Here is a 72,089-nt window from a genome sequence, read left to right as displayed (position 1 = left end):
GCTGAAGAGGGGCCATGGGTGGTTGCCTCAGGAGGAGCCGTGGGTGGTTGCCTCAAAATAGGGTATGACTATACGATCAGCTCTGAATGACGTCTAATATACATGCATATGCTAAAATTTTGTTGTACAACAGTATTTTTCTAGTAAAAAAATAAATAAATAAATAAAATAAAAATGCTCAGTAAACTATTCTTAAATACAGCCAAAGGGCGTAGAGCAGCCTTAGATACCACTCAAAGTACGCCGCCCCGCGGTACACCAGCCTGGTATGTGGCACGTAAAAAGGGTTATGCTACGGCTGTTCATCTAGACCAATGGACTCATTATACCAGGAAAAATCCTGATTTGCAATGGCCAGAGTATGGCACTTTTGATATAGCAAAGTTGCTTTATTTAGAAGATTGTTTAAGGGAACGTGAAAAGAAAGGGAAGAAAGTACTTTTATTACAATGGGATGCATTTCATGCATGGCGATCACATGCAGCTGCAAGATGGTCAGGGGAACCCAAGGCAGTAAAGGGAAAAGCCATAAAATATGATATTAAGAAAGCACAAGAAGAATGTACAGCTGATTGCAGGGCCACAGAAATGGACATAGACAAATGTTTCACAGTTCACAAACCTATACCAGATATTTATCCAATATTGCCCAATGCTCCCTTAGCCCAAGAGGATACAGAGGATCCTGTAAAAGAAACACTATTAACTACTCCACCACCACACTGTCCGCAAATGCCACAAGCCCATGAATCAGTACACACGCCACAAGCTAGTAAGACAACATCTGTACAACAACAAGTTGTATTCTCTACACCTGGTTCTCATACAGGTAAAAGAGAGTTGCGAACAAAATTATCACAAAAAGACAAGAAAGAAGTACAAGAATGGGTAGCAGAGGTTATGAAAAATGGTACCTCTCTATGGCATAATGCAAAATGTCGCTTCCCCACTGAATTCACGCCTGCGCTCCAACGCAGCGCTTTTGAACATTTAGATGACAAGGTTTTTTTCTGGTTTAAAAATTGGGGGAAATATTGGCCTGCTCAAGACGGGTACCCAAAAGCAGACAATTTGCCCCGTGACCACACTAACACAGTATTAGTAGTATTGGACGATGTAGGGGCATTGGACAGAGAAAAATTAGATGCACTCCAGATATTGGCAGAATGGATAGATATGCTAATATTAGTAGAAAGCAAATGTGAACGGTTGAAAATAAAAAAAGAGGTGGGGGACAAAGAACCGACATCTATGTATTGTGTTCTTTCACCTAATTTCACCATGCCATTGAGAGAATTACCTAGGAAGTCAGCCAGAGAAACCCACTATTAAGGTTCACACGCCATGGTCTAACGTTGAGTTACACAGATTTGCCCTTCAGTATCCAAATATTAGACAAGACAGAGAAGAATGGTATAGACAGACAGAAATAATACTAAGGGTTGGCACTCTCACCCTTGATGACATAGATCAAATGTTTTCTATAATATTGCCACCAGATATTTGGGGAAAAATAAGAAGAAAATAGGTGAATGTTTGGAAATAAATTGGGAACACATTATAAAAACAACAAGGAAAGGAGAAGACATTCCGGATGATATTAAAAAATTACCTGCCAAACTAATGGCCAAAGTAAATATACTGGTTCCAAGGAAAAAAATAGATTGGTCAAAACTGAATGGATGTATACAGGATACTGAAGAAACAGTGTCTGCCTTTTTCGCTAGAATACAGAAAGTATTCACAGCTTCAAGTGGACTAGACAGTGAAAAGGAGGCAACACAAAGTGCACTTGTCTCCTGCTTTGTTAATAATTTAAAAGCTGCAATTAAGAAAGGGATTCTAGAATACAACCCAACTTGGTCATGCAAGCCACTGACAGAAAAATTGCAATTAGCACAGTATTACGAGGCACTAGGGAAGAAGGATTTGTAATTTAAAAATAACAAAATAAAGGATCTTAAAACAAAGGTTCTAATGCAGCAGTCACACAAGTATAGTGGCCGTGGGCAAAGAGGCAGGGGGAGAGGAAGAGGTCGCCCTAAGTGGGATGGGTATTCCCAGACGTGGGACCCGTGCTCACTACGCCACTGGAGTCAAGCTATCCTGGCTGATGACGGCTGATAGCCAGAAACCGGTCCTAGGATGCTTGATTCCGGTCCAGGGAAGAAATGGCTTGGCAGTTCGGGCTGGACTGTTCCCATGAGGCACAGGGTCAAGACTGATTTGCATATGGCCATGTCTGAACTGGGGTGGCGTAGTGGGCAAAAGAACGATGGATTTAACCCACATCTCTTGACTGGGGGAGAATGTCTGCATTGTCAGCATTCCGTCCATCATTTGTTTGTTGTAACACTAAAGACCATGCACATATTTCTCTGCCACCTTGGATACTGTAGCAAAGGCTTTACCTTCCTGTATACATTCGGTTGCAGCAACTGCTTTATCACTACAGCGTGCAGAAAGCATAATAATGGGACATGAAGTTGATGTCTATGTTCCACATGCTGTGGAACTAATACTGAATAAGACACGTACTCAGCCCTCACAAATGCCAGGCTCACACAGTATGAGATCTGTTTGTTTGCAGCACATGTAACACTTCACAAGTGTACTGTCCTAAACCCTGCCACTCTGTTACCTGTTCCCACTTGTGATCTAGTGAACTCAGACCATGATTGTGTTTTGTTAACTGAGGAACAAACAATGGGTAGAATAGATGTGACTGATACACCCTATGCAGATGCGGAAGGAGAATTATGGGTGGATGGGTCCTGCCTAAGAACAGAGAATGACTATACATCAGCTGCCTATACAATTGTAACAAATAACACTGTAGTGGAGTCCTGTAGGATACCTGAGTTGTCCGCACAAGCAGCAGAGCTTGTGGCACTTACACGAGCTTGTGAATTATCTGTAGGAAGGTGTGTTAAGATATTCACAGACAGTCAATACGCATTGGAAGGAAAGGGGTTTTATTACCTCACAAGGCACAAAGATACAGCATGGAGTACTTTTCACCAAATGACTTAACTCCTTGGCACTCCCAAGGAAATTGGCCATAGCTAAATGCAGCGCTCACAAAAAAGTGACAGACAAAGTAGGCCAGGGAAATGCATTTGCTGATACAACAGCAAAGCAGACAGCACAAAGTCATTCAGCACTAATGTTAACAGCCCAAGAACTACCTAAAGAAGTAAAATTGCTAGATCTAACAACTGAAGGTTTGAGGCTAATGCAACAAGGAGCAACGGCAGAAGAGCAGATGAACTGGTCAAAGAATGTGTCATTTGTTCAAGGATGCTGGATGAATGAGACAAAGGACTAAATACATGTTACCAGATAGAATGGTCTACTTCATGTGTTTGGCCATGCATGGCCCGGCCCACATATGCAGGGATGGCATAGTAAGCTGCATGGACAATTTTTGGGTGAACAAAAACATAAGAAAAACAGCACAGGAGATATGTCAAACATGTATGGTATGTGCACTGTACAATGTGGGTAAGACAGCTCCAGTACCCAAGGGCCATTTTGAAAAACCAACAATGCCATTTGAAACCCTACAAATTGACTATGTGGAGATGCCACCTACAAACAAGTATAAGTATATCCTGGTGGTGGTGTGTATGTACTCGAAATGGATAGAAGCATATCCAGGAAAAAGAAATGATGCCATCTCCACAGCCAAGTGCCTGAGAAAAGAGTTCATACCGCGTTTTGGGGTCCCAAAAACAATATGGTCAGACAATGGCAGCCACTTCTGTAATAAAATATTAAAACTGACTTGCAAGGCTCTGGGAATACAGCAGAAACTGCACTGTGCCTATTATCCAGAGGCCGCTGGCACAGTGGAGAGGAAAAATGGCATATTGAAGAATAAAATAGCAAAAGTATGTGCTGACACAAAATTGACCTGGATGGATGCCTTACCAATTGCCCTAATGAGCATGAGGAGCACACCAGATGCCAAGACCAAACCCAGTGCACGTGGAATAGTTACTGGGTTGCCGATGGTAGCATGGGGTGTTCCAGACAAAAACACTCTGCCTATGATGACCAATGAATTGTTGAATGATTACTGCATGTCACTTACACGTACTCTTGCTTCTATCAACCAGTAGGTGACGGGGACCCTTCCAGAGCTACTGCAAGTTGAAGGGCACCAGTATAAGCCAGGAGACTGGGTGCTGGTCAAATCTTTCCACAGGTCAAACTGTCTCCAAGTTCGCTGGAAGAGTCCGGTGCAAGTCCTGCTTGCAACAAAGACTGCAGTAAAGTGCGCCGAAAACAAATCCTGGATACATGCCAGTCATATCAAGAGGGCACCCCCTGAGACGGCATCCAGTCAAGACCCAGGTCAGCAACACATGCCAACACCAGAACTGATCAAAGAGGAAAAGAGGTACAATTTGAGGTCGACCAAGAAGAAGGAGATGAAATGTCAGTAACTGCGGTAATTGATCTTCTACAAGAAATAGAAGGAGTTTTACTGCTAGACATTATCCTAACAGATATTTTGACACCTGTCCTTTATTTCGAGAATAGTAGTGACCAAACAAATGAAGGCGCACTTATTTACCTTCAGGAAGTATTTGATCAGCTAGAATATCAATTAATGCGAGATTTAAACAGTATAGCATTACAAGAAGGTTTGGGTAGAATACTTTCAGACTGAATATATTCCACACTACCACCAGGGGTAATAGCTCGTTTACACAACAAGAAAAGTGTCGGAATATTCAGCAAGGAGTGATTGTAGCGAAGAGTGTGCCATTACAGCATTGAATAGATGAATAGATCCAGGAGGTATTTGCGTGTCCTCCTGTCACTGCAAAGTGCCCGTGCCACTGCAGCAATAAGTAGATGAACAGATCCAGGAGTTATTTGCGAGTCCTCCTGTCACTGCAAAGTGCCCATGCCACTGCAGCAATAAGTAGATGAACTGATCCAGGAGGTATTTGCGAGGTCTCCTGTCACTGCGAGCACCCGTGCTGCTGCAGCATCCAGCATCGAACATTTTCCAGGTGGTCAAGACAGCCAATTTTGAAGGTCTACCTTTTGGAGTGAGATACAAGTGGACACTTCTGTAAAATAAGTGTGACTGCCCTGACGGTCACTATACATGACCAAAGAGTCGCACAGTACAACAATTGCATGCATATCTTTGGGAGGCGGGAAGTACCAAGGGGTTCTCAAAGGCCCTCCGATATATTAACAAATAACTGTTCTCAGTATATTGTGTACTATAGCCTCACCTTATATATGTTTATGCTTTTAGTTTGTTTAGTTTATATTGTTGTAAAGATTTGCAGTGGTAATTCACAACGTAGGGTCAATAATAGTACTACATCTAATTAAAGGAAGGATAAGAGTACATAGATAGGTGTAGAGAAAATACAGCTCTAAACATTGAGAAAAAATGGTACAAATCTAAAATGTGCATACCTGGGATAATATTTTGTCTATTATTGCTAGCATTAATTACCGTGTATCTATTGGATGTATTCTATCCTCTGGAACAGCTAGTCCCAACACCAACACCCCCTGCTACCATACCTGCATACACTTTGTCACTTGAGGAAATTGCCCACAGGGAGGACATGCAGCACAATTCTTTTGTGACTTTGTTGCATCATACCAATAAGGTATTAACAAGGGGAGATTGCTGGATATGTTTGCAATTCCCAGCTTCTGTAGACCAAAGCTTGCCCCTGGTTCACGTTCCATTGCCTTTTGAAGCATCATGTTATGCTATACACATGGCGATAGTAAAGATAGAGATAGTAGCTGTTTTGCAGAATTTAAAGAAAAGTACTACTAGTGCAGGGACACCTACAGCTCAGCCGCAGGAGCATTATATAAAAACTATATGGCAGATATTCTGACATTGGAGAACTGCACAGACGTAGTAGAACAGAATGAAACATTTCCCCTGTCCGACATTTTCACTCCACTTTTTACATACAACAATTCAAGCACCAGGATAGCAGGCCCATCAAAAGAAATAAACAAGGATATACCATTTTTGAAGTTAAAAATAAAAAAACACAACGCAATAGGGAGTATCTGTGTTAAACTTAATGGTACCTATCAAGTGGGCCATAGTACAAATTGTAATATGACATTCGAAATGACGGCTATCAACAATAGCATTCCACTTTATATAGGTGACTCAATTTATTTCATTTGTGGAGAAAAAGCTTATACATGGCTTCCAAAAAATTGGAGTGGTTGTTGTCACCTGGGTTTTGTACTACCTGCTATAGCAATAAAAGACATACAGGATGTACGGAGGGACATACAAAGACATGCACCACGTAAAGGCAGAAGAAGTGTGGAACAAAGGGATACAGCATCAGAAATAGCAGGTGATATACTAAAAGGGGTGATGCCATGGATTGGACCGCCTATCAATTCCAGGGATATACGTAGATTATCCAGACTACTAGAAGCAACAATAAACGATGCATTTAAATGGATGCAAAGTCACAACAATGTAATCAAAGTTACAACATTGTGTCTCTTATCACCACACTGCTACTTCACCTACACGCACACATTCAAGGGCACACTCAGGGACCAGAGTCATCTACACAAACACTCAGGAGCACTCTAAGGTACCTGAAAGGCACACGTCACTGACCACCTGTTGCTACTATACATGCACATTCACTGTGATGTAGTGAAAGCCACACACAGGGACATGTGTTAGCACACCTCCTCTCACTCAGACCCACACTCAGGGCACACTGAGGGACCGCAACACAGGCATGATCACTGACTCAGTGTCACTCCTGTGAAGGCAAAGGCAGAACAATGTACTCAGAGTCTCACTCTGGGACAGTTACCTCTATTTTTCCAGTCATTTATATGCAGAACCAGTAAGGTCGAGCATGCAAGGCTTCGTTTATTCGCTGAAACACTAATAGATGCAAAGGCACTATGATATTGTAAGATTCATACCCACGGACATGAGTCCATACTCTGCCAAATCCCCAGACACACACTCACTCGCACACTCAGGGACCTGAACTTGCATATGTAATGGTGTCCTCTGATGGAAGCTAAAGCACAGTGAGTCACACCCTGGAAAATGTATCAGGACATCTCCACTCACCAAGATACATTCAGGTCAAGAACATACTTACCTTCACTGACTCAGTGCTACTTCAATCGGTCTGTAAGCACAAAGATGTAGTGAGAGTCACACCCAGTGATGTGCCAGCACACTGCAGCTCCCTCAGAAACACTCTCAGTTGCACACTCAGGACCAGAATATCATATTGTCACTAAAGTTGGTAGCATTCCAATAGATATTGACACAATGACACTGTCAGAGTCATTCCCAACATTCACCCAGAAAGAAATTTAGTCCGGCAGCCATGTAAATCAGATGGAAATTGCCTTTGTGTGCCCCAAGCATGGAACCTGACCCCCCTTGGGCTACTGCTGAGGTACCCGGGCGGGAAACATGGTACCACCCACACACCCATGCACCATTTGCCAGGCACAAAATGGTGCCTAGCACAACATCAATGGATGTGCAGAACGTTTCTTTTTCTACAGCTGCTTGTGTTCCGGGCCTTTTCCTGGGCTTATGGGGCAGCCATGGGATTTCCCATATGTGCACTGGCTACCGCCTGATCCATTAACAACGAAAGTTTTTTCTGAATCAGCTCCAAATCGTTCTACCATGAAACTGAGCTGAGCAGTCTGGTCATATTGTGTAGTGTGTGGTCTTTAGGTGTGTTGCCTTTCCATTCGTGGTCTCTTTCCTATCCCATATATACTTGTTGAGTTTGAGCTGCAAATATTGCAAGCATTTACAGGGGAGGCAGCGAGATGGCCTGGAATGTGACTAATATCTAAGGCAATAGTATTTCGTATTGCAGCTCCTCTGTCCAGTCAAGACAGCCAGAGGCAGCACCACCCTGTGATTTCAGGTCGCACTTGAGTAAGGAGTTATTATAATTGATCGCGGTGGTCTGAGAGATAGAGGAGATGGTGCGGACCCCCAAGTAGGGACTGCGTGAGTCAGTCCACTCAATAGGATATTGCAGGGCTATTCTGTTCAGTGTTGAGGCACCAAGAGATTAAGGATCTGAGACGTTTGAAGGCTGACTTTGAATACCAAGATTGCTCCAAAGTGGCATAGTTCCGCCATCATGCTGGGCAGTGAGGATTTAGTATGAGTAAGCGCCAGTATCACGTTATCTGTCTAGAGGCTTATAATATGCATCATACCCTCGAACAGGATCCACAGAATTTAAGTTTATCATGACCCTTTGTGCAATGGTTCCATGTAGAGCACAAACAGGAGCAGGAACAGTGGACCGATGGGCACCTGTAGAAACTTTAGATCTAGCGACATAATTTGAGTCCATAGCCAAAGTGTTTCAGGGTAGTAAATAAATATGGCCAGTGAAATCCGTATAAAGCTTCATCTGCATTGATTGCTAGTAGGAATGCTTCCCTTTTGGATCAATGGAATTTGTTTATGATATGTAATATGAATTTTGTATTGTCCCCACATTGCTTGTGTGGGATGAAGCCCGCTTTTTCAGGCTCAACCAATTTGGGTGTTTATGAGTGGGTGCCAGAATACTCACAAAGAGTTTAGCATTGATGTTAAGGAGGGAGATGGGCCTATATGTACTACACAGTAACTTGTCTTTCCTGAGTTTGTGTAGGACGGTTGTGAAAGCTTTAAGCATAGACTAAGTGAGACTTCCTATGCTGGTGAAAGTGTATAATAATCAAGTGAGTATGGGGGCCAGGACAACGCAGAAGATTTTGCATAATATTTGTGAAAAGTCATCCAGACCTGAGGATTTCAAAGGTTTTGCCTTGCTATTGTGGATCAACCCTTTGAGTCTAATTGGCTCTTTCAGTTTCTCGGCCTCTGCTACAATGAGCCTCCTTATTTGGGCCTTATCAAGGTCTGAAGGGATTGTTGTCTAGTTGACTAGTTCAATTTTTGATATGAGTATACAGTTTGGTAAAACTCCTGGATGACAGCTGCTATTTGACTGTCCCTGTGACCACCTCCCTCCTTATTCCTGATCTTGCCAATGTTTTTCTACTGTCTCCTGGAGCACAGCTAGTGTGCGAGCAGCCATCCACATTTTATTACCCTTGGTGTAGATTTTGTGTTTAAGATGCATCAGGGCATATTATGCCCTATCAAGGTCGAAGTGTTTGAGCTGTGTACCTCCTTTGTCCAGCTCGCGCTATACACTGGGGGCAGCTGTGCATTTATGCATATATTCTCTAATTGCTCTATTTGTTTTCTAATCGTGCCCGCTTTTCCCTCCTCAGTCGAATGTTTTGAGCAAACAAGGCTTTTAGCTCCCCTCTTACTTCTGTTTTGAATGCTTCCCAGAACGTGGCCACCATTGTCTCCCCCATCCCGTTGTTCTGTAGATAAGTGGAAAGGACAGTGCATATGGTCTTGAAATTGTTTGTGTTTTGGATAAGACTGTCACGTAATCTCCAAGTATTGGGAGCGAAGCGCTCCCTGTCAACCTGCATCATCATCCATCAAGATGTCAGGGGCTTGGTTGGACAGAGACATGGGGGTCGGTGCCCACCTTTCAGACCTGGGTCTGAACAGCAGTAGCACCCAGAAAATAATCTATGCGTGCGTCGGTTTGGGTGCTGAGGATAAGTGCCTGTCACCGGGCTGGACATGCTTCCATTCATCCTCTAGGCCACCATCTTGCAACCACTCAAACCTTTTGCTGAGAAAGCGCCAGTCTAACCATGGCATTGGCCTGATTGGCCTACTTTGTTGTTCATTACTAGGTTTAAGACCTCACCTACCATTACTGCTGTGTTTGAAGACTACACAGGGTGTGATAGGGCCTCCTCAGTGAATTGATCCTGCTGCGCATTGGGGGCGTATATAGAGGCTAATGTGAGCATAACATACTACATTTGTGTGTGACATGCCAGTAGGAGACCTTTGATTTCAGCACATCCCCTTCAAAGCCCTGGGAGGGAAGAAGGGCCACTCTCCCTTGTACCATGCCCGTGAGGCTCAGAATTGTCAGAGAAACCCTTGAGATTTCATTCTCACTTCATCTTTTGGTACTAAATGCGTCTCCTGGAGCAGGCATATGTATCTCTGTGTTAGACCTAGCACCATTGGCGTTGGTCTCCCTTCCATTTTTCGCTGTTATCTCCTCTGTTTTTGCTGGTGTTAGATGCTCTGGGCTCTGTGCCACTGCCATTCAGTGCCTCAGTGTGAATGCCCCCTATGTAAATATGATATGTGAATTGGTATATCCATTATTGGCTTACTTGGTTTACCTGTTAGTCCCTAGTAGTGTGGCCTGTTAGTGCCCAGGGCTAGTAAACCAAATGCTGCTGGTGGGCCTGCAGCGCTGGGTTGCGCCACCCACAGACGCAGCCTGTAAAGTGTGTCTCAGACCTGCCATTACAGAGTCTCTGTGCAGTCCAGAACTGCCATCTTGGCTGTGATGTGCACTCACTTCCCAGCCCCTGAACCTTCCCCTGGCATCATGTAAGTCACCCCTATGGTAGGGTGCATTGTATGTGTAAGGTAGGACATGCCTTGATGTGTGTAGCATGTCCTGGTAGTGAATTATACCCAATTCTGTTTTTTACTACTGTAAGGCTTCCTCATGTGACCTAGTTGCCCCGCTAAGAAAGATCAAAGCAGTTCGCCCCTACGACGCGCACAAATGGTTCTCTCCAGAGCTAAAAGCGCTTAAACTCGATCTTAGGCTGTCGGAACGCCACTGGAGACGGAACTACTGTTCCTCCTTGCGCGTCAAATACAAACTACTCCTCACTGAATATAAAAAAGCGATCCTAGTGGCTAAAACCTCATATTTCACCTAGAGAGTGGCTCTCGCCGCTAATAAATCTCGTGAAATTTTTTCCTTGGTTCACAATCTTGCCACCTCTGATCGCTCTACCCCCAGTCGTGTCCCTTCACAGTCCCTCTGTTCCTCACTTAATGATTTCTTTATCGACAAGATTTTGAAGATTAAAGCCAATATCCCTATTGTGCTTCAACCTAGTTCCACTTGCTTCCTTTCTCCTCCCCTTCCTTCGTTTGCCCTTTTCCCTCCCATTTCCCTTGAATTATTTTTTAAACTCCTGGTCAAAGTCAAGTTTGGCTCTCCCGCGGACTGTGCGCCGGCTCGTATTCTTAAAACTCTTTTCACCAACTGTCCTGCCCCTCCTCTTGCCCTTCTCAATTCCTCTCTGGCTCTTGGTTCTGTCACCTCCTCTTTTAAATCTGCTATAGTCCTTCCTATCTTAAAAAAAACGGTCTGGACCCCTCTCTCCTTTCTAACTTTCGACCGATTTCTCTTCTTCCCTATCTTGGTAAAATTCTCGAAGCCCATGTCACCTCCTGCCTCTCCACTTATGTCGAGGAGAATGGCCTTTTGGCATCCCATCAGGCGGGCTTCCGCCCGGGCAACTCCACGGAGGCGGTGGTCCTCGCGGTCTTGGCTGAACTCAAGGGGAAAGCTGACTCTAACCTCCCCCAAGCCCTGGTCCTTCTCGATTTGTCCGCTGCGTTTGACACGGTCGACCACTCCATCCTTCTCGACCGTCTCAGCTCAGCTGGCAATCGGGGCGCGGCCTTTTCCTGGCTCGCGTCCTTTCTTCGGGAGAGGTCCCAGGCGGTTCATCTTTCTGGCTTTTCTGCCCCTTCCCGCCCGGTCACTTGTGGTGTCCCCCAAGGTTCTTCCCTTTCCCCCCTTGTTTTCAATCGTTATATCCATCCCCTTATCACTTCCCTTCTTGAGCTGGGGGTCTCTGTGTACAACTACGCAGATGACCTTCAGCTCGTCTTTGACCTGTCTTCTTCCCCTGATTCTCTCCCTAAGTTGTGTTCCACTTAGTTTTTATTTCTGAGTGGACGAGTGCCAACCACTTGAAGCTTAACCGGGACAAGACGGAACTTGTCCTCACTGGTGGCCCTTCCAACCCTTGGCCCCTTTCTTTTGGTCCCCCCCTCTGCCCGTCCCCTCTGTACGCACCCTTGGCATCAAAGTCAGCCATGACTTATCTATGCATAGTCAGATTAGTTCCGTTGTGTCTTCCTGCTTCTTGTCCCTCCGTCTTATCCGGAAGATTTCGCGTTTTTTTTCCACCGACGCACTTAAAACCATAGTCATGGCCCTTGTCACCTCTCGCCTCGACTATGGGAATGGCCCGTATGTGGGCATACCCGCCTTCAGATCCCGCCGACTTCAGGCCATTCAAAACCAAGCGGCCCACCTCATCCTCTCCCTCCCTAAATCCTCTCATATCACACCTGCACTCAAGTCCCTTCACTGGCTTCCTGTTCGTTTTAGATCTTTTTTAAACTGGCTTGTTTAGCCTTTCGGGCTCATTCCCGCTCTTGTCCCCTTTTCATCACTTCTCTCATCTCTTCTCACGCCCCCAGCCGCATTCTTCGCTCTTCTTCCCTGTCTCTTTTGCACATCCCCCGCTTCCGTAAATCCAGAACGGGGGGTACCCGGTTTTCAGTCCTGGCCCCTCAGCTCTGGAACAGTCTTCCACTTTCCATTCGCTCTATTCTCATTTACACTCACTTGCGTAAGGCCCTCAAAACCTTTCTTTTCTCTCAGGCGTTCCCTTCCTAGTCTCCCGGGGTGTTCTCTGTGAGCTCTGATCAGGTCCTCAGCGCCAGGAAGCCGCTTGGCCGCAGTGCGCTTTATTAAATATTTTTTTCATTTCATTTCATTTCAAGGCTACCTGTTCTCCAAAGGCCTGAATGGGCAGTTTGACTATTACATTCTATAGTCCTAACTGACCCAAGGAACATGGTAGAAAAACGAATTTAGTATGCCTGGGTTCAGAATATTCAAATACATCTTTTAGTAAAGTTTATTTTTATATTCTGTGTTTGAAAATACCACTTTTAGAAAGAAGGTATTTTCTTGCCTAAGCCTTCCAGTGTGCTCTGCTATTATGTGTATTGGCTGTCTGGTTTTGGATGGACAGGGCAGGCTGAGTCAGACATGGGTTGAATAGAGAGATCTGCATTTGGAGAATGGGGAGGGGTAGCTCCTTGACTTGAATAGGGCTGTGCCTGGCAAGGTGAATGCTGGCTCCACCTCCCACTGTGCGTTTGATGGCAGACCCCCTCTTTATAAAAGGAAGGATGCAGCCTGGTAAACAAAGTGCTCCCGGACTGAGCAGAACTGGTTCTGGCTGGGTTCAGTGACTTGTAGCTTTTGAGAACAAAGACTTTTGGGGTATAAATATCTGTGCTGAAACCCCTAAAATTTGTATTGCTCCTGGACTTCAAGACGAACCTCTGTCCGTTTAACTGAAGGAATCTGCAGGAGTTGACTATCCTTGCGCTTGTGTGCTGTTTCTTGAATTGGCCTGCAGTGGTTACAATTGGATTTGGAAGAAGAGGGAAAAGGACTTTGAGACAACTTTTATTAATATTGCTAAAGCAATCACCCAAGGGCTAGAAGAGAGCTAGCCTCCTGCTGAAGTCACAGGCACATCAGACTTCAACACCAGCCTCCTGATTCCTCCCAGCAAGGATTTCTATCTGCTGGTGAGGCTCCTGTGAGTTCCAGTTCCTCTAGTTCTACTACAGAGAAGAAAGTAATGAAATTGTCACTAACGCACGTTTACGAGCCGCCGCAGCTGAAAGCACACGGAAAATCATCGCGCTGCTGCCGCTGAGTGCTCGCAACCAAAGATCATCGCATTGCACGTTTGCGGGCTGCCAAGCGCTCGCTAACCCAAGAGATTGTCGCATCAAGATCATCCCTTACCGACATCGCAGTGCGGACGCCGGGCGTACGCCATTTTCATCGCATCAGGATCGTCGCTCCCTCGCAGGATCATCTCATCGTCTCCTCCCTCACGGCAAGGATTCATCGCATCGCTGGCCTCACGTGCACAAAATCATCCCTACAGATTCTTTGCAACATTTTGTTGGTTTTGCTATGAAATCCAGGTACTTTGTAAGTAAAAGGGTTGCAGAGACCACTGCTTTGAACTGAACTCCTCTTTGCACTCTTTGAACTATTTTGCAGCATTTCAAGAGTATTTTACAGTATTGTGGCTTTTTATCGTTATTGGTCTTGTGTTACATCAATATATAAAGATACTAATTTTTTATAACTACTTGTGTGGTGTCCCTTTGTAGTGTTCTTCACTGTGTTGCTGTGTATGGTCATAAATGCTTCACACACTGCCTCTGAGATAAGCCTAGCTGCACGTGCTACGTTACCACAGGGTTGAGCAGGTGTTATCAAAGGGTGTAGCCCTCTTACTCTGACTTGGGAAGAAGGGTCCCTACTTGGACATTGGGCAGCCTTGCCAACTAGAGACCCCCATTTCTAACACTCTTCTGTGCTCCAGGAGATACAATATTGTGTCCCACTTAGTCTGGTGATTTGAGCTCTATCTCTAATGATCGAAGGAGATAATATAGTGGTAGTCCTTGGTTTGCCCTTTAAACAGGGGGAAGCCCAGGATCCCCTGTGTATGTGCATATGCTATGGGCCAAAGCAGTGATGAAATGTACAATTTAGGTGTTCCTGGTTTCAAGAGTGTCAAGTGGAGTCTATAAGAAATGGTACCTGAACATTTTAGTCCGTCCAGCAGAGCTCGGTCACAAATGTGTAATTCGCCCATCCTTGGGAAAGGAAGTCCATTTAGTGCAACCCCCGTCCTGGTAAAATTCAGGGGGAGGGGGTTGTGCACTACTCAGAAGGAGGGGTTTCAAGGCTGGTCCATGCTTCATCCAGTATCCTGAAAGACTCTGTCCAGCACCAACCTACGTTTATGTGGGTTTCTGACCGGTATTGGCGCGAGCGCTTGGTTGTTTTTGAGGGCCTGTACCAGTAGGAGGCCAATGAGGGTGATGGATTGGTGGCCCTGCTGGTAAAGTAGACCATCCTCTGGCTGCAGACCCAGGATTCAGGGGCCTCATGGAGAGTTCTGAGCAGATGCAGCTGGACCTCCAAGTGGAATATAGTCTTATACGGATGTGCCAAAGGATAAGTGACCTACTCGGTCTGAAGAAATATTGTGATTGCCTTTAAGTCCTTACCTCATTGCAGAGTAAGAGCTGTGAGGTTCTGCAAGAGTGAGAGCTTGCACCCACAGAATTTGAGAGGATGTAGGTCTCTTGCTTTTTGAGGATTTCTTTTTTCAGCTGGAAGTCACGCAGGCGCACCAGAATGTCTGATGGCGTGCATTGCTGCCTTCTGGGTGAATGACTCCGAGGACCCTATTGAGTTAGAGATGACCATCGTCTACACAGCCCAAGACATGCAGGAATTGGGCTGTTGCGTGCACTCAGCTCGGGGTGGCACTCCCGCATGGGAAATTGAGCAAATGTTTCAAGGATTATAGCATGCCAGAGGGTTCTGGACCTTTTCTTTGTGGACAACACTCCTTTAATTTCTAGGGCAAGGGTTAACTTCCTACCAGCTTCCACTGCCACTAACCACTTTAAATTGGGAGGGAAACTGATTCCAGTTCGAAAACCGAGGACTTTTTCTTAGAATTAGAGGTGTTCCCCAGTTAAGGATCTTCTCTTTGAAGTATGGAAGTACAATAGCAAGCTTAGCACGGTTGCCACCTCAACACCTGAGGCTGTGTCTCCACAGTTTGCAGGAAGTGGCAGTAAATACAGGGCTAGGAGAAATCTAGATGATACAATTGAACAAAAAAACCATCTTTTGACAGGTGTTTTCTAGGTCTTTGGGAAAGGTGTTAGTGACAAGTGTCATTTCCCCACATCGACTGTTTATTGCATCCATGGACCCCGCAAACTCTCAGGCTTCTGGTGAGCAGATGCAGTGAAAGCCCAGGCTGCCCCTGAACTTTCAGAAACATTAATTTATTTATTTATCAGAATTATATAGTCCATGGTCACACAAGGTCTTAGAGAAAACTGGAATTCGTAAAAGGAGGAGGAGACCAAGGGGGGAAACTATAGGGGGGCGAAGGGGCAGTATGATTGGAGAGGGGGGAGGAATTGGAGGAAAAAACATGATAACAGAAGGCCGAGACTCCTAAATGTGTGTGAACTATTGCAAAATCGTAAACCACGAGAAGTAACAAGCTGACTCCAGATCTTGTAGACCTTAAATATTGGCTCTTCTGTAAAGTTGCTATTTGCACTGTGTGGTTGCAGGTTACCCCCAAGGATGTGCAGGAGACTTGCCAGATATGTTTATATGCCTTTGTTAGCAATTATGCTTATAACCACCGAGAGCGCGCCGGGCAACAAGCTCCGATCGCTTCCCTCGCGCCGCGCTGACTCGCGCATGCGCAGTAGCGTCCAATATGGCCGCTACGCGCATTCCTGCCCTGATGTAGTGCGCGTCAACTAGACCGCGACACTACATATCTCCCCCTTTTATACCATACAACACAAGTCAAGTAAGATCCGCCCAAACAAGTCCATGGTTCACAAATGATCTTAAAAATGTAAAAAAGATCAGACGGTTAGTAAATGGTCTAGAAATTGCCTCCTCTGAAGAAATAAAACATCATCGAGGGTCATACAAACAATCTCTCTGGTGCAGAGGCGTAGCTAGAGCTTCTGGCACCCGGGGCTATCCCTCAGATTGCCGCCCATGGCAGGTAGTGGGGGAGGGAGGGTGCTGGAGCAAAAGGAAGGCGAGCACTTGAAAGAGGTCTTAGAGACACATAGTATCGCCGCTAATAGTTACCTCGATCATGCAAGTTACATGCACATACAGGACACAGTCCAAGGCTACACAGTAGGTAGGAAGGCACATCTTGTATACCTTTCACCAGCTCCCTCTGTGTTTTTCACTTTTCAAAGAAAGCAGGGGATGCAGTTGGCACTCAGAGCCCCATTATGCCCAGACCCCTCACTCTTATCGCTTCCTTTCAAGTATCCTCAAGCTCTGTTCCTCTTTTCTATCCAGGTGCCTCTTGTTGGACTTTCTTACTTCGTTTAAGACACCAAGGTAAATATTTGTAGAGTGTGGACCTGGCGCAAGCGTCTGCACAAATCACCGTCTATGTAATACGTCATGAGAGAGGATGCAATACAGAGAACACAGACACTTGCCTGAGGTGGCTAACCAATTGCATTTACTCTTGCATTGTACCAGAGATGATATTGACCAATGAAGGCACCCAAGGTTTTCCTGTTAGTCAGGAATGGTCAGTTCATACGAGTAAATAATTGTGCATGATAAATGTAATTTTTCCAAATCTAAAGTCTATCTTCTTACCTGTAAAATGCTTTCAAATTCAAATATAGGTCTGAATGATGCACATAAACAACAGCACAGCAATTATTTACATAAATAAGCAAAGAGGGATAGTATGTTATCAAGATTGTCAGAGGTCATTTGGCCCTGTGTCATAGAACAGATGTGGCTATAGGCATACCACTGACTGGGTAAGGTATACAAAGTGTAAGGACAGATGCTTTAAGCAGCCATGTAGGCAAATCCCAAATACTGTAGTTTAATCACAGTATTTGTGCAGTCTTCGGGAAAGATGCTTTCACTTCACTGTTATGGGACATTGTCGTTCACTTTTCCAATTCCACAAATTCTCCTAGTGACCAGCATATGCAGGGGGTTGTACATGAAAATGATACTCGTTGCGCCACAGTGGGCACAACAATCTTTGTGTTCAAACCTCGTGATTATTTTCAAAAAGTAAATACTTTACTTGTGAGAGTTTCCACAAATACTCATAGTGGAACAGGGCAATGTTCATCGCCTGGATCCATGGAGTTTACACCCGAAAGCCTGACCCCTGACGTCACATAGTCCCATCATTTTCGTATCCCACTGCATGTCTGCATATTATAAAGGAGGCGTGTAGTACATCAAGACAGATGTGTAATGTAGCTAAGTGGACTCCTATCTAAAGTGGTGTCAAGATAACAATATGTAGGAAGACAACACAGTGGAGTGTCAGTATACCAAATATAATGCTTTCAGTAAAGATGTTCATCTTACAGCGTCACACAAGGTTCCAACAAAAGCTGATGTTTTCTGTATCTGTCCTAAAGTTATTTTGAGAAGGGGTGAAGAGAGTGTGTGCCTTACATACAATACCCACACCAACCTGGAGCTTAAAGAAGTGAAGATGAAAAAGCTACCCCTGAACAAGTCCATTAATCAAATGTAAAACACTTCCCTGCATTTCAGTGAGGAGCAGGACAAGGGGAAGACCTCTCAAAACGCTCAACAATACAAAGTGTATAAAAGATGGTATTACTCCGAAATCCAAACTAGAGTCAATACAATTAAAAAAGTGTGATACTCCCTTTGTACCAGACGGAGTCTTAAACATCGAACCTCTCAAAACGCTCCAAAATACAGAGCATATAAAAGATAGAATTACTCCAAAATCCAAACCAGAGCCAATACACTCAAAAAAGTGTGATACTCCCTTTGTACCAGACAGCGTCTTAAATATCGAATTGCACAAATATTGAGTCTTAAATATCATGGGTCAGGAATATCGGCATACTAATAATAATAATAATAATATGAAATTTATAATGCGCTCAGCTTACCCAGGGGCATCCCGGCGCAAAATACTTGAAGGAGAGACACCGCTAATCACTGCTATGGAAACAGGTGGGTCTTAAGAAGTTTCCTAAATGGTAGGATCTTGGGCTCTGAGCGAATCTAGAGGGGCAGAGAGTTCCAAAGAGAGGCCACTTGCACAGAGAAGCGCCTGCCCCCAGAACGAGCTCTTCTTACTCTCGCTAACTGCAGAAGATGTTTTTGGTCCGAGCGCAGCAGACGTGGGGGTTTGTAAGGACGGGCCATATTAGCAAGGATGGGGGGGCCTTTGCCATGTAAAATTTTATGGGCTGTACATAGCGCTTTAAATTTCACCCGCTCCTTCACGGGGAGCCAGTGAAGCGCTTTGAGGGCCGGGGCAGCAGACTGCCTTCTGGGAACATCCATAAGGACTCTCGCAGCTGCGTTTTGCACCTGTTGGAGGGTTTTGAAGGTCGCTTCAGGAGCACCGAGAAACAGCGCATTCCCATAATCAAACCTCGAAAGAATCAGGCCACGTATCAACAGCTTCCTTGCTGAATCAGGAAGCAGAGGTAGCACCTTTCGGGCTGATCTCAGTAAACCAAAGCAAACCCCTGCGGTCTTCCTGGCATGAGTCCTGAAGGACAGGTCTTCTTCCAACCATACTCCCAAGGACTTGATCTCCTTCTTGGGAGATGGAGGGTCACCAAGAGACCGGGGCCAGCAGCTAGCAATAATGGAGGGGCTGGGGTTGCCCAGGAGCATCAGCTCGGTTTTACCTCCATTAAGCTTTAGAGCGGAGATGGACATCCAACGAAAAACATTGGCAAGGCAGTCGTGTAACACCTCAGGTTGTTCCGCCAACTGAGTGAGGCCCACCACCAGCTGAGTATCATCAGCATAACTGATGATCTTCACCCCCGAAGGGGCGACCACTCTTTCAAGTGGTCGAATTCTCGTTGTCAAGAATATGGATTTTCGATACGTAATATCAATGTTTAAAATATTGAAGTGTTTAATATCGTTTGCAAAAATATGAGGGCCCATTATGATGGCGGGCTGATCGCCCTGGCCGGGCCAGCGGTAGTCTCCGCTGGCCCGGCGGGGGCGATCCGTCCGCTATCCACACCTCAAAGACCCCCACTATATTAGGATGGCTGGGGTGTCCCCGGAAAACATGGTTAATATGGTGGCGGTGTCTGCAAGACACCACCATCCATATTATGATTACAAGTACGACGGAGATCAGCCTTTCCATGGCCATGAACAGGCATGCCGTCTTTGCTATGGGGGCCCGTATCCGGCACCCAGGAGGTTGGGAGGTGCACATGGTACCACCCTGCATTGCCATCGACAAGGTGGCAGGCACCACATGGTGACTGTCACCTTCTGCATGCCAATGCACACTGTGCATTCCCAGCATTGTGGCGGGCAGTGCAGTGAGAAATGCCCGCCACAATGCTGAGAATAGGGGATGCCACCACCATGGTGGCAGTGGCATCCTAATTAAGCCTGGGCGAAGCACTACGCTACGCTCGCGTAGTTTGTGAAGTTCACGCTACTTCGCACTACGCGAACTGCACGTAGCACAGTGCGAACACGCGTAGCGTAGTGTTGCGTAGTGCTGCGGTCATTTTTTGCTTGCTCGCGGTCCTCAACGTCAAGTTGGCGACCGCGAGCAAGCAAAATGACATCATGGCGAGACTTTTTCCTTGTTCGCGATCAGCAACTTCAAGTTGGCGATCGCGAGCATGGAAAATAAACCTCCCGGCGAGATTCCCAATGCGAGGAGGTCAGGTTTCTCATTGCGAGCGGTCGCGTATGCTCGCGACCGCTCGCGATGAGAAACTACCAGTTCGCGTTGAGAAAGCTGAAGCTCGAGTAAAAATCTACTCGAGCAGCAGAAAACTACAGCTCGCACTGTGCAAGATGCCATTTTCAATGATTGCACAGTGCCGGTTGCTTGTCCGCACTGTGCAATCATTGAAAACGACATCTGGCACAGTGCGAACAAGGTACTACGCAGTTCGCGAAGTGCTACGCGTAGCTCGCGTAGTGCGAACTTCACTTTGCGTAGCTTCGCGAAGTGCTACTTCGCGAACTAAGCCCAGGCCTAATCCTAATTGCAGGTGAGGGACTTCCGCACCCCTGTCAGACAGTCCCGCATTCCATTACGGTAGCGGGCGGATCGTAATATACCCCATAGTGGTTAAAAATATTGATTTTGTTTTAATGTGATATATTTTAGTATATATTTTATATTTATATGATGTATATGTCTTTAGTATAAGAATTGTGTGTATTTTTAATGTATGTGTTAGAATTTTAGTAGTTATTTTTTAATTCAAATTTTGAGTAGCAGGTTGTGGGTTTAAAGGGGAATAGGGTGGGAAGTAATTTAATTATATAACATGTATTGAATATTTTTTATTAATTCATATTTGTTTAATTGAGATGTTATAGTGTTAAATGTGTAAAGTAATTCATTGTTAATTCATTAATAATTCATTGTTAATTAGTTTTAATTCATTAATTGGCTAATAAGTATGGTAATTGTATAATTCATTTTAGGTGTGTGGTAAGGTGTTTATGGGTGTAAAGTGTGGGAAATAATTTAATTTTAATAGATAAATTAATTGCTAGTTGTTAATTAATTTTAAGTAATTAATTAGTAATTCATTATGGTAATTGTGAAATTATTTGTAGATGCATGTTTGGATGTTTACTTGAGAGGAGTAAATGGGGGTAAGTAATTTGTGCTTAATTAATTATTATAAAGTTGTTAATTAATGTTAATTATTTATATATATTTTGTGTAATTGTTCATTTTTTTGTATGTTTTTGCTTTTAAAGGGAAAAACTTGGGTATAAAATTCATTTTATTTAATTAGTAGTTGTTAATGGTAATAGTTTTTAATTTAAATTAATAGTAAATTGTGTTTTATTATCTTATAGTTTAATTTAGGTGTGTGTTGTGGATATTATAGTGTCAACAACGTATGTATTGTCAATCAATGTTCATTAGTTTTTTTAAATCATATTTTTTTTACTGATTATTAATTATGTTAATTATGGAAATACATTTGATTAAAAATGTTTTGTTATTTGTGTGATGTTATAGGGTAGGAAATAAAAGTAAAACATATACTTTTTACATAATGTTTTTGCTTGTTAATATTTACTAGCTTAAAATAATTATTTTTTATATAATATTTTATTTTATAAAATATTTTTAGTTTTTTATATATAATTAATAATATAATATGTGTTCTTTTTATGTGTTTAATATATATATATTTTTAAATATAATTTATTTTTATATTTTCTTAATTTTAATTTTTTTTTCCCATTTGAGTGTGATTAATCATTTTTGTTTCTCTTCTATCCAACAATTTCCCTAATGTTGCACTCACTGGAGTGGGAATAGTAATTGTTACCACTCTGCTATCCAACACTTTCCCTACTGTTGCACTCACTAGAGTGGGAATAATAATTGATAGCTCTCTGCTATCCAACACTTTCTCTACTGTTGCACTTACTGGAGTGGGAATAGTCATTTTTACCCCTCCACTATCCAACACTTTTTCTACTATTGAACTCGCTGGAGTTGGAATAGTATATTTTCAATTATTCTGCTTTCCAACTCTTTCCCTACTGTTGCACTTATTGAATTGGGAAATTTAGGTTGAAATCATTTTTAATAGTACAATATTTTAATGTATTATACAAAGTTTTTTATTATTTAAAATTATTGAGATATATATATCTATATACATAGATGGATACAAGCCTAATACAAGCCTACAGATGCTCATTTGTATCTAAACTGGACTTCATGTCACCCTCACCACACTAAACTGAGCATCATCTACAGCCAAGCACTCAGAATAAGACACATCTGCAGCACTGAGGAAACCTGTAAAGACCATCTACAGGAGCTTGCTACATTATTTAAAAGGCGAGGCTATCCTCTACATATCATACAGCAACGAATTGACAAGTCTTTGCAGTTACCCAGAGAAGCACTTATTTGGAATACCAACGGCAGAAACAAAAGTGATATAACTCCATTTGTAGTTGACTATCATCCATCAGCTCCTAACTACAGAAATATAATGCCAAAAACATTTCCCTTACTGTCCACTTGTGAAAAATTGCAAAAGGTTTTTCCAAAACCACCAGTCATTGCTTACCGCAGAGCTCCAAATTTACGATCTCTTATTGTGAGAGCTGAAATCAAGCAAGCTGTAACAAATGCAGGGGTTCATTGCTGTGACTCTAAAAGGTGCATCACGTGTGAATATCTTTCACAAACATCATCTGTAACTAGTTCTGTTACGAGACGGACCTATGTAATAAGGCAGCATCTTACATGTCGCTCAACATGCATTATTTATGTGATTCAGTGCCAACGGCAAAGCTGTAAAAAACAATATGTAGGCCAAACAGTGAATGACCTCCGTACACGATTCAGGAACCACAAATCTGCAATAATTAATAAGAAAAGTGACCAGCCTGTAGCCAATCATTTCAACCTTGTGGATCATTCACTATCAGATTTGAAGATTTTCCCCGTGGAACATGTTTCAAAGGAAGAACTACTGGACTCCAGGGAAAACTTCTGGATGTACCGTTTAAAATCACTGCCTCCAGATGGACTGAACATTACTGACAACACAACCTGATTACTGCATATCTCAAGAGCTCTCAGGACTGCATTGATTCCACATTCCAAATGGAATCTTCACTCATGAAGCTTTTTGAAAATTCAGCTGTGTCATCTGTGCAGCCACAGAGCAAACCATCTTGTACTACCTGAGGAAGGCGGAAGCTGAAACGTTGTAGTGGAAATATATTTTTGTTCTTTGGTGAATCTATCTGTTTGAGTCACTTCTTTCTTGGATATTTTATTTCTTTGTGACTCATTGTATCCTTTGGGATCCAGATTTTTGCCATGGCTGGCTGTTGTTTTCTAGTGATCCTTCATCTTCAAGTATATAAATATATATATATATATATATATATATATATATATATATATATATATATATATATATATAGATATAGATATAGATATATATAGATTATATATAGATATCTATAGATTATATAAAGATATATATATTTCCCACTGGCGGTCGCCAGTAGGTAGTTATATTTACAACATAGTTTCCATAGGAAAAGCAATTTTTGATTTGCTAATAACTTTGGCATCGTTTGACGAATCTTTATGAAATTTTCCAAAAAGTTGCACTTGTTAGGTTAGCTCCTATCTTGAAAGTTTGGGGGTGATTCGTCTAGCGGGGGACGAGAAAAAAGAGGAGGCCAAAAGCGCGTTTCCCCCACATTACTTTCCATAGGAAAGTTTGCGACGAGCTACAGCCCGAACTGCTTAGCGGAATTCCCAGAAATTTGGCACAAAGGTAGAGCTTGGTTCAGAAAGCGACCTTTTTTTCAAATGGTGTAAATCCGTTCAGTAGTTTTTGAGAAATTCAAAAAATAAGAGTCAAAAAATCAATTTCCCATAGGAAACTTTGTGCAAGCTGAAACTACTAAACGGAATTACCCCAAGTTTGGCACAAAGGTTGTGTGTGGGTCAGAAAGCAAACTTTTTTTTAAATGGTGTAAATCCGTTCATTAGTTGCTGAGAAATTAGAAAAATAAAAGTTTTGATATCTGGGAGGAGCCTAAGTCCCATGCACAATCTTCACTGTGATTGGATGCCAACACTCCAAACCAGGTAGCGTTGGCAGGCATCTTGTGGCTCGGTAGAAATGAGTCACTAGAAAACAGAGAAACAAAGGTACAAAACAAGAGAAGCGGTCAGGGTGTTTCTACTCAGAAGGACTAGAAGGACCCCTATGGCCCCAAAAACATTTTTTAATTTGCGCTGGGGTCACGGGTTCCCGTGTTTTATTTTAATGAGACCCCGGGGTGGGCTAGGTCTCGGGGGAATTTCTTAAAAAATAATAGTGGGGGCTCACTGGGGCTGCGGGGGCCCGCTGAGGTCCCCGCAGTCTCGGGGCTTCATGTTGGGAGGGTTTTGCGCGGCCCCCCCTCCTGGAGCCCTCCATCTGCCTATAACTTTGGTATCATTTGTCGATTCTTTACGAAATTTTCCAAAATGTTTCTCTTTTTTGATCAGCTCCTATCTTGAAAGTTTAGGGGTGATTGGTCAAGGGGGGGCTGAGAAAAAATGGGGGTCCCAAATTGTGTTTTCTCATTGCATTTTCCATAGGAATCTTTAGACAAGGGTACAGGTCACACTGCTGAACGGAATTACGCCAAATTTGACAGGGAGAAAGGTCGTGGTCCAGAAAGCGCTCTTTTGTTGAAATTGTGTAAATCCGTTCAGTAGTTTTTGAGAAATATCACATTTTACAGATATCAATATTTGAGAATTCTGACATCTGATTGGCTGAGGGGTTATGAGCATAAGCTTGCTGCTCATTGGCTGTGAATGGTTAAAACTAGGAAGTGTTGGCAGGCATTTTGTGACTTAGTCCATCAGCTCGTATCTCTCCATGTAGAAGCCATTGGGTATGTAGTTTTACCTCTGCAAGGCAATACTGGCATCTGTGTATGTGTGATATACCCCTTTCACACTACCTCTACCCACATCACCAGGTCGCAGCTATGCGTTTTGAAGCCAGTCCGTCGGCTCGGAGCTCTGTGAGTCAGTCCATTGGCATGACCCCCTACACTACCCGAACACCACTGCACTACCCTAAACACTAAAACTACTCCCAGCATGACCTCCTACACCACAGCACTATCCTAAAACTCTACTTCCAGCAGAACCTCCTACACCTCTGCACTGCCATAAGCTCTAAAACACTACCCCCAGCATGATCTCCTACACTACACAAACACCACTGCACTACCCTAAACTGTAAAACGCTATCCCCAGCATGACCCCGAACACTACCCAAACACCACTGCACCATCCTAAACCCTAAAACAGTAACCAAAGGAGGATCCCATACACTACACAAACACCACTGCACTGCTGTAAACCCTAAATCTACCCCCAGCTCGACCCTCTACACTACCCGAACACCATTGCACTACCCTAAACCATAAAACACTAGCAGTCCGTCTGTTCACAGCTCTGCGTTTGGGAGCCGACGACCCGTAGCTCTCTGTGTGCGACCCGAGCCCACGGGCCGCAGGTGTCCCTCTTAGAGGCTGCTCGACAGCCCGCAGGACTCCCTGTGGTAGCCGGATTACAGCTGTCAATCTGCGAACCGAAATTGGGAATATAAGGCAGCTCTAAAAAGAGCCTTGTGTTTATTAGTTGGAGCTAGATATAAGTGCAGATGCAGAGCTTCAGGTTATTCAGAAAAACTTGATTTCCCTGATCTGTGAAGTGTACTCCATAACTTCTGCAGATATCAGCCATATGAAAACGTATGTTGTTGTTGTAGATCGACTCCATTCTATGGTTTCTGAGGTATGCAGAGACAGCTTTGTTGACATTCTTCCTAGATTTTTCAATCTGAGGACAAAATTGGTTTGACAAATTCCACTTCTCTCTTTGGCATATATTAGAATATACAAAGGCAGTTTGAGGCAAAAGCAATATCAATTGTCTAAAGGTGTCCTTCATTAGCATTTTCAAACCTACCCCAGTCAATATGCCTAGGTCGTTACCACCACATTGCACAATCATGAGGTCAGGGTGTTAGAGATGCAAACAGGTTTTAACCAAAGGGAGCAATTGGTGCCAGGTTAATCCTCTTTGTCCAAACCATTTAATGTCCACATTTTGTAAACCTAGGTCTAAGTCAATATGTCTCTCACCAGAAAATATAGCTATCTCCTACGATCCACAAAAACATTTTGAAGGTATAGCTGGAAGATATAGATAGATGTCTGTAGCTCATGCAGTCCGTTCGTAGAATATGAGATATGTTTAAAGATGCGGAACTTGTTTTTAGTCTTATACAAAAGGATAACTGATTAGGTGATGAAATGCATTGTTTACTAAAAAGTACGGTGCATATTAGTTTGTCGAGAAACATCTTTTTCATTGATTAAGAAAAAGCAATTCCACTGGGTAGTACATATGACAGGATAACATTTGCTCTGTTCAACCACACCTGCTATATGCATTTGGATGGCACTGTTCAAACTTAAAACAATGGTGAACTTTTAATCTGCAGGTGCGTTAAATGTGCGAGAAAATGTTGCAATTTATTTTTGGTAGGTTTGAAAAAATGATGAACTTTTAATCTGCAGGTGTCGTAGAACGTTTTAGAAAGTGTGTTGAGAGAATATGTTCAAAGTCTCATCTGTATGTCTTCTTAATTTTTTTTTAAAACTGTTTATATGGAAAGTTGAAAAATAACCAATAGAGAGAAGTTTTGCAATTTGAAAAAATCAAGGAACTATTAAGATTTGTTCTTTACATGTATTTATGTGTGGAGCAAAAGGGAAATTGTGCCATTACTGGTTCCATTCTGGATTAGACTCGTGCATTACATGTACTGTTTGACAAAGAAAAAATTACATGCATTTGTGACATTTTGAATCTGCATACCAATTACGAACGTAAGTTAAAATATGCTTAGTGTGGAAATAATGGGGAAGGGAAAGAGTAGAACATTCATGTGTTATTATCTTTACAGAGATGGAACAAAAACCAGAAATGTTATGTGGACAATTTGTGGTCTCATTGTTTATACTGAGAGTAGATTTCAATATCAGTGAAGAGTGGTGTGTTACTGGGAGGCTTTGGATTTTGGTGTTGTTATCAAATGGAATTTGTTGGGGAGTGTTTCTTCAGAAGACTTTTTTTGTAAATATGTGAGAGATAAAAAAATAAATGAAAATGTTCTGTGTGTATTTTCAGTACGATTTTGTTCAGAGTGCTAAAGTAAATGGGATTATTGGTGAAGGTAATTGTCAGATTGTGTTTGTCTACTGAATATACGCAGGCCTGATATTTCAAGTGGACAAATAGAAAAAGTAAAGAATTCAAGAAAAGAAGAAATATATGAACATTATACTCTACACCCTCTACCCTCAAAAGAACTGATAGGAGATATTATTGAATTGTTCCAGATGAAAAAAGCAAAAGGAACTCCTATGAGTGTGTGAGAAAAAAGTTTGGAAACTCATTGTTTTCCACAGCTGTTCCCTACTGGAAAAGGTGGACAATATGATGAACAACCAGTTCAGATTCAAGCTTCAGGTTATCGTACTTTATGACTCTACTCAGAAGAACCAAGATTTCGTCAGTGTATTCCATATTTGTTTCATCTTTTATCTGAAGGTGATCTGTCTGCACTTTCATATGCAGTCAACCATATATTAAAAACTGGAACGCATCTTTCACATGTTTCTGCCAAGGAATTTATGGACAAAGTTGAAGAGTCGAACATTTAGAATCACAGTTAATTAATTCGATGGCATGTCAACGTGGCACTAATGAATATTGGTATCAATGTCATGGGGAATTAAAACGTATGTTAAGAAACTTAGGAACTCCTACCTGGTTTGGTACACTTAGCTGTGCTGTGTATGCATGGGATTATTTACTGGATATTCTACGAGAAGTAAATTCAGATATAGAAAATATTGAGTTGAAGACACCTGGAGAACTGTGTCCCCTAGAGCCTATAAATGTCTGCAGATATTTTAATCATAGATTTAAAGATATGATGTCTTTCATCTGTAATAAAAAAAATCCACCTATTGGCAAAGTTATTGATTTTTTTGGGGAGAAAAGAATACCAAGCTAGAGGTGCTCCTCATATACATATGCTTTTATGGATCAAGGATGAACCCAAATTTGGAACTGATTCGGATGAGACTGTTTTATCTTTTATTGAAGAGTACGTTACCTGTGCAATTCCGAAAACAGGAGGACAAAATATCTTAAAACAGCAAGTTTTACGGTTTCAGAGTCATCGATGTGGAAAATATCGTCGACAGAAATATAAGTCAAAGGATACATTTTACACAAATTGACGATTTGGCTTTCCACGTCCAGTCATTTCCAAAGGAAGAGTGGACAGTTTTATGTCAGCACTGAGGCATACTATCACTCGAAAATTACCCAAAAATACTTATAATATAAAAAGAACAGAAGAATCAAAGTACATTAATGATTACAATTTGGTGATTTTTAAGATGTGGAATGCAAATATGGACATACAATTTGTTGCAGATAACTCAATTGCTGTTGCGCTCTATGTTACGTCATATATTACCAAGTCTGAGAAGACAGAATTGAAAGAAATGATGGAGGAAATTTCTCAGGAGAAGACACTTAGCAAACAATTGTACAGCTTCAGCTTGAAGAGGCTTTCACTTCAGGACATTGGATCCTACCAATGTATTCGGATCGAGTGACATCTGCAAGTTTATATTCAAAGTCAAGAGGAATCATCTGGATAAGTCTTGGTCTTGCTGCTACACATCGAGTTTTGAAAGCTGTACAAGAAATAGAATACTTGCCACTGAATGAACCAGAAAGTACAAATATTCTGAAATCAAATATGTTGGATACATACTATCCAAATAGAAGTCCATACCAGGAAAACAGATGTCTATATGAAATACTGCAACATTTTAGTTTTAAAAAAAATGTTACAGAAAAAAAAATGAAGGAAAATATGCTGTAATTGGATCTGATGGAAAGCATGCCAAAGGAAATTTGATTAAGCACTGGAAATTAAGTTGTGATACTCCAGATAAGAGAGAGTTTTCTATTTAGCTCTTCGGCAACTCCTCAAATCTTGGCGGACTGAAATGGAATTATTTGGAGATTTTGGCTGCTATGAAGATTCTTTCAATGCATGTAAAGATAGCATTTAATGCACAATTTTTCCAAACGATCTCCAAATGTTGAATGAAGAGATTAATCAAGTAAAAACTATTGCTGCTGAAATTGTAGGAGATAGTTCACAAAATAGTCAGAGTTCTGCTCCACAAAGTCAAGATCCACTAGGAGAAGCCATACTTGAAAATGAAGCGGCAATAGCAATGAGTGATGTGGAAACGGTGATGCAGCAAGCACAACAGGACAATATTGACTTGGAAACATTGGAGGAACTTCTGAATTCTGAACAGAAAGAAATATATCACCAAGTTACACAACAGATACAACATGGATTACTGCATGAAAAGAATGATTGCCAATGTACATCATTTAGACCTATTCTTATGTACATCAGTGGACAAGCTGGAATGGGGAAAAGTTTCTTGATTAAATGTTTGTCAAGTTATTTACAGAAAACAACGGATTCACATTTGTCGTGCGTTGTAACTGCTCCAACTGGGTTAGCAGCACACAACATTAAAGGGATTACTTTACATCGTCTACTTATGTTACCAGTAGAACATGAAAATTAGTTGGAATACCTCAAGCTATCTGGAGAAACTTGTTTCGAAGTTTCAAGAGTACTGAAGAAAATGAAACTTCTGGTAATTGATGAAGTAAGCATGGTGTCAAATGTAATGCTTGCATTTGTACATTTGAGAATGCAGCAGATTTTAAAAACAAATTACGATGTTTTATTTTGAGGAAAACATGTATTTGTTGATCTACTTCAACTCACACCTGTGAAAGGCCAACCGGTATTTAAGACCCTTCTTCATGAAGACACTAAAAAATAATTGGGAAGTATTGGAAATGTGAACATTTGGACTTATTTTGAATATAAATAACTTACTAAGAACAAGCGACAAGCAAATGATGAAGATTATGGAAACATTCTTCAAAATGTTAGAATTGGTGTCTTAACAAAGAATGGAAAACATGCTTTAGAAAGTCAGCTACTAAGAAACTTGTTTCCAAAAGAAAATGTTGCAGCTGAAACAATCTACCGAAGAATTGAAGAAAAAAAATCTATAATTTGCCTTATGTTAACACTGAAAGAATGCTCTACATTCAATAAAGAACTGTTGAAACTGGAGAATGAACCGATAATGAAAATGATAGCTATTGATAAAATAAAACATTAGGAATAACTATTCTTTTGTCAGAGAAATTGAAGTTAAAATTAGACTCTTTGGAAAAATCAATATCTATGGTCGCTGGTTTGGAAAAGACCTTATATGTATCTCTAAACTGTCGGGTAATATTACGGCATAAATTAGATGTTGAGAAAAGATTAGTAAATGGAGCAATGGAGAAAGTTGTTTACTTTGTTAGTTATGCAAATAGAGATGGGATTGAATTTTAGAAGGTTACATTTTATCAGATAGAAGAGGTGAATCAGATTTGGCGCTGTTCTGTTTGTTTCTTGATTGTAAAAGATTTGTATGTTCGTAGAAAAGAGTTTCCTCTTTGCTTAGCTTAGCTTAGATTAGTAAATGGAGCAATGGAGAAAGTTGTTTACTTTGTTAGTTATGCAAATAGAGATGGGATTGAATTTTAGAAGGTTACATTTTATCAGATAGAAGAGGTGAATCAGATTTGGCGCTGTTCTGTTTGTTTCTTGATTGTAAAAGATTTGTATGTTCGTAGAAAAGAGTTTCCTCTTTGCTTAGCTTATGCAGTGACTATTCATAAATCTCAAGGTTTAAGTGTAGACAGTGCTTTGGTAAATATTGGAAGTTCTGTGTTTACGGAGGGTATGGCATATGTTGCATTGTCTCGAGTGAGAACATTATCCGGATTGTATTTGCTTGATTTTGATGAAGAAAAGTTTAGTGCAGATGTAAATTGTGTAAAAAAGTATAATAGGTTAAGAAGAATCTGTGCTCCTAGTTTAGGTGAATATCCTATTTATGAAAAATGTTGAATACGTCCAAAATGAAAATATGATAAAGATTTTACTGAGGTTGCAAAGAAAAAAAGAATTGAAAAGAATGATGAGTCTGGAAAGAAAATAGAAGAGAACACGGTTGCTAATATTGCAGAAAATCTACAGCATGCAATTATGGAAAATCGAGAAAAAAGATTTTGTTCTTTGTTATATTATATTTTTGAGAAGTTGAAAACTGAGAAAACAAAAGTTCATACTGCTTCTGATGTGCAGAATCTCCTGGCTATATTTTGTGGTTCTTCACAATTTACACAGAATGTACAACAAGATGCTTAGGAATTTCTTATGTTTATGCTTGCAGTATTAGAAGATGAAGGTATACAAACTGAAAATCTGTTTGGACTACATTACAGATGGGTTCATACATGTGACAGCTATTCATTTTCATCTACTACTAAAATAGACGCTGAAAGATTCATATATTTGACAATGCCAGATTTGAAAACAGTGTCTTTCAACAATTTAGTAAAATCAGCTATTAAACATATGGAATGTACTCAGTGCAGATCAGAAATGTTGTCAACATTATTTATGCAAAGATGTGGACAATATATTATTTTAATGCTGCAACGTTGTAGAGCAGATGGAACAAAAGTGGAAACCAAAATTAAAATTTTTGTGGCAGGTCAAGTTTCAATTTCAGGAAGAACTTTTAAAACAGTGGCTATTGTTTTCCACAATGGAGATACTTCAACATCTGGACACTATACTGTATATTTAAAATGCAATAAAGGATGAAACCTATGCAATGATGCAGATTTAGAGTATACATTTTGGTTGCCTAATGAATTACCAAATTCATATTTACTATTTTTGATGCCAAAATTCTGAGAAGATGTCAACATGAAGTAATCAGTATATTTTGGATATATTCACCACAAATAATTTCAGAAATATCATTCAACCTATTGGGAAGGTGTTATATGAATTCAGAAGTTTATTTTGGATATCCTCAATGCAATTGTTTTCAGCAACATCAGTTGGCCTTTTGGAAATATTTTCAGAATTGCGGTTTAAATAATTGATTCCGTTTTTAAATGAGTTCGAAAGAAGGTGCTCATATATGTAATCTTTTTTTATATACATTGTTAATAAGGATGTTCATTTATGAAACTGGAAATAGAGAATTCAGTTTGTATTAGATATTTTGAAGATAGAGGTGTTTTTTTTAACAATCCTATTGAATGTATTTTTTTGCCCGCTGTCACCTGATGATCAAAATTGAAATCACTGTGTATGTGAAATTCAATAGATTCTGAAGAGAGAAAAAATGGCAAATTGAATATGTGATGAATTGTATACTTATGTTGTGTTGTAAAAAGTATAAAAATATATGTAATAACAGCATTGTTTTCTTCTCTTTTACAGACTTTATTACTATAGTTTAAAAAAAATTAAATTTACATTAAAAAAAGAAGTGAATATATATTACTATTAATTTGATATCTACTTGAAAACAGGTAAGATTAATTCACCCAGGTACTATCCTTGCAGTCTATCAAAGACACTGTCACTCACCATGCCCATCTCCAGTCACCCAGCCAGTACTATATACTAATGCAATCTGTCCACTAATACCCAAGCACTTATGAATACACTATGCACTCTCTTTACAGCACTATAATCATCTAGTTACTAGTCACGTACTTATACAAGGGCCTTATTGTGAACATAAGTACAGCTACAATATTCTGTACACTATCAATACACTCCTCTAAATATGCAGTTATTACCCATGCAGTGTAGGAATCCTCCTGTGAGTCCGATACAGTTCTCCAATTATCAATCCAGGCAATACGTAAGCACTTATAAATTCATCATGCACTCTGTTTGCAGCACTGTAATCATTCCAGTTACTAGTCATGTACTTATGAAATGGAGTACCCTCTTACACAAGTATCTGCTATTATTATTGATAGTAGGTTTCAGGTTGGATATAGTTGGAAATTCACATTGAAAAAACCTTTGAAATTCACTGAAAAAACCATAGGTTTCAGGGCGTTATAGTTACACATTAGCTTTTAAAAAACCTTTGAAATTCACTGAAAAAAACATAGGTTTCAGGGATGTTATAGTTACAAATTAGCATTTAAAAACCTTTGAAATTCACTGAAAAAACCGTTGGTTTCAGGGACTTTATAGTTAGTTGGACATTTCACTCATACAAAACCATAGAAACTCCGCCTTTATAGTTAGATGAGCTAACTATAACTCGTGCCCCCGCAATGCACTGCTGATGACGGGGAACAACCTTTACAACGCAACTTTTACAACACACTACCATTAAAACGAAACTGTTACAACGCAACTGCATTGACAACGCAGCACATTACAACGCAAGTCTTTACATCGACTTGCACTAGATGGCGTGCTAACATTAAAAATAGTGTAGTTTACTATCCCAACACCTTCCCTACTGTTACGTGGACTGGAGTTGGAATAGTAAATTACACTTTTTTAATGTTAGCACGCCATCTAGTGCAAGTCGATGTAAAGACTTGCGTTGTAATTTCCTGCGTTGTCAATGCACTCGCGTTGTAAAACTTTCGTTGTAACAGCATGTGTTGTAACAGCATGCGTTGTAACGTCATACATCCGCTGATGACGTCACATATTGCATAATTCATGACAACATCAGTAACATCGCTGATGACATCACTAATGACATCTCAAATGACATCACTGATGACATCATCCACGTGACAATCTGATGCACCTCCTTAAACCCTAATATAACCTTTGATACCCCCCTGTAAAATACAGAGTACCATTTTCAAAACCATCAAGACACCAATGCCAGTTACTGGAAATGCACTCTCTAATTCCTAGGTCTAAAAACACATGCACTCATTCACCCATAAACCATTCATACATGTAGTCACTGATCAATACAACACTATCATATGCACTCATACACCTATACAGACACTCACGCACCAACACTCATCCTAGTCAGTCATGCACTCATCATAGTCAGCCATGCAAAGAATCAATCATAGTTCCATTTACTCACCTACACAGTTATACACACACCACCTCATTTATTCATACAGATACTAACGCCTGCCACCGTAACAGAATGCGGGACAGTCTGCCAGGGGTGCGGCGGTCCCGCACCTGCAATTAGGATGCCACCACCACTGTGGCTGTGGTATCACCCATTCCCAGCATTGTGGTGGGCGGTGCTCACAGCACCGCCCGCCACAATGCTGAGAATGCATTTTGTGCATTGGCATGCACAAGGTGTCAGGCACCTTGTCCATGCTAATGCAGGGGAGTACCATAGGAACCCCCATGTGCACCCCCACCCCCCAAAATCCTTGGACCCGCTACAGGCACCCAACATTGAAGACCCCATGCCTTTACATGGCGGCAACTCCGCCATGGAAAGGTTTGTCTCTGCCCGCATCATATTATGGATGGCGGTGTCTTGCAGAAACTGCCACCATATTATTCAGGTTTTCTGCCCGTTCGACAAGTCGACTGGCGGAAAAGCAGGGGACGGTCTTTCCATCTCCCGCGGACCCACCAGCCATCCTAATGTGGCAGGGGGTCATTCATGGCAGGATGACGGGTGGATTGCCTCCACCGTGCCGGTGGTGGCTACCGCAGGCCAGGCGGGGGGCGATCCGCCCGCCATCCTGATGGGCCCCTATGTCTCTAAACTACCTTTATGTTATTATTTGTCTATTTGCCTAAAGCCTTCACCTATTGTTTTTCGACTGAGCGCCCCTTTTCTTTCTATATGTGCAATTGTATCTTCATATTCACTATTCACAACTGTATAGAATTGTCTTCCTATTCAAATAATGACAACTGTACATTCCATTATTATATTTACATAACAGCTTTTCTATCTGACAAAGTTAATAATTTTTCTCTTTTCTTTTTGAGGTACTTGCTTGAACTGAAGAAGACCCAAGAGCACTGCTTTCAATCCGGACTTCAGGTAAGAAGGTTTTCTCTCTCTCTCTGGTACTTATTTTACATGAAGCTCTTCTTTAAAACACTCTAGCAGTTATTCTGATAATTGCTACAGACTCCCTCTAATTTTCTTGTTCTGACTCCGCTGAGCAAAATGGAATAGAGAATAGAGAATTCCAGTATCTTAGTCACATGATTGTACTCCACCTCATTTCTTGGAAAGGAAGTAATTGCTATCTCGTACCTTGGCCACAAATTGTGGATGATTTTTGTGAAGTATGGTGCGAAACTAAAATGTTGAATTTTCAGTGACGAAAAACTACCCTGACTAACTTTCACGATGATCCAGAAAAGCTACCTCAGGTTAAGTGTGCTAAAATAAAAAGGCTGAGCGTGCTGGTTGTACCTTCACTTTCTCGCACTCTGCAGTACTAGAACACTGACTTGAGAGTGGAATTTTAGCGGCCATGTTGGAATTTTGAGAATCCTTGTAGCCAGGTGCTTCTTTTCAGCTTCTTCTGGTTTTTGCTCTTGTGTACAACTATATTTAAGGACTGACCTGGTGAAGTCTTAGGATTCCGTCGGGTTCTGACTAGGCCTAGGCAGTGAACTTCACTCCGTTCATGGAGTTTGCAGAGTTTTCTGCACTCTGCACTCCGCGGAGCTTAGGAAGTGCAGAAAACTCCGCTTAGCTATGTGCAGTGGAGTTTTTTCCCCCTCGCGATCGCAGATGGTAAGTTCGCGATCGTGAACGGTAAGTTTGAGACTGTGAACAGTAAGTTTATGAGTGCAAGCTGCCACTCGGGTAGAATTTCTACCCAAGCAGCAGGAATAGCAGCACAAACTGCAATTTGCACTGCACTACCCGATTCGTGGATCTTCGCTGAGTTTTTTTGTAACTTCGCGGAGTTTCGAGTGGCAACTCGACGAACTATACCTAGGCCCAGTTTTGACAGCACCCCCTAGCACGGAGAACTCTCCAGTCATGTTTTATTTGGGTGTTTCTAATGGAAGGCGTTTACTTAATGAGGTGCATGAGTATTGATTTTAGTTCCCAGGACCATGCTTCTGGACTGTAGCCCTTCCAATCTATCAAGAAATACATTTGGCCTTTTGTTGATTTTGACTCTAGAATTTGTTTCACTTCAAACTCCAGACTAGCTTCAGTTGGACTTGGTAACCTTAGTTTGCAGTTCTCTGAGTTTCCCTTCCTGTCAAACTCAAAAGGACCAAAGAATCAAGGTTGAAACTTTCTGTTGCCTTTTAGATTAAGGCTTTCTGAGTTTATCCAAACTCTGTCTCCACTTTTAAAATCTGTTTCTTTCCTTCTTTTCTTATCAGCATAATGCTTGTACTGTCCTTTGACCTTGCTTGAATTTTCTATAGCTACTTGATGTATTGACACCATATGTCTTAGTGTGTCTGTTTCCACTGGTACAGTTAATTCTTGAAATTTCTAAGTCATGTTCGGATGTCTACCATAGATCAAGTATAAAGGGGAATAACCTGCGGACACATTTTTAACATTGTTATGTGCAAACTCAGTTGTCCAAAGGTATTCTGGCTAATCCCCTTCCAGTTCTAACAAAAATAGTCTCAGGTACTGTTCCAATTCTTGACTCACCCTTTCAGTTTGGCCATCAGTTTCAGGATGATAAGTAATGGAGTACCTGGTCTCTAAGTTTAATTATTTTGTAAATCTCTACAGAAATATGATAGGAACTGTGATTCCCGATCGGAAACTAACACCTTAGGAAGGCCATGGATTCAATCTATCTGTTCCCCAAATACATGTGCTAATCATTTGGCAGTTGGTATCCATTTTAAAGGTATAAAATAAGCCATCTTAGTGAAGGTGTCTACGCAAACTAGGATTGTATCATAGCCCTGACAAGAGGGTAAGTCTACTATCAAATCCAAGGTCAGGTTGTGCCAAGGATAGGGAGAAATCGGTAATGGTTGTAACAACCCAATAGGAGAGTAGCTGTCAGATTTTCCCGAGCACAGATCTTGCAAGTGGCCACATACTGATGGATATCTTTTGTCATTCCGGGCCACCATAATACTCTTCTCACAAAGTCTTCTGTTTTCTGCATTTCTTTGTGACCGGCAAATTTACTGTCATGACTGTCCTGTAGTGCCTTCTTTTGCAACTCATAATTTGGCAGATATAAGGCTCCATCATGGAACGGTAAATTGTTTCAGACCTCTCATTTTATGTCTTGACTGGCCCACTCTTCCATTTCCTCCAAGGTCATGGATCCATAGAAATCCTCTTCTATAGATCTTACATTGGTTGCTCCCACAAACCTTGGGGCTCATTACGATGGCTGACGGACCTGAGTCCTTCCACCATCATTGCGGTATCTGGGACCGCCCAACAGACATGCGGCCATTCCACCTCTACAATTAGGATGTGCCCGCCACACTGGTGGGTGCATCCAGGGCCATACACAATGTTTAAATGGCATGCACTGCATTTCCCTGCACTATGTGGCAGGCACCATGCAGTGCCTGCCACATAGTGCATAGAAATGCAGGGGGATACCATGGGTACCCCCCAGTGCACCCCCAACACAGAGGGACCCACAACAGGCCCCCAAATCCAGCCTCCACCTGTGTTTTCATGGTGGGATGACTGCCGCAAAAATACAGGTGGTAAGGGATATCCTAATCCCTACTTCGGTGCCTGCAAGGCAGTGCCCCAATGCTGGCCTGTGTTTTGGTTCCGCAAGGCGGGCGGAAAAGGACCGCCTTGAAAAACTGTGGTGGACGGACTTTCCGTCTGCCTGGGACAGATTGGGATTCCCACCGCCATCCTAATTCGGCAGTGGGAATCTCCTGTGTGACGCAGGAAGGACCGCCACTGCCGTCCCAACGGTGGTGGTCCTTCCGCCATCCTAATGACCCCCTTTGTCTCAGGAATAAGGGTCTGGACCTCAGTTGTCTTCTGTGGTATTCCAGCATCAATCTGGGACAGAGCATCTGCTTTTCCATTCCTTGTTCCTGGTCTATAAGTGATAATTAAATCACAATCGGCAAAGTAAAGAGACCATCAAAGCTGTTGAGGTGTTAGGATTTTTGCTGACTTTAAAATTGTCAAATTTCTATGGTCTGTGTACAAGGTTACTGTATGTTGAACTCCCATTAACTAATACCTCCACTCTTTGAAGGCATCTTTGATAGACAGCTATTCTTTTGCCGCTATTGTATAGTTTAACTCCACTGAAGTTAACTTCCTAGATCGATATGCCACTGGATGCAACTGTCTTGTCTTCTCATGCCACTGTGACAATACCCCTCCTATTGCCAAATCTGATGCATCTGTTTCAACAAAGAATGGCTCCAATGGATTGGCAGGTAGCAGGAGTGTGGCTGTGGTAAAATCTCTTTTCAAGGATTCAAAGGCTTCCTGTGCATCTTCTGACCCTTCAAATGGTACCTTCTTTTTTAGTAGGCAAGAAAGATAAATTTGTTTTTTAGAAAAATATTGGATACATCTTCTATAGAAGTTTGCAAACCCTATGACGCTTTGGACTTCCTTGACAGACCTTGGAGGGCACCATTCGGTGACTGCTCTTATTTTCTGTTTGTCTATGGTGACTCCGACTGGAGTGAGTAGAAACACAAGAAATTTTACAGATGTCACATTAAAGGCACACTTCTCCAATTTAACATAAAAACAATATTCCCTCAGTTTCTGCAAGACTCCTCTTACGTGTCCCTCATGCTCTTCTACGGAATTTGAGTATAATATTATGTCAACGATATACACAATGGCACATTGGTCAATGAAATCCTTCAAAACATCATTTAGGAAATGCTGGAATGCTGCTGGGGTTTGCAAAAACGTTAGGGCATTACCTGGTATTCAAATATTTCAAATTTTGTCCTAAATGCTGTCTTCCACTCATCTCCTTCGCGTACACGAATGAGGCGATAGGCTCCTCTTAGGTCAAGTTTGGTATACACTTGCGCTCCTTTAACTTGATCCAACAGCACAGCACAAGGGCAGAGGATAATGTTTTTTTTACTGTGATGCGATTGATTTCTTGGTAGTCTATACACAGTCTCAGCTCCCCCTCTTTCTTTAAAAAAAACAAAGAAGAGTGGTGACTACACAGGAGATTGAAACGGCCGAATAAATATATTTTTAAAGTATTTCTGAATGTAGTTCTTCAAGTATTGATTTTCTTTTTCCATCAAGGTGTAGACTCATATGCTCTACTGTAAGGTAGATTAGCAACTCTCTCAAGTTCAATTTTACAATTGTAGGTTCAATTTGGTGGAAGCCTTTCAGCTTCAGTTTTGTTGAAAACATCTTGAAATTTTTTCTATTCTTCTAGAGTATCGGTAGAATGGATAACACAAAAAGTTCCACTCCCTTCACTTAGCAACATGGATGGATTCTTCTCTCTATGTGAATCATCTTTTTTTAAACAATTTTCTTTGAAAATTTCAGAATCCATCTTGATTGTTTGAGCACTCCTGTCTATAGTGGGGTTGTGCAGGGTGAGCCATGGTAGACCTAAAATGAATTGAAATTGTGGTGCATCAATCAAGTTAAACTGCAATGTTTCACAATGTCTTTCTTGGAAGATGAGTTCCACTGGCTCAGTGTGACTTACAATGGGACCAGATGACATGTTTGTTCCATCCACTGCTCTCACTGATTCACTCTTGATCTTTTATAAGGCTCTTATCCAAATTTTTCTTGCGAATTTAAAGTCACACAAATTTCCTGAGGCGCCTGAATCTATCAACACAGAGACATCTTTTAACTCTTTCTCTCTAAAGTGTATTGTTTGGGTTAGATGAGGGGATGAAGATTGCAAGGTATTTGCCAGTTGATGACCTTTTGGAGCTGCATCTATTTCTGAACTCACCAGTTCAACTCATCTTACTGGTGGTGGTGCAAGTTTCCCTAAGGTATTACCTGTGGTCTTTTTTGACAATTCTTCCAAAAATGTCCACTAACACCACAATATAGATAAGATTATTTTGTGTCCTCTTCTCTCTCTCTTCTTTTGATAGAGACGCTCAAATGGTTCCGACCTGAATTGGCTCAACTATGGATTGACCTTTCATAGTCCTAGAGCTCTCTATTTTTGCTCGATAAAATCAAGGTGCACTCAAGCGAAAATCTTTTCTCTTTTCTTTAATTTTGATGAAAATCCATTTCAAGAACTAAATCTGTCTGGGCGGTTATCTCTGTGGGTCTATTGGGTACTTGAGCGAAAGCGTCTTTCAATTCCTCCTTCAAACCTCTGCGATAGACTACTGCTCTTTTCTCTTCTGGCCACTCAGTTTCAACCACCAACTTAATAAATTGAGCCAGATAATCTATTAGATCTTGACTTCCTTATTTGAATTGGAATACCTCATTACCTGTAGCATACAATGCTTTTCTTCTATCGAATATCCTGAGAAATTATTTCTTAAACTCATCAAAACCATACAAGATTGGATCGCTCCTTGAGACTGAGGGCATTGACCAAGCTGCCGCATCGTCGTTAAGATAGGAGAGGATGAAAGCCATTTAAGATTGTGTTTAGGGAAATATCACTGGGTGGCATATGAAATGTAGGTTACACAGGATTAAGAATATTTGGGCCTTTTGTGGATCCCCATTTAATCGTTCTGGAGAAGCTAATGGAATTACTGGAGATAGGAAGTGAATTACTTCAGTAGAGACCTTAGGAATTGGATTCTGAGCAGTACTACCTTCCTCTCCTATTCCGGATAATGAAATTCCATCACCACCTCCTGCAATTCAGCTATTTAATTTTAAGCCCAAGTTCTACTCTCTTACTTCAATTACTTCTTCCTGAATGCCTTCCAAATCTTCATTTAGTTTGCTGAAATCAAGGCCAGTCTAATCAGACGCTGAATTTTCACGTGGGCACTTCACTCTGTCAGACACCTCACTGGTCAGCGTGAAAGTAGAATGCCGACAGTTTCCCAACGCCCACCTCAGAACCAACATCCATAAGCGTATTCCATAGGTTGACGTCAGATCCAGAGGGGAAAAGGGGAAGGAGATTGAAAGAAGAGACAGTTGAAAATTCCTGCTTTTCTGCTTTCTTGTTTCTCTCTACTTCTTCACTTTATCTACTACTGATGTTTTAAACACTTGTTCTGGTTGGGTGGAGACCTGTCAGGAACTATCAATATCTGCAAAATGACATTCAACATGTATCAATAACTACATCCCTCAGCTACATTTTTTTTTTTTAATCTATTTGCCTAAAACTTTTACCAATTGTTTTTCGACTGAGCTCCCCTTTTCTTTCTATATGATTAATTGTATCTTCATAATTCACTATTCACAACTCTATAATATCTTCTTCTAATTCACTTAAATGACAACTGTACATTATTTTATATTTACATAACAGCTTTTCCTTCTGACAAAGTCAATATTTTTTCTCTTTTTTTTCAGGTACTTGCGTGAACTGAAGAAGACCCAACAGCACTGCTTTTGATCCGGACTTCAGGTAAGAAGGTTTTATCTCTCTCTCTAGCACATTTATTACACTCAGTTTCTCTTGAAAACACTCTAGCTGTTATTCCAATAACTGCCGAAGACTTCCTATAATTATTTTGTGTTGACTCCGCCAAGCAAAACGCAATAGAGACACTGTTCCTCCAGTAGCTTAGTCACATGACCAAACTCCACCTCATTTATTGGAAAGCAAGAAATTGTTGTCTTATATCTCGGCCACAAATCGAGTATGATTTTTGTGAGGTACACAGTGGAAGTAAAATGTCAGATTTTCAGTGATGAAAAACTACCCTGACTAACTTTCGCGATGATACAGAAAACGCTGCCTCTCATGGAAATACCTCAGGTGAAGTGCGCTAAAACAAGGATGAGCACGCTGGTTGTGCCTTCACTGTCTCACGCTCCGCAGTACTAGAACACTGACTCAAGAGTGGAGTTTTAGTGGCCATTTTGGAATTTCGAGAATTCCATCCTTATAACCAGCTGATTCTTTTCAGATTCTATTTATCCTGGTTTTTGGTCTTGTGTACAACTACATTTAAGAACTGATCTTGTGAATCTCAAAGGTATTTAAATCCTGGTATTATCAGAGGCATTGTGGATTTAATAGCAAGCATAGACAGTGAAATGGAAGCATACCTAGCAAGTGCTACAGTCTTCAAGGGCACCTCTAAAATAATACAAAATCAGCTGATTGAGTGCATGCTAGAGATTGTCAAAAGCTATATCGTCCAAGAGTTGAAAAACACAGGACTGTGGCTATTCAGGCAGATGACACCACTGATGTGGCCACTAAAACACAGTCCGTATTAATCTGTTGGTACCTTGTCGATGACACCAAAGTTGTGGATAGGTTCAATGGTTTCACACATTTAAAAGACTCAAGTGCAGCTACACATTTCTTCGGCTACACTACATGAACTAAAATAGATTTTTACAGAGCAGCCTCAAAGACAAAAACTGATTGCACTAAGCTACAATGGTGCTTCAGTAATGAATGGAATCTCTGGTGAAGTGCAAAAAAAAATGAGAGATGTGTGCTGTGGTACTGTAAATTTCGGAACCTTGTTGGAAGCATGGCCCTACCATGCTGACTTCAGTATCAGCAAACCGCAAATGTCAAATGTGGTATGTATGAGTGTTTTCGTCATGTTTCACTGATGAATTCACCGTGCATACGATACCACATATTGTACCCTTTGGGTTCCATTTTAGAACAGTAGCCATTTTGTGGTTGCCCTCACATAGGCTGCGCTCTAAGGCCATGCCTAGGCCTAAAGGACACGTACACCTTCTGTGACTTCTCTCTGACCTGTGAAAACTGACTCCGCTGCCCGAGGTCAATCCTGTCTGGCCAGTTCCTTTCCTCGCGGCCTAATGTGATTAGCATCAGGGCTCGACCCATCATAAAGTCCTTCTTCGCACACGATCTCTGACTAAGCTATTTCACACCTGACTCTGTTTCCTACTTTATGGCTTGTTTTACGAGCAGGAGGTGCCCGTTTTATTGGGGTCCACTGTTATCTGATGAGGGTTCTGAGCCTTGCTGGGTAAAATGACTGTATGCTTAATGAACTGAAATGTGGGATTGTCATTATGGCTCTGCTGTTTCTTTGAAACTAAAATATGTGGATGACCACTTGTAAAATAGGGGCGGTGTGGCCGAGAGCCTAATTTTGTGTATATAAGTAAAGACTGTTTTTTGGTTCGGGAGCAGTCTCCTGAGAGACTGCAGCCAATAAATATGATCCTTGGTTTCATCTAGAAGACTCTGTGTTTCTGTGGGTCTGAAACAGGAAGAACCCGAAGTCTTAGGATGTGTTCCCCTGCATCGCTGGGTTCTAAAAACCCGGTACTTCAGTTGGCGCCCAACTCGGGGCGATTTCAGCGGTACTGGTCCAAGCCAGAGGTTCGTGAGGAGCTTCGTTTGGAAATTCTGGAGGAAGGCCGCCACTTCATCGACCCCTGCATGTCGACGTGGTCCGAAAGTCTTTTCTGCGAGGTTCTCCGCCTCCCGACGGCTACGAAGGACTGCTGCCCTGACTATCACCCTGTTTTGGACCCTTGACGATTTGGTAGAGCGAAACAATTGAGAGAGTATTCTGGTGAAGTCATCTATACCTCAGTTAAGTATAAGTGGAGCGTCTCCCAGTTTGTTTGGTATCCTTCGGGATTTTGGTATCCTTCGGGATCGCTTTGATTTGGAACTTGCAAGTGCCAAAGCCGAAGGACTCGTGCATTCATGAGACTATCGTATTCGATAATCCTTTGAAGTTTGAAACTAGACTAGTGAGCGAAGATGCCTGGTTCTAGTATATTTGGAAATTTGTTTTGTTTTGGTTGTAAAAGGGATTCCCGATTAGAGGATTCGTGTCCGGTTCCTCCAATTGGAACTCCAACTTATGAGCTTTATGTGAAACATGGCGTGGAGTATGGACCCGATACACCAGGAAGGATGGTGTTTTAAAATGGCCCCAAAATGGTAGTTTCGACACAGAAATCCTAGATAACCTATAAGTTAAATTATTCAAGAAAAAAGCCCGGCCAGCGATGTTTGATTCTTTCCGCCTATGGCGAAAGGAAGCCAAACAAAAAGAAATTAAATTAGCAAAGAAAAATAAAAGAGAGAGAGGTATGTCGATAATGCAAGCAGCTTTGCAGTTTAAAGATAATGAAGAGGACCAAATGAATGAACAGTTGCACAGGCAACGCAAACTAGTAATTGATAAATGTTACCCAGTTCTGCCGCCCCTTCAGCATGATGCGTTAAAAGAAAAGGAGAAAGACCCCCTAATGCCGCATTTGCTAATTTCACCACCCCCGTATGCGCAAAATGCTACAGCGCCTCCCCAACCCTTAAATGTACAGCCTCCAGCTCATGCACCGCAAGCTTTCCCGCAGCCGCCAGCTCTTCCTCAGCCGGCTCCTATCCCTGCAGCACAGCCTTCCCAAGGGATGCCGATTTTGCTACCTACCTCTTCTGTGCTCCCTGCGATTTTCCCTAGCACATCAGCTGCCTCCCTTGGTGCCCTACCTGCTACTACTCCTGTATCTGTATCTGCACCCGTTTTTCTTCCCTCTGTTTTTCCCCCGGTTCTTGCCTCAACGTCTCCTTCTACACGACAACGAATAGCTAGTGCAGTCACTAGTCTTATATCACCCCTCTTTGGGTCATATAGTACGACCCCTGGTCCACAAAGTAAGCAGTTGCGTAGTCAGCTGCCTGGTTCTGGAGAGAAAGAAGTATTGGACCACATGGCACATAAGTGGATTGTTTATCCTTCAAGATATGATGTAGAGTCTGTTGTGAATGTTTTTCATCAGAGGGAAGCACCAAAACAGAGATACGTTTTTGAGATAATGTGTGAATTCCTCTGTGAGGAATTGGAAGATAATGGTTTAGACTCAAGCCCGCAGGAGTTGTGTCAAGTGCGATTTGAATTTGGAAAAGGTACGATTGTGGGTCCCGATGTTAGGAAAGCAGTTGCGACATTGCTATCTTTTAGGATTGAGGATCCTTCTCAGTCACTGTTTGGGCTTGACTCCTCTGGTAAAAAGGTGCGACAGTACCCTATGAGAGAAGTCCCTCCGGTATGGAAGGAAGCTGTTGCGGCTGATGCCGCTCATGGTATTGCTACTATGCCAGCTCATTTTCAGCGTGTTTGGGTACATGTTCCCTGGAAGCGATCTGAAGTTTTAGCGCTTAAGCAGACATTGCCTGACCCCCGTAAGAACCCCGCAGGATATTATAAGGAGCTATCACAGACTGCAGAATCATGTGTCATGAACCTAGCTGACATAGATATGTTGTTCGGAAATGTTGTTCCACAGCCTTTGTGGGGATTGATTCGTATTACAGATCATGCTGCAGAACTAGGTGACACATGGGCTAATATCATTGATGCAGACAATAGACAGGTTGGTGGTGCCAAGCCTGAGCCCGCGGTAGCAGAACTCCCTGGTAGAATAATTAACTATATGAAAAGTTTAATGCCCGCAATACGTGTAAAACAGAAGAAAGATGAAACAGTGTCCGATTTCTTCACCAGGTTTGAAGAAACATTTATCGACCACAGTGGTCAAGACATGAGTACAGAAGGTGGTCAACGGTTATTTGTTGATAAATTTGTGCATAATTTGCTTCCAGAGTTGTGTAAAAAAATTGAAAGATTCGGAGAGTTCTTGGGCCGTTTCCTCTTCAGCGCAAATACTGACTACTGCACAGTATTACGAAAATAGGGATAAAGATGAGAAGGATAGAACAGACAAGAAAACGTAAGAATTAAAAACGAAGGTTCTTTTACAGCAGGCTTATCCGCCACGTGGAGGTCAGAATAATTATAGGCAAATCCAGGGTATCTATCAGCAACCCCAACCGTTTCAGAATAATCAGCAAATGTATGGGTATTATCAACCACGTGTCCCTATAGGTCCCAGTCAGTGTTCATATTGCAAGGAGGAAGGTCATTTTAAAAATAATTGTCTTAGATTGTTGCAGCACACGAATAATGCTTATGGCGCAAAAGGTAGAGGTGTCCAGCAAGCTCCAAGAGGTAGAGGGCGTGGAAATGTTCCCCAGCACGCGCGTCCTCTTACGCCTCAAAATACGATAAATAGTTTTGATCAGCAAGCCAATGCAACTGGCAAGACAGCGCAGTACTATAATAATGACTATTATGCAGAAGATGATAATACGGAAGGTAATGATTACTAGGAAAGCCATGGACAGAGAGAGGGAGTTGTTTCAGTGCCAGTGGATCAGAGCGGACCGTATGTTAAGGTGACTACAGCGGGTGTAACAGAGCCCTTTATGCTGAATACTGGTGCTGCAAAGAGTTCTATTATGCGCTCAAAACTCTCTGGCGCGCCTTTGTCTGGCGAAATGAATGTTTCAGTAGGTTTTTCTGGCGCCCCAGTTAGAAATCTGATCTCTAGTCCTATGTCCCTTTCTGTTGGACCTTGTGAGCTGAAAGCACCCCTTATCCTAATGACAGGATGTGGTGAAAACCTGTTAGGATTGGATTTGTTAAAGAGATTACATGCAACATTATATTGTTCCCCCTCGGGAGTACAACTTACACTGGGTAGGGAAGTGATTTCTCCCATGTATTTGTCGAAGAATAAACTGTCAGCTGAATTATCGTCTCTTCCTGATGCCCTTTGGGCCACTGGCCCTAATGATGTGGTACTTTTGGAAATACCGCCGTATGTTGTCACTTTGAAAGCCAATGTTAAATTGCCATGCATTTCCCAGTACAAGATCTCTCATGAAGGTGAAAAAGCGTTGTTAGCAATTATCTATGATTTAATTGAGAAGGATGTAATTGAAGAGACAAGAGGCAACGTTTGCAATAGTCCGGTTCTGCCTGTTTTAAAACGGACTGACCCTTCTCAGCCACCTGTTTACAGGTTTGTGATCGATCTTAGAGAGGTCAATCAGATAGTTGTGCCACAGTTTCCAGTCGTCCCTGATATAACTGCCTTGTTAACTATGATCCCAGCTTCCGCTGCTTGGTTCTCAGTGAGCGATTTAAAGAATGCTTTCTTTAGTATCCCGATTGCAGAGGAGAGCAGGGATATTTTTGGGTTTTGTTTAGGAGGTCGCAGCTTCCGTTTTAAATGCGCTCCACAGGGCTACTGTGAAAGTCCATCAATATACAGTCAGGCTTTAAAAGCGCAGCTTGATGCACTTGTTTTACCTAGTGGTGCTACCCTTATTCAGTATGTTGACGACTTATTAATCGCCGCAGATACTGAGGAGATTTGTAAAGGAGCTACAACGTCATTGTTGCGTCATTTGTCTGCCTTTCATCACAAAGTGTCTCTCTCTAAACTGCAATATTGTCGACAAGAAGTGACCTATTTAGGTCATCTCTTATCGAAGGAGGGAAGGAAGCTGACCCCAGAAAGAATCCAGGCCATTGCACAATTAAGCGTGCCAAGGACACAGAGAGAAGTGCGTGCTTTCTTGGGCATTACTTCATACTGTAGGCACTGGATCCCGAGTTTTTCTTTGCTGGCAAAACCGTTGATAGCATTAACATGTAAAGATACACCGAATCCTGTCAGAAAAGATTTTGGGAATTACCTAAGGCATTATGTTCAGCTCCTGTGTTGGGTACCCCCGACTATAGTAAGCCTTTTACATTGTATGTTCATGAAAAGGAAGGTTGCGCATTGTCAGTGTTAACACAGCCTTTTGGAGACGGACCGCGTCCATGCGCGTATTTTTCGTCGACTTTGTATCCCGTGCCAAGTTGTTTAAGAGCCAAAGCGGCAGCAGCTGCGTCTATTCGACAGTCTGCTGGATTAGTGATGAATAACACATTGATCGTAACGGTTCCCCATGCAGTGGACACATTGTTAAACAGGACCAAGACACAGCACTTAACTAGTGCTCGATTGTCAGGGTATGAATTGACGCTGTTAGCAAACCATGTGCACATAAAAAGGTGCAACACGCTGAATCCAGCTACATTATTGCCAATTTCAGCAGACACAGATGAGGTTGAACAGCATGATTGTCTGTTCAGAACAGAAGAAGAAACAAGAGGGAGAGTGGAACTTAAAGATACTCCCCTGGTTGAATGTGATGGTACCTTATGGGTGGATGGTTCGTGCTTCAAGCTTCCGAATGGTGATACGACTGCTGCATATGCTGTCACGACTTTGCACACGATTGTTGAAACTGCACGTATACCACATAATTCAGCCCAAGCAGCAGAATTAATTGCACTTACAAGAGCATGTGTGTTGTCGAAAGGAATGAAAGTGAACATATATACTGACAGTCAGTATGCCTTTGGCGTGGCCCATAGTTTTGGGCGTTTGTGGAAAGAACGTGGGTTCCTGACTTCGCATGGAACTAAGATTCAGAATGGTCAGTTAGTGAATGATCTCCTTGATTCACTGACCTTGCCGTTACAAGTCGCGATTGTGAAATGCAGCGCACACAAGAAGGTTACCGATGATGTTGGGCGTGGTAATCCATTCGCTGACGAAATCGCGAAAGAAACAGCAAAAGATGTGACAACTCGAATGTATGTTGCAGGCCCTGCAAGATGGGTTGGTGATGTTGGAATGTGTGAAGACACGATAGAGAGTGTGAAGTCCCTTCAAGCTGAAGCCACAGAGAAAGAATTGAGTATGTGGAAAGAAAGTAAGGGTAAATTGGATGAAAATGGTTGTTGGGTTGATTTGTCAGAACACCGGCGATGGTTGTTACCTGATGCATATGTGCTTCCAGTGGTTACGATGGCACATGGAATGGCACATATCAGTGTGAAAGGGATTTGTAAGTTGTTGGCTCTAGTATGGCAGAATGCTGGAATTCCCAAGTGTGCGGAGAATGTGATCAAAAATTGCATGGTATGTCTGAAATACAATCCTGGTAGGGGAACCCCAACTCCAGCTGGCCATTTGGCACTCCCATCATATCCATTTGAGGTTCTGCAACTAGATTTCATCCACATGGAAAGGTGCAACAATTTGAAATATGTACTGGTTGTTGTTTGCGCTTTTTCAAGATGGATAAAAGCATATCCCCTAAAAGACAATACGGCCTTATCCACAGCTAAAGCCCTTGTCAAAGAATTTTTCCCTAGGTTCGGAATGCCAAGGATGGTATGGAGTGATAACGGGAGTGAATTTGTAGGTCGAGTGATGAAGGATGTGTGTGAGGGACTAGGCATTAAGCAGAAGTTCCATGCTGCAAATCACCCCCAATCAGCTGGATTAGTAGAGTGCTACAATGGCACTTTGAAACTTAAGTTGCCCAAAATTCAGGCGAGCTCCGGTCTTAAATGGCCTGACGCTCTGCCCTTAGCACTCCTATCAACAAGAATGACTGTGCATTCGCGAGTGGGACTTAGTCCCTATGAAATCGTGTTTGGCCGCCCGGCCAATGTGTGGGGTGTGCCAAGACCAACAAAATTCAGTGAAATCGAACATCCAGTACTGCTTGATTATCTGTATGAATTGACGGCTAAATTGCGTGTCTTAGACCAACAGGTTCACAATATTCTGCCCCAGGCCTCTAAAGCTCCAGGACACACTATTAATCCTGGATCGTGGGTGCTGATTAAAAATTTTCAACGTACGTAAAATGATGAGCCCCGTTGGATCGGCCCCCACCTCGTCCTTCTATCGACAAGATCAGCGGTTCGAGTGAAAGGGAAAAAGAATTGGATACATGGCATACATTGCAAGAGGATCCCTTTGCCCCTACCGTATGATCGGTGGGTCCAGGAGGGGATCGCTGACTCTGAAGCTGAGACTGTGCCTCGTTTTGTGCTTTTTAGCGATGCACGTGTAAAGGGAACAATTTCAGAGGAAGAAAGTGATGATATTCTGCAAGAAGCTATATCTCCATCAATTCCATTGGACACCACGGAGCCTGAACTCTTGTTTCAAGACCAGACAGTACCTGGGAAAAACAGGTACAATTTGAGGCCAAGGACTATGGACAAATAACAATTATTTTCCTTTGATATTTTTGGATAGCGCAGCTCTCTCATCTGAGAAACTTTTCTATTTTTTATTTTTTGAACCACCATCCGGGTTTAGCTGCAGGGTCGCGGCGCCAAGACTTTGGGGTACAAGCCGGAGACGTTAGGTCAACGGTTCTGGTTGGTCTAGGGCGTTCCCTGAACTGACAGGTGTACTCCTTAGCAGAAGATACTCATCCGCCACGAACAGCACGATTAGAGGATGGAGTTTCTCGAGATGAAGAGACCCGCTGAGGAAATAAGTTTTAAGAGCAGAATATGTAAAATAATGAATAGCAAATGTTTTGTAGTGTTATGTCTGTTTGTACTGTCTAGCATAATGATGTTTTCTGTAGGTTGTGTATTATTGTCTTTCCAAGTGCCATTTGTACCCACTGTACAGCCCACACCTCCTCCTACTATTTTTCCACACTCTTTTCACCCTCTGCCTGAACACGAACAAGCTAGACGTTCTGAATTTATAAACAACTCATTTGTTCAACTCCTGCACCAGCACCAACTAGTTATGAACACAACAAATTGCTGGGTGTGTGGTTTGATGCCGCATACCATTGATAAGGGTAGCCCATATCTAGTGCTGCCATTTAGCTATAATGGTTCATCATGGGCATTCCAGACTATGTTTCTTTTTGCGCTTAAAACCTACTCTCCGTGACCACCGCGTTCCTCTAGACTTAACTCGAACAATAAAGCCTTGATGAGTGGAGTTGCAGATATGAGTAGAGATATCGATGCATATACATCTATTCCCAAGGATGAGTTGCAAGCTTATGTAGGTTGGAACGCGACGGGGTATAGCATTAGTTTGAGTGAAAAACAGCGCAAAAGTTCATCCCCAATTTGGGTTGTACCACACATGGGTCGCCTTTGTTTACAAGGCAACGGACAAAATCCAAGAGCTCAACTAGGGAAGAGTGACTGTACGGAAACATACACTTTTCCATCACAGTTTTCCCCTGCGTTTTTGGCTGCCAAGGGTACATACTTTGTTTGTAATGATCGAGCATATACATGGTTGACAATGATTTCTCGGGCACGTGTTATTTTGCAAATTTGCTACTGCCGACATTTACTGCCGCCTCTGATTATCACAAGACCAGAGTTGTGAGTGTCGTGGTTAGTAAGGAGGATACTGCCGGTCAGGAGGCAGGAGACTTTTTCTTGGGTTTCCTGCCGTTTTGGGGACCAATGGTCAATAGTAGGAACCTGAGACAACTGACTCGTGTAGTGGAAACCACTGTTATGTAACGGCTGGTGCCCTTGGTAACTTGACAGCTGAGCTTCAAGCGGATCGCCTCATGACATTGCAAAACCGTATGGTTCTAGATGTCATACTTGCAGATCATGGTGGGGTATGTACTGTGATCCAATCAAGCTGTTGTATTTTCATACCAGATAATGCTCCGACAATCTATCAGGCCATCTCCAAACTGCATAAAATTTCCGAATCTATCCACGTGGATAAAGGAGATTGGTCGGTAATGGGGTGGTTCTGGGAACTGATGTCAGCTTGGGGATGGAAGAGTCTAATAGTCATTGGAACGTTCTTAACCATTCTTTTCCTGTTCTGTCTATGTATACAGTGTGCTCCTGTAATGTGTAGCCTCTGTGTTACATCATGTGTTAGGAAACCTGTATCAAGGGACGAGCTAAGCAATAGGATGATGCTACAGCAACATCTCCATGACTTTGTACATATGGACCTGGACTCAGATTAATATGAGCATAGTTGTTGCCTATGTAAGGGCAAAAGGAGGGTCTGTGGTACTGTAAATTTCGGAACCTTGTTGGAAGCATGGCCCTACCATGCCGACTTCAGTATCAGCGAACCACAAATGTCAAATGCGGTATGTATGAGTGTTTTTGTCATGTTTCACTGATGAATTCACCGTGCATACGATACCACATATTGTACCCTTTGGGTTCCATTTTAGAACAGTAGCCATTTTGCGGTTGCCCTCACATAGGCTGCACTCTAAGGCCATGCCTAGGCCTAAAGGACACGTACACCTTCTGTGACTTCTCTCTGACCTGTGCAAACTGACTCCGCTGCCCGAGGTCAATCCTGTCTGGCCAGTTCCTTTCCTCGCGGCCTAATGTGATTAGCATCAGGGCTCGACCCATCATAAAGTCCTTCTTCTTACACGATCTCTGACTAAGCTATTTCACACCTGACTCTGTTTCCTACTTTATGGCTTGTTTTACGAGCAGGAGGTGCCCGTTTTATTGGGGTCCGCTGTTATCTGATGAGGGTTCTGAGCCTTGCTGGGTAAAATTACTGTATGCTTAATGAACTGAAATGTGGGATTGTCATTATGGCTCTGCTGTTTCTTTGAAACTAAAATATGTGGATGACCACTTGTAAAATGGGGGCGGTGTGGCAGAGAGCGTAATTTTGTGTATATAAGTAAAGACTGTTTTTTGGTTCGGGAGCAGTCTCCTGAGAACATACATCGTGTTGTACTTCTGTGATTGGTCTGCAGCCAATAAATATGATCTTTGTTTTCATCTAGAAGACTCTGTGTTTCTGTGGGTCGGAAACAGGAAGAACCCGAAGTCTTAGGATGTGTTCCCCTGCACCGCTGGGTTCTAAAAACCCGGTACTTAAGTGCACTTATGCCGGTTATGTGCACTGTTATGCCCACCAACTATTCCTATTATGCGACAAGCAGTAGGAAAGATCTATGAGGCACAGATATTCTTTATGTCTGTAAGAGGAATGGCATACTTCTTCTCAAGTTCCTCCAAAAGAATGGAGGTATGTCAGAAGATCTGTCAACAGAAGGCTTCCAAAGGGAGCCCCATCTCGTTGGAATTTCACATACTGACAATCAGGCTAATATTCCAATATAGGGTTGATCTTGAGAAAATATTTCGACACCATAGAGGCCAATAGAACTTCTAATTCAAAATTTGGAATGAGGCCTGTGGCTTTGCTACAACTTAACAAGACCGGGAGTTCCAGTTTTCTTTGTTTTTTTCATGAAATAATGCCTCATGTCGACATACTGTATAACCAGTTACAAAAACATGAAACAGATACTGTCTTTGTGTAAAAATAGCTAACAATGACTTTGTCCCCAGCATGAACAAAGTCAGAGAAGGGGTTGACAACTTAGATAGCAGATTGCCAAACGATTCTAGATTCTTCAACCTTGGAAAAATCATCAGCAGTCTCGTCTGAATTGCAAAAGAGATATGTGGCACTATCATTTGTCAGGCAAAGGAACATTTTTCTTTTACAAAGCATTTGGTGAGTCACATTACTGAAAGTGATCAGTTTGTAAAACATGATAATTCCTTCCCTGAGCAAGCACTGAATTAGGCTGTGGAAACTTACCCTATGCTTAACAAAGAGGATCTGAGACCTGAATTAACTGTACTGTATGGAATGCATGTATATTTGCAGGCCACTGGTGCCATTTCTTTGCTTGCTTTAATTCAGAAACTGCATATGGAAAAGTCACTTACAGAGACAGTGGCTTTACTAAAAATAGTCATTATCACTCTTATAACAACAGCAGAGGCAAAACAATGACTTTCAACTTTGAACAGAATTAAGACATTCCTGAGGAACACCATGATTGAGGAAAGACTGCATGCTTTGCCGATTATCTCTACAGAGAGAGACCTTCTTAAAAGAATCTTGGAGTTTAATGTTTAAGTTATTGAGATGTTTGCAGCTATTAAAGAGAGATTTGCTGGTTTTCTCGACTAAAAGTGAGAAATTGTTTATTCCTATTATTTCTTGATTAGTTTGTGACCATTTCTTGAGTGCTGCTCGTTGTGACCTGCTCACTTGTTTCTCATCTGCTGTACAGATATTAGAGATGCTGAAATAAATGATGAATTATGCCGGACTTAAATCTTTTCAATATTTCCTTTATGGTTGGTTGCTGTCATTGAGATGTACAGTGCCTTGTAGGGTTCCCTACTACCTTTTAATGTTTATTCCTTGCTGTCTCTCTATGTCCCGTCCATCAAATCACAATAGCACAGGGGCCAATGTCGGCCAATCGCCATAACAACAGGTTATGAACGTGTTTCATACCCAAGGAACAGTTCTGGTAATGGGACATTAAGAGACTCATCAACAGATCAAAATCAAAGCCAGCGTGTGATTGTGTTACCAGCCAGACGTCCGGAACCCGTTGAAAAGGGCACCGGAAGCAATGAAACACAGGTTGTATACAAGTGAAGTAAGTATAGTGGAAGGCTAAACAAAACTCGGTATCCAGAACGTCCAGAGACATTGCTCCATAACATGTGTTCACTAGACAACTACAGCAATGCCTGCACTGAAGAACCACAAAGGGAACATGCATTGTGGAATAGCAGGAACAGTACTACAACACCCAAAATCAAGAATAGAATGCATAAAAGTTGGTATTACCCCAAAAATAGTTTGAAATGTTTTCACGAAGCCGGAGCCCACAAGTTTAAAAAAGTGTGCCGGGCCTGGTGTATCGGACACATTAAATATTTGGTGTATCAGTTCACCGACTTGTAGAGGGAGATTGGTGTTTAACAATGACTGTATTTCACTGGAAGTTCTCGCCCCCTACAATTCGAAGGTTTTGCAAGCTGAAGTGAGAACAACTTCTTGCTAAAACAATAATGCTTTGAGTCTACTCAGTTTATTGAAATAGGCATTCACAGTTGGAATGGAAGATTATAATGAACAATCTACACTCCCTTGCAAAGGGGGAAACAGGACATTGTTGAAGCAAGTGACTGGGAAAAAGACACCACAAACTGGATTCCTAACAGCAAACCGCAACAGTACTGATTATGGACAGCCTCCATTCGAAAGCAACATGAGAGTGGGAATAATTGTGGGGACAGGCGTTCCTTTTAAGTAACAAGCCAAATTAGGGGCAAAACACATTACAGGTGCCATTAATCTTTGCATGTTGACAAGCAAGGGAAAGACCAGCAGTAGAGCTGCATTCTTCCACCGTAAGAAATTGTTTTCTCTCAGCCCGTTGACAATGATACATAAATGGCAGGGACCACTACTCATGTATGTAGCTGCTCCCAAGAGGTTCATATCTACCTATCAGGATATTTTTTCATGCAGGCATTGAACTGAAAGGGTTAGAACGGCAATGAAATAACGCTGTGCATTAACCAGACTGCTGGAAAAGTTTCCGCCACAGTGAAGGGAAGTTATTCAAGTTTTGATTGCTGTTTAAGTATCAAATTTAACAATAAGAACAAAGTGGAAGAATTAAGGTAATGCCAAGAAAGGTTCCGGCTCTTGAATGTTTGGAGTGTCCAACTAAATTGCATAATTAAGTGAGTTTGAGTTTGACCATGATAGACTGTAGCGACATCACTTTGCACCATATTAATTACAGACAATACAATATTATCCAAACTATATATATGATATGACAAAGTATTAATACTGTTGTCCCCTACATCAAGCACTTTATCCAAACTAACTTGATCAATTTGGCATAAACGGACTGCAGCTTCCATTTGTCACAGTTTCCAAATGTCATCATAAGCAGCATAAACAAATCATTTAGAATGGGTGGGGGTAGAACCAAAAGGAAATCAGACGGATTTATGTCTTCTGGTAGGAAAAAAAATGCTGTGTCACTGCAGACAATGTAGAATGGTCCAGCCATTGTTGTCATAATTTGGTAGTAACAGTGATAAGATGTGTGGATTGGGAATATCACGGATCACGTCTATTTTATATCAACCCAGATGTGGAATTTAAAAAACGATCATGAGAACCATTAGTGTCTGTTGACCATAATAACCACCCACCTGAAGCCATAGTTGAGTAATTAAACATACAATTCTGCATTATAGTATTTATTTGGTCTTTAGTATAATTTGTATAAGATTGTCAATTATTAAAAAGGGGAAAAGGATGGAACAGTTGGAGTATTTATTTATTTAATTTTAGTCAATCCCAGACAAGTAGTCTGTTGGAATGTATCATTTAGAAAAATAATTTGTGGCGGTATTAGACATGCACAAAATTAAGATTCTGTACCTTTGACTTGCCAGGACTTAGTACCCCAAATTGATTTCAAATCAATTCTGTCTTCCCAATAATCATAGCCTTTTAGAGCTAGTTCCTCCATGAAGTAAGCTGAATAGATTAGCTTTGTTTGAGTAGCCATATATTTCATTGAGGCAGTAGGAACTGATTTCAAATAGTATGATTTAGCGTCTGAAGCATTATAACTGGTGAAATGTGTATACTTCACCATTATATTTTTGAGCTACCCTAAGGTGGAGATGTGCAATGCTCCCGTTGAGTATAATTATATTGGGGACGCAGTCTATAATGTTGATAACAGAACAAATCGGCATAGTTAGCAGAATTTAAATATAAATTATCAGTTTCAAAGACAGTATAACATTGCAATTCAGAAAACATGGACTTCACAGTATCAACATCCCAATCGTCTGAATGTAAACCAGGTACTATAACATCACCCATGGAAACTCAGAACACACATGGTATCTGCAGGGTAACCCGTAGGACCGAATACATCAAATGGTACTTTATCCCATACAATTCCATCAGTGACTGGGACCACTGAAACGTTAAAAAGGGACTGGTCTCTTTTCATTTATTTGAGGAATAATGTGAGGCCAACACCACATCGACTAGTTCTGCAGCAGAACTTCTTGGAGGTAATGGCCGATGATCAAAAGAAAATAAACCATCACAAATCCAATCCACATGAACAAAAATACCATGGAAATCACAATCTAGATATATCCAAGGTGGAACTAGGTAAGTGCGTTTTAATCAGGAGATGAACACAGAAACACACGCTGGGGGTGTGGGCAAAACAGAAGACAATGAAGAACTGTCTGAAGAAAAGTTATTTTGATCAATGTAGTAACCAGAAGAACTCCACTGAAATAAAGGAGGCTGTGATTTTGCATGTAGACTTGAGGCTTGCCTTGCAGATTAGGCCTCGATTTGAGGATCAGAATAAACTGTATCCATAATGGAGTGTGAAAAAGGTGTAAGAGTTGCCAGGTCAGCTGAAGACTCAATATCTTTCTCTGTCAGCTGGACAGAATAAGTATGGATGGTGCTCATATCCTGTAAAGTGACATTCTACTTTGGAACAACTCTAGGCATACTATTAAGGATTGGCCAAATGGCATAACTTGACATGTTTAATGGAAACCAAGCTGTTGTCTTTGTATCTGGGAAGTGGAGGTAAAATCACAGTTCCGGTACGCTGAAGGCAAAGCACTGGAACAGGAGCATGGTAGGAGGGACCAAATTAATTCTTGATCACCACCTTTTCCTGAACCAGATCACTGTCCTTAGGACGCCAGCCAGAAATAGGAATCTGAACAGCTGCATCTGATGGGAGACTCAAATGCAAATGGTTGTTAGCCAGAGCATCACAACATTTGCGTAGATTCTGCAAGACAGCACAGTGGATATCTAAGTCAAAGAGTGTGGCTGATGCCACAATGTCTAGACCATCAAGATATGGCCAAGATGAAATAACCAATATGACCGCAGGTGAAGAGGTCGAAATATGAGCTCCAGGGAAAGGATTTACTTTCTCTGACAAATCACGGCTGTTCCCATCCCTCCACAAACAACGGAGACTCACCGGTAAACAGGTCGGCCAGGGAGACATCCTTGGGTCACATTGTGAACCCTCTGCTGGGTCCGCTAGTCTGTTCCTCGCTGTCTCTGCCTAGGGAGGGTAGAGTGACCGGCCGAGAGACACCACATCGGAAGACCCATGAGTCTCTCGCTTTGGACTCGCAAGAGTCCCAGAGGTCTGCTGCCCAACCGAATACCAGTCGATCGCGAGGAGGCATCCTCGGACTGCAGGGATGTTGAAGGCACTGAGCGAAACCACGGGGAGTGTGAAACCCCCTAACATCATAGCCACCAGCCCTCTGCTCCCACTGAGAGCTCCTAATTCAATATCGGTGGGTACCAGCTCAATGCAAGGATAGGGGTTACTCACCAGTGCAACGTAACCCGGGGAAGAGCCACACAGAGCGCCCTGTTCTCACCTGGGGTTTCACGCTCGTGGTAAATAGGCAGAAATGCGCCTGACCTCAAAATGGCAGACTGACCCGTGCGAACGAACGGGGATTACATGTAAAAGCAATCTTTGGTGAGGACCCTCACCAAAGCCTAGAAAGGGGTTACTCTCCGGTGCAACAGAACCAGGAAAGAGCTGCTCAGAGCCTGGTGACTAGTCCTGGGATATCACACCCTCAATAACAAGCTAATAATGCTCTTGAGTCCAAACTTCTGATTTTAAAATGGCGGATTGCCCTGTGCGAACCATGTAGGAAATACCTGTATAAACTGCTACTGCTACTAACCCTCCCACTGAACAACAGGCTAGGTCTCCAAAATAGCCCCCTGGTAAAGGAACTAACCTCTCAGCCGCGCTGCCCCAATCATAAGGAATCCCAGGTCATGGCCCCAAAATGGCAGCATTATCGTCCTCCCACTGGCTAAATTCCATGTGTATTTAACGGGAAAGATCTAACCTTTATATCTCTGATCCCTTAGGAAAATGTAATAGCCCACTGAAAGTGAAACAGCTTCAGACCCAAGATGCCTTAACAGTGGGAGTCGGAAATCTCAGGGTTGGTACCTGATCCAAAAATGGCTGAACTTACCTTACTACCATGCCATTACTGCCATGCCTAGTCCTGACCCCTTATACCTCACCATTTAATGGCCTCCTAGGAGTCACTCTCAGTCATATGCTCCGGTGAGTCTACGACCAGCCCTTGAACAACAGCAAGAATATCTCTACCACTCGCACTTTACCCTCAAAGGACGGCTCTGGAAACTCTATCCCACCTTTCCCTATAGGGTGCCTGTTCCCGTCCTACCTAGTCACAATGCCATCTGCTACGCCAGCCTACACCAACCCCGCCTCTGTGAACCACTTAAAAAACCCACGGTCTGAACTCCTTATCGATCAGTTTCACCCCAACCTCTCACCCAAAGCGAACAAAAACTTTAAGCAAAAACTGATCACAGAAAATCCTGAATCACTATTCTCGGACATCTACCACTGCTCCTCCAAAGGACAGGTAACAATGGATCTCATCTTCCACACTTTATTGGCCTGAAATATGGAACTCCATCCTCAGATCGCAACTCAATTTTTCCAAAATGACTAACACTTTCCATTGCTGCAAACTGACATTCTCAGTCCCTAACCACACTAGGTGAAATGGGAATACCACTGTGACCATCTACTCCAATGGCACAGTCCTGATACAAGCCAACAATGACAATTGAAAGTGCTTTGACACCCTCTTCCCATTTGTCCAGAATGCCCCCTCTCACGCACTCTTCCCCTGCCCACCCCTCCTCCTCTCCCTGAAGAGCCTGACCCACCAACAGAACTCACCCACCATTCCGGTGCACCCTAGTAACAACACCTGCCTCCCGCTGTGAGACATCACCCCGAACACTACCAGAGAAAACAAGACCCCACTACCACCCTCCAGCAACCAATCCCACCTGCCCCCACCCTCCAGTCCTCCTAACCCACCGCGAATGACATCAACACACAGTACATGACTTCCAACCCCCTCCCTAGACCCACATGCAATTTAACAACCAGCAACCACCCCCACCCACCCCCTGCCCTTCATCCATCCCAACCCACCTCAAACGACTTCAACACACAGTACGTGACTCCCAACCCCCTCCCCAGATCCACATGCAATTTAACACCGACACCCCAACATGGCCCACGCCTCCCCACACCACCGGCTCTGCCTAGAACCCACATGGGCAGCTCACTCACAAAATGGCAACTTAACAACGTTAGGCTCTCCGTGCCTGGTTTAACATACCCACCCAGAACACCCCCACCAGCAGAGAGGTGGGGCAGCATCTCACCCTTCTTGAAAGCCAGATAACAGCCATAATCCAGGGCTTCAGTGAAATCCTAAACAACCTCGCCATGCCCCTAAAGCCTCACAGTATCCCCTCTTTCCCCTCTCTTTCCAAACAGAAGCTTTCCAAGGCTTCCCACCCGAGTTGAATCTCTAACCCCCTCTCTAATCAGACACAGAGACCCAAAAGAACTAGAGATGCAATGTCTGCGAGTGAAGCGGCAGATCTCACTTCCTCGTACGACAATCCAAAATCCAGGTGATCACCGGTCTGGGAAGAGAACAGGCCCCTTTGAAATCCCCTAGACCCCCGGCCAGCCAAACCATCATCCCAACGGTCCCCCAAACAAAAAAACCCATAACAGAGACTTCCCCCACAAACTGCATGCTCATAAACTGCAGATCAACCACCAAGCGTGCCACAGAGCTAGCGGAATCCATCCTCACCCATGACATAGATATAGCAGTCCTCACTGAGACACGGCTAAATGACTCCTCCTTACCACTCATGGATACTCTTGTTCCCCCCTGGTTTTGTAATCACCAACAAAGATAGAAAAGACAAAAGAGGTGGAGGCATCGCAATCATCCACAAAAACTATATTTCTGTGAAGGAAATAGACTTTTTCAACTACAACACCTTTGAGTGCCTAACCACCAACATCAACACTAGCAGCAACAAAACATTAATCTGCCACCTTATTTACCACCCCCAGGCAACACCACAACATTCACTGAACACCTGTCCGACCTGATTGCCCAATGTTCTCTCCGAGACGCAAACAACTTAATTCTGGGTGACCTCAATCTACACTAGAATGAAGAAAACAACGTGCTAATCCAGAACCTGAATGAGCTGCTACACAGCAACAACCTCACCCAACATTGCTCAAAGAAAACCCATAACAGAGGAGCAATCCTTTATGCCATTACCGCCCAGCAAGACACAGTCACGATAAACGGTAACCTGCCCATGGAGTGGTCTGACCACCACTTAATCCTATTCCACCTCACTCAGCCGATCACATTTAAACTAGGCCTGGGCCAAAATTCAGTTCCGCTCGTGGAAATTGCGATAATTTGGCATTTTCACGTTCCGCGGAAAGCACGAAAATGTCAAAATTTCCGCAATCCGCATCGTACTGGTAATTTTTTTCTTGCTCACGCTGTAAAAAAATACATTCTCGCGTGTGCGCGATCGCCTTACCTGAATCCCCCCATTTGCCGACAAGTTTTCCCGTTCCGGTCGCGTTCTCCACGAGATGTTGGATTGTTGGTAGCCATTTTGCGCAGTATCGTGACAGTTCGAAGCGCATTAACGTCATTTGTCGCGCGATCACGTCTTTCTTCTCGCGATCATGCACCGCGAGAGTATGAGAAGATTGAGATCTCGAACACGTCATTCTCCACCGCGAGTGAGAACGTGAGGACGCGGGCACGTCATATCAAACGCGAAAAGGAGCAAGAGACCCCGAACACGTCATATCCAACGCGACAGGGAGCGAGAGAACGCGATCATGTCATTTTGGACATGCCATCGACATCCGGCGGAAGTAATGTGAAGCTCGAGAACTTGAACATGTAAAATTTTCAATTTGGAGAAGAATATCAGCTCTAGCAGCATGAAACCTTCTGCAAATGATGATTTTGGATGGAAACAACTCCTCAGATTGACATTTGTCCGTCCTTTTTTGTGCAAGGAGTCCTTTTATAAAAAGGTGGGGAGAGGGAGGAAGTGACACATAATCTCCAACTTCCTGTTCCTGTCCAGCAGGCTCCTCCCAGTGCTTTGTCCATCTCCTGCTCATTCTACCTTTGGATTTGGAGCTGGAAAGATCACTCTTTTTGTCTGCTGCATCATTGCAATTGGATTTGAGGATGTTTTGATTGGATATTTTACAAGTAAGTGGTTGTTGTGTCTGTTTGATTGGGGGCATTGCAGTTGTTGGAACTACAATTTATTTTTGGTAACTATCATTCCTTTTTTTTTAAATGTTGTGGGTAGTAGTAGTCAGTAGTAGGCCCTAGCTAGTTATGACCTCATGGGTGTTTGCATGATGAAGCAACTGTTTCTTTGGTGTTTTTGAATGTATTTAATTTTCAAGCATCATTTATGGCCTGGATGGCATTGGATTGAGTTGGGGAAGTGTTTTTTTTGGGGTGGGCTTTCTGTTGTTGGGCCTGGCCCTGTGGCTGGTGGCCATTTAGAAGCCTAGGCCTGCAAGCTTGTCTGGCCTTGTCTGCCAAAAGGCCTGCTTTCATCCAGTAGGATCAGAGCAGGTAGCCACAGCTTTATTAATCAAGTGTTTCTGTGTGGTCTGTTGAATTTAGACATCATTTAGGGCATGGATGGCATTGGATTGTGTTGGGGAAGTGTGTTTTTTTGGGGTGGGCTTTCTGATGTTGTTGGGCCTGGCCATGCGCCTGGTGGCCATTTTGAAGCCTAGGCCTGCAAGCTTGTCTGGCCTTGTCTGCCAACAGCATGCCTGCTTTCATCCAGTATGCTCAGAGGCTGAGCAGGTGGCCACAGCTGTATTAATCAAGTGTTTCTGTGTGGTCTGTTGAATTTACACATCATTTAGGGCATGGATGGCATTGGATTGAGTTGGCAAGTGTGTTTTTTTTGGGGTGGGCTTTCTGATGTTGGTTGTCTTAAAGACATGCTTTTGTTGTGTGTGTCTGGTGTGCGTTGGTGTGCGTAGGATATTTGCATTTTGTTGCATTAAAAAGGCAGAGCAGTGTGCTTTAGCATGCATCCTTTTCCTGGCTTTTATATGCCTTTTGTCAGCTCCTGGTGTTTCCCAGGCCCCCTGCTTGTTTGTGATTAGTGAGTGTCCATGTGGCTGGTGGCCTTTTTTTGTGTTGGGAGTTATTAGTGTCCTGCTTTTGCCATATAGGCCTGCATGGTTTTTCTATTGGCTTACTGCTTCCATCCATCCACCCCCTTTGCCAGCAGCAGCTCCATGGATGATGAGATGCTCAAATAATTTAATGGCAAAAAGGGTCCACCCCACTTCCATTACATTTTTATTTTGGTGGTTCTTATTAACTTTCCTATCCTTCCTGAGAGTGTAGTGTGTGTACACAATAGTATAACATAGCCCTTGTTGAAAAAAAGTCAGAACTGGCTAGACTATATCTTTTGTTTTCACTAGTACAGTAGTAAGTAACTGAACCACAACAACAAATGCAACATTTCACTGATGATCTTCTCCTGGCTTATTTGCTTTTAGGTGCACAAAAAGCCAGAGGAGGAGGTGTCATCATCATCACCCGTTGTACTGCCATCCAGACAGAAGTCTTGCTGCGCATCACGTCCACGTGTGACCAGAACTTGTTGTGCATCTGCATCCTGCCTGACATCTGAAGAAGATGGCCCCAAAGAAAGGTACCAGATCCAGTACCAAGACAGTTGCCGGTGAGAAGAAGGAACAGAAAAAGGAAGTGCCATTAACCACGACTGGTGTTCCGGCCAATGTTTTTTTTGGCACCAAAGAAGTTACACCTGCAGCAGCGTTGTCCGGGAACCAAGCTGGGAGCAGCACCTTAGCACCAGCGGTCCAACCCCAGCGGACCAACCTAGGCCCAAGGCCTTTAGTGTCGCAGAGGAAGCCAGTCTATTAACGAGCAGCGATGTTGAAATGTCATTATAGCAAAGTAGTACACAATCAACGCAGGCGGAAACTCAGCAGATAAGTGTGCAGCTGCAACAAGAACAGCAGCAGCCGCAACAAGAACAGCAGCAGCCACAACAAGGACAGCAGCAGCCGCAACAAGAACAGCAGCAGCCACAACAAGAAAAGCAGCAGTAGTTGTTGCTTCTGACGTAGGGGCATTTCAGGAAATCGAGCTTCCTGCAGACTAAGTGTAGCAATCCACTGTTTCGGAAGATCTATTGTCTTCCAGAACACCAGCAAGGAAAAGGAGGCTTAGTCCATCATCTTCTTCTTCAAGCCCCGCTTCTGATGATCGTGATGCCACTTGGCATCCACCAGCTCAGTCTGAGAGTGATGCACGCCACAAAACAATGCTTCTGAAAAGGAATGTCCCAGAAAAACTTAGAGTTATGGAGGTAGATGTAGAAGAGGGGGGTGATGTTGATGAAGACGAGCCAGTCATCAGGCATATCACTCCTGCCCCAAAGGGATTGGAAAACCAACCTTCTCACCCTATCCAGAAAGGCTGCTACTGAGCGGAATGTAGCACGGATATCACCACTACCTCCAGCTGCCATATTTTCAAAGGCCCGGCAGGGACCTACATCCAGCTCATCCATCTCAGTAGGTAGTGGTAGTAAAAGTCACAGTGTAGCAGCACAGGGTCACATTCCAAGCACACCCTCCAGTTCATCTGATATTGAAAGTGGCACATCCAGCAGTGCCAGAAAGTTCTCCTCCCCAGTTTGGGACTTCTTTTCTGTTAGCACCAAGGAGGAGAATGTTGCTATATGCTCAATTTGTCGACAAGGTGTTCGGCGGGGTAAGCTTGGTACAAACTATGGTACCGGAGGCCAAGCAAGTCATCTCAGATTACACCACACTATCATGTGGGAGAATCACCTACTTCAGTTAAAAGAAAGTAGAAAAACTTAACCCATTGAAGTTGGTCAGGAAGAATTAGGGGGCGATATTATTGCGGTGGAAGGTGAAGAAGAAGGAGGCATTTCTAGCCCTGTCACCAGTAGTGTAGTGGTACCGCCCACATCCTCCTCAGTAACAGTGGAACCTCAGTAAGAGCCATACTCAGAGTCAGGCTGAGACACCAAGGCAACTTTGTACCGCAATGAGACAAACTGTGTCGTTGAGCCTAAGTGGGTTTATGAAAACAACAGCACCACAAAGGAAAGTAATCCAGCCTACCATTGAGAGCATGCTTAGGTTGGAGGGGCAATTCCAACACAACCACCCAACGGCATGGTTGTACAATGCGAAGCTGGCTAAAATGTTAGCGCTGGACCTTCTCCCTTTTTTATTTGTGGAAGGGGTGGGTTTCCTTGAATTTGTGTCAGCCATCTGCCCTAAATGGAAGGTTCCCAGCCGGTCCTATTTCGCAAGAATTGCTGTTCCGGCACTACATCATGATGTGCTGGAATTGGTTGGACAAGCTTTGCAGCAGAGTGCTGTTCACAATATCCACCTGACAACAGGCATGTGGACCAGTTGCAAGCCACAGATTACATGTGCATCACTGCACACTGGGTCTCTTTTGTGGGGGTTAGAGATAAGCTATCTGAACGAGTTACTCTTGACACAGCTCAGAAACATGCAACTGTAGCCATGTTCGCCAAGGAGAAATCTCATACGGCTGTAATCCTTTTGCAAGAGTTTCGCAGCAAGATTTTTGAATGGCTGCGCCCAAGAGGGCTTAGTATTGGTTTTGTTGCCACAGTCAATGGTAGTAATGTACTTAAGGCCATGGATCTTGGTTCCTATTTCAGGGTTCTGTGTTTGGCGCACTGCATAAACATTATCGTTCAAGACTTTCTGAAAAAAGAACCCATAGTTAGCAACTTACTAGCCATCTGCCGAAGAATATGCACTCATTTCAGCCATTCTTTTAAAGCTCGGAAGAAGCTTAGGATCATTCAACGTGAATATAGGATGCCAGTCAAAGCACTCATCCAGGAGGTGGCAACACGTTGGAACTCAACGTATTACATGCTTGATCGTCTGTTTGAGCAGTACAGGCCAGTCAATGAATATGTCTGGAAAAGAGGGGATGCTACTGTTAAAGGCATGAACCTTCAGATGGAGCAATGGAGCCTAATTAAATGCCTGACTGAGATGCTTTGTCCTTTTGAGGTCTTCACACGTGAAGTCAGCAAGGAGGACTGTACAATGGGTCAAGCTATCCCATTATTGCAAATGCTAGAGCATCAGCTGAAGAATGTGTCTGAATCATACAACGGTGTAGAGGACAAAAGGGAAGGCTGTCACTTGGTGGAGAGCTTAGCCCGTCGCTTAGCTGAAAATACAAGGATAGAAAATAAAATTTTGTCACAAGAACATTACATTTGTGCCACAACTCTGGATCCACGTGCAAAATTTGGACTGAAGACATTCTTTGCTTTTTCAGAGATTGATGTTGCCCGCTACAAAACTTGTATAGCTGAGGCAGCGAGTAAGTTAGATAATGAACGGCTGCTAATTAAAAGCCCGCAAGATCAACCCACAAGAAGTACTGCAGCAGGGCATGCAGCATCAAGTGCAACTTTGTCCGCTGAGGGCAGTGCGTTTGGATCACAACACTCACCATCACTATCGACAATAGCAACAATAACTAGATCATTAGGCCCAGTAGAATCGTTAGACGATTGGTATGTACAGTTAGGCATTAATAAGCACAGTGCTGATGCACAGAGAAAAGAGCCCGAAAGCTTACCAGCAGCACCCCTGAACATTTAGCGGATGGTCCAGGCCTATCTGGACGACCCAACAGAGGTGTACATTGATCAAAACCCATTGCAGTATTGGTATAGGAAAAGGTTTGAATGGCCACTGCTCAGCAGGCAGGCGATAAGCTATCTGGCTTGCCCTGTCACAAGTGTCTCTTCCGAATGTGTTTTCAGTGCTGCTCGTTCCATTGTAACAGTGAAAAGAACCAGTCTCTCGCCCAAAAATGTGGAGAGGTTAACAATGATCAATATGAATCAGCACTTCATACCACCGAATTACACAATACATGAAGCAATGAAGGAAGATGAGGACAGCGGCTCAGGTGACAGAAGTAGTGTGTCACAGGATTACCTACTACTGGCTGAACCCCCAGAGTTTGAGGACGAGCTATACTTCCCTGACAATTAGGCTTGAACTTACTGTCTTCCTCCCTTTTTTTCCCCTTAATTTGTGTGTCTGTCGTTCCGGTTACAAACTTGTGAATCACAACAAATCCATTACCACCGTCTTCTACTCTTCTTATTTAATATACGAGTTTCAGGTGTCTGCAATTTGACAGTACAATCCTCCGAATCCAGCTCCTCCTCTCCATCATACTGAATCTCCCGCCTAAATCCATTGCCCTCATGAATGATGATTGGATGATGGAAAATAGAAGAAAAAATAAAAACTTTCCTAGTCCCGCCAAAAGAAGTGGAGCATGAATCAGATGACTACTGTAGCTATCCTCCTTTCAAAGCCGAGAGAGACTGCCCATTAACTGAAAATAAGATGGAACAGGTAATGACTGATGTCATGCATTGGACGCAGAGTCGCAGACTGAGTGATTTTGTTGTTGTTTGTTGTGCATGAAGTTATGTCATTGTGCACTAATCATCTTTCTACAGTACACACTAAACGTAACTCAAGGTGAATTTTCCCCTTCTTGGAAATAAGAAATCTGTACTTCTCCTGCAGCTTGATACATTGCTTTTAATTGAATACAGGAAGGGGACTCAATCTGCGCACTGAGTATGATTAACAACAGCACCGTCCATGATGATGATGGTGAAAAAGACGGCCCGTTAACTTAAGATGAGAAGGAACAGGTAATGACAATTAATGGCATGCATTGGACGCCTGACTCTGAGCGATTGGTATTTTTTGATTTCGTTGTTTGTTTGTTGTGCACGAAGTGAAGTCAAAGTGTACTAGTAGTCTTACTGTACACACTAAAGAGTGACTCAAGTCAATAATATTTCTACTCTTGTTGTGTAATAACAACATTTTACTTCTACTGCAGGCCGATCTTCACAGTCAGTCAGTACAAGTATCGGAGATGATTGATGGAATAATAACAAGTCAGGAGGACGTTTCATGAGTGGCATAAAGCCTAAAGGTAAACACGTCAACAACAACCACAGCAGACCCAAATGTCTGTGTAGAAGTGGAGTCGAGTGTAGCGGTGGGATGACTGTGGTGCATTGATTTACTAACTTAAATTGCAAAATGCTATGTTTGGAATGGATATGCGCTGTGCCTTTTTCCAACTCTTTAAAAAAAAAATGTACTCTAAACGTAGGATGTGCTAAGCAACGTGCCATCAGGCCTGTCACTGTGGGCCTGCTCTCTCCTCTTGTTGTTGAAGGTCAATGCTGGAAACAGACTAGAGTAGAGATGATGCATACATGCCGCCTCGGAAAGTGTTCTTGTTGCACTACAACATAACTTGTGCATTTGTTTCAACTTTGTTTCTAAATATCCCCTTTGTTTTTCCATCTACAATTACAGGCCGGGCCTTGCCCTATACTTGGGAAAACATTACAATGCACACTTACCTTACCAATAAATCAATTTTTTTTTTCCATCCGGGCAGTGGCGAGTGGCGATACCCAAGATTGATGGACGAGAGGACCAAGAGGAATGCCGAGATGCAAATCCAGTCCACATTTTTGACCAGGATAACATAGTAACAGTATCAACTTTCATCTTCTTTTAAATAATTTGAATAATTTTTTTGTCTACAATCTTTATAACAGTGTGTTCTTGTTGTTGTTATTATCATCATTAGGTTTGCTCTCTGTTTACAATTCATCCCTACCAATATTTAAAATTTCTATTTGCTATCTGTAAAAGTATTAAGGCCGGAACAACAGAACAAGAATTGTATGTAATCCGGGTCTCCTCCTTATCAATCATCATCATGCATGCATTTCAATTTTCTCCCTTAACATATGGATACGGTAGTCTTCAAAGATTGTCGTTTGTTTGTCCATGCTTACTGTTTTTCACTGTCAAATCTTTCCCCAAACCCCCTTCCCATTCATTCAACAAACCCTATCCCTCTTCCCCCGGGCTGTGTGACTTATTGTCGAGGTGTGACTAAATTAAATGTACACCAATACTTAATCACACGCTTGCTGGGGCTGATATGGCGAAAGCAACAGTACTTCAATTTCAAGGCAGAGCGATTACCTTCTTCTTCTTGCCCACCCATGAGTAGTATATTTTAGAGGTGATTTTATTTAACAAAGGAATATATACCTCAGCATTAATTGCCGGCATTGATTGTATTTGTTGTCATTCTTCATACACAGCACTAACTGTTACGCTGTAGGCCTAGTCAAGTGACTCAACACAACTATAGTTTGTAACTCTGTCTAGTAGGCTATCCCAACCACCATTATGTTTTGTTGTAAAATATTTTAGTATATTATTGTTGCTCGGTAAGTTCTGTACTGTTCTTCATTCTACTACTCCTCGAACAGTCTCTCAAAGGCGACTGACTGTCTCATTTTCTTTTTTTGCAAATGCTGCTGCACTGCCAGTGTCTACTACTACTACTATACTACCAACACCACCCCAATCATGGCATGTAAAAAAAAGGAAACCATCTTCACCATGCAGCCATTGCTGTGCCTAAGTTAAACATCAAGCAAAGGTAAGAGAAGTTTGGGGGAGGCAGAATTAATAATGGACATGTTTTCACTGAATTCAATTTCACACACCCCTTTGAGTCCAGATAAAGAATGCATAGATTAGAGGAGAGACTGAAAGTACTAGTAGGACAAGTCAATCAGTGAGGTGTGTCGCATCTATCTGTTTGTGTCTTACACAGTCAGCCAATTATTTAAATCAAACACTGGCTATGGGCGGGCCTGCACCAGCAAGGAAACAGTGTGATGTAAAACAGTAACCCGACCTACAAAACATTAACAACATCGCATGGAACGTAGAAAAATAGATTTAATTGACCCTAACAAAAAGAAACTAAAAACCCACAAAAGCTGAACCACCCCCTCCCTAACCCCAACCAATCTCCGTTAGAAAGTCCAGAAAATAGTCCAAAAACCCAACGCCCAATTCCCACCCACCCAAACAAGAATTAAAAAAGGAGCAGAAGACAGGGACTAAGGTGTAGGGTGGGATTGCAGGAGGACAAGCATCTGCTCCTCTAGACAGGCGACGTGGCGTCTGAGGTATTGCAGTGGCGGCGGGCAGCTGCCAGGCGGTGGCGCCGTACCGCTGGAGGGCGGTGGCTGGGGCCCGGGGCACTGGAGGAGGCTTGAAGTGCTGCTGCAGTCTCCTCCTCCTCCTCTGCCAAGACCACCAGCCGCCAATATTCCTGCTGGATTGCCTCCAGCTTCCCGCGCCGTGCCTTGACGGCCAACCCATACAATTGACTTTGGAAGGAGTAGCTGTGTATCAAAAAGAAAAAAACAAGATAATTGTAAAATATACTCTTAGAAAAACTGTAAGACAAGTTAATTATACACATAGTGGCATGGTAGCACTATAAAGCACAGTACATAACATTTTAAATCTCGCCCGTCCTTCTTCCTTCCACCCGTCTTTCACTTTTTAGTTGAACACCAGGTGATCTGATCTGACTTTCAAAGCGGAGTTGAAATCAGATAGATGAAGCCATTGGTTACTCAATACTCCCGCCCCTATGCCAATTAAAGGGTGTCTAGTTCACTCTTCAATCGTTCACAACAGCTCTTACTTACTTAGGACATCGGTTGGCGGGTGGACTTTGTCCGCCCGCCATCCTCACGTTAAAAAGTGCGGGGGTCCCGTGGGGACAATTAGGATGAGCCCGCCACAGTGGCGGGCACATCCTGTTTTTTTTACATTCTAGTGGGTGGTGCCGAAAGCAATGCTAAAAATACATGTTGTGCTTTTCCAAGCACAACGTGACAGGCCCCGTGCGGAGCCTGCCACGTTGTGCTTTGAAAGGCAGGGGGGTACCATAGCATAGGTACCCTCCATGGGGGCCCCCAAGCATACTCCGCATGCCTTTCCGTGGCGGCCGGCAATGCCACCACGTAAAGGCATTCCAAAATGCAGATTATATGGCTGGCGGTGTGTTCAGACACCGCCACCATATTGAACCCTTTTCCGCCTGGTCGACATGTGGGGGTCTGACTCTTTTCTACAGGGATGGCGGGAGGTTTTCCCCTGTGAGGTCGGCGGTGACTACCAATGGCCCGGTGGGGGCAATCCACCCGCCATCCTAATGGGGCCCTAAGTCTCAACAGTACAGTATACATACAGTACACCCTTGCAGTGAGTGTAGTGTCAACAATAGTTAAGGATTATGAATCTAAATTACCACCGCCCGCCACTCCGCGTTATCTTCGCTGGCCCCAGCAATGGTGGTCGTGGTCAGTAGTGCGCCTAGAAAACATTACACATTTATTAGGCGTCACATACACCTCCCCCTATTGGTCAGTAGCAAGATTGAACAATGAGTTAATAGTATATAACATACATCACTAGTACAAATCAGGTAGGAGTAGAGTAGACACTAATAGTTATATATGGTCCCCCCTAGGGTCATTCTAGCCTTTGCTTAGTTAGCCCGAGCCATGCAACCATTTTACCTTTGTGTCTTTTATTTTTGCACATGTGACGTTACCTTGCAGCTTGTTGTATAAGACACCTTTGAGCCCACATGACCTGCCTCACACTGCTACTGTCTATGCACTGCGTACAAGCGGTACACAAAAACATTAACAAGCCACTTTTTTATGAAGTACTGGTGTACTGTTAGTCCATATTGCTTATCCATAAATGCTACACTTTTTGGCACAGCTGAGAAATGCTTGCAAGTTGCAATATAATAACGCGCACCATTTCATTTTTCGCATTACAGACGGAAGATTCCCTTCTACGAGCCAGAGCTTCTGAACGATGCACCAACTACCAGTACTAGGTTCTTCTGAGGTGAGGGGTCCCTTCACTCACATCTTCATTTATAAATGTATATAAACTAAATTGCTATGGGATGGTGGTGCTGCCTTCCACCACTGTTCAGTTATCATGATTTATTTCCCAACTGTAAGTAAGTGTAACAATGTTTATTTTTTTAATGGTATTGATTTTCCTGTTGGTGCTGCATTATATAATAGAACAATGTACAGAGCTTCTCAATAAAAAAAAACAGTTTGAACTTACATAGACTTGGTGGTATTTGGTGTGGACTTACACGAGTGAGCAAATTAAAGGAAGGGTGTGCATGTGCATTGCTTCCACGACTGAGAGTTTGGGTGTGTTATGTTCTGGGTTGTCTACTTGTTGGGTATCTTGGGGGG

This window comes from Triturus cristatus, chromosome 10, assembly GCF_964204655.1.
Source record: "Triturus cristatus chromosome 10, aTriCri1.1, whole genome shotgun sequence".
Lineage (NCBI taxonomy): Eukaryota > Metazoa > Chordata > Amphibia > Caudata > Salamandridae > Triturus > Triturus cristatus.
Note: the sequence above shows the minus strand (reverse complement) of the source record.